Below are 72,089 nucleotides of genomic sequence, written 5' to 3'. Positions count from 1 at the left end.
GTTATTACTCACAGATGGCTCCATTTACAGAACAGATTAGGCAGATAAACCAAACCGTCTATGGTGCGTGACCTACACAAACACTGAACGAATACGTATAGAATTACACACCTGGAATTATTAACTTAATCCTTTCTTATCGTAGTGTGTTTCTACCTCTTATCCTCATTATTATGTCTTAATATTGGCCTAGGAATGCCTAGGATGCAATGAGGATGCTAAAATGCACTTGAACACATTTAACAAAACTTGCTTAAAACAGGGGTCCCGCTCGAGCGCACCTTTCCTTGCTCGAGCAGATATGCAAAATGTGAGTGGTTGCTCGAGCGCACCTTCTTTTACTTGAGCCATCTGTAAAAGTACTGGCTGTGTGGTTTTCACGCTCAACGAACACTCAACGGTCGCTATAGCGTGAGATCAAGTCCTTGCTCGATCACAACTCTTATCGCTCGAACAGTTTGCAAAACATGTGAACTTCTGGGAGCATGCATTTTATGTTCGAGCCAACTTTTGGTCGCTCGAGCGGAGATGCAAAAATAAATGTGGTCACTCGAGCGGAGAGGTCGAATTCTAGAATTTCTAGATTTACCTCCAATCTTCCAAACTCAAATCAAATACTCCAAAACTCATTGTTTTGGGCAAAACACTTGAGGAGTCATATGTGAACTTGGAAAACATTGGGAATTCTAAATCATTTCACAAAATCAAAGCCCAAAAACTTGCCAATTGTGCCAAAACAAAACTCAACTCTTTGAAAACATAACATGCATGTATTGTCTTGACTTCAAAACTTTTAAAACATGATCTAATGACACAAAATAATATGAAACTTGATGAATTCCCAAAACTAAGGTGAATTAATGACATGTATGAGGAAATTCTTGGGAAAACAACTTCAAAATGCTATGAAATATGCATGCATGTATGGTTTGAGTTCATTTCTCCAATTCTAGCTAAATTCTCAAGTTAATTCACCTATGTCACTTGATTCCATGCATTAACTAACTAAATCTCAAAGTTTGAAACTTGATTTCATACCTTAGATGTCTATTTGAGCTCTAGTTAGCTAATTGTTGAGTCTAAGCCAACTCTTCTAAGTCTCTACAACATCTAAGTATTTGAACTTAATTTCCTAAGTCCTTCTCTCTCTCTCTCTCTCTCTCTCTCTCACACACACACACACACACACACACACACACACACAAACACACACGTTTATGAGCTTAAATATGAAGGGATAAGAGTGTGTAACTTGTGTGTGTTGAGTCAAATAAGCCTTATATAGGCTTGGTTAGTGGCATCTAATTAAGCTAGGCTTAAGTTCACTAATCCACACAATTGAATTCTAATTAATTTATTCCGAATCGAATTTTAATTAAACCTACCATAATTTCTAAAAAATTCCAAATAGCACATATATCAAGTCAATTTCACAATTGAATGCCAATAAGGCCTTTAATTGGCAAAACAAAACGGAAATACAGACAGATATTCCTACCATGAACAAATAAAAACACAAATAATGTAACACACATGCAATTAATTCAAAATTTCATCTTAATTACTCATTAGGCATAGTTACTTATAGCTAATCATGGTTTAGCAGTTAATTATAGGCCGGGGTTGTTACAGCAGCCCTCTCAGACGCCATCGTCCTGGTTAACTCTGCCGTCTTAGCCTTTTCTTCTTCTAAGGCCTTCGCCAACTCTGCCGCTCATGCATTCGACTCTTCCTTTTCCTTTAGAGATGATTCACATAGCTCTTCATTGTTGACTAGTGCTTCTTCTAATCTCTCATTTACGATATCACAAGCCGCTTGGATTTCTTGGGCTCGTCTCTACTCCGCAGCCAACTCCACTGCCTTCTTGCCCCATTGCACCTTGGCCTCTACTAACTGCACCTTGGTTTCCTCCTCCTCTACAGTGGCATGTTCTGCTATGAAGCCCTAAACTACTGCCAATACCTCTATCTTTTTAGCATTTTGCGCATGTTTCAACCCTTGGTAACAGGTGCTTTGTGCCGCTTTTTGCCAGGGTGCACACTCCACGTTCGTCTTCTTCAACTCTGCCTAAGTTTTCTCCAACTGAGCTTTGAGTGAGGCCACCTTCATCTTTGCTCCTACATCCTTGCCCACCAACGCCGCTACCAATGTCAGCGATTCCATTTGGGCAGAACAGAATGCTTTCATCAAATCAGTTTCCCCAAACATGGAGACATCCCTGACTACTGCATCCTCTATAGTTCCCAGTAAGCGTTTTGCTGCCACTCGCGCATTGCTTAACACATTAGTAGGCTCTCCACTACTTGTTGGCGGGAGACCAACTATTGCTCCTAGATAGCGAGCAACGGTCCTCCTAACTCCAGCAGTTGTGCTTGTTTGCGCAGGACTCTCTCTCCCTATCTTCATCTTTGCCACACTCTATTTCTCTCTACTGTCCTCTAGAGCAAGAACGTTGCCAGTCTATTTCTCTCCCTACCCTCCTCCGTCCTTACCACCTCTACCATCTTTGTAATTGAGGGCTCATACTCTTCCCCATCGACCATCCCTAACTTCGGCCCCACTTCTACCTCACCGCTCACCACCGCCACCGTATCCTTACTCTTCTTCCAAGCAACTCCTCTCCCTTCACCCTCAATCATCCCCTTTTGTTTCTTCCTCAACACCTTTTCCATCTTCGCTTTACTCCTCTCCTTCAGTGGGTCCACTAGCGCTCTCAATGGCTCAAAAGTACTCATGTCCTTTCCTGCCAATGGCTTTGGCCTTGGACGTAGCCCCTTCTCCACCACCGCTTTGGGCACCAATCTCAATTCCTTTTCCTTGTATTTTTTTACCATCGCTAGGATCCGTCTATCCTCTGCCTCCTGGACTTTTCTTATCACCTCCACCTCCTCAGGTGTAAGGTCTCCCTCCGCAAGCTCTGCCCCAAGCCCAGAGCAAATAGGGTAGAGGGCTTCACTAGGTCATCCACTCCAACTCCTCTTTTTCCTTTCAACGCCTCACCTACTTTGTCCTGCCCTTTGCCGCGGCGTCAAACTTTGACTCCAACGACTTAGTGGGGGCTTTCCATATTGTCTGAGCCCCCCTACTCTGTTCTCTGATACGAAAAACCACTTCATCCGTCACTCTTTGACCGACGAAAGTAACCCTGCGGCCAACCCTCTACCAGCCATTGCTTGTAGGGTTACACACGTCTCCTACTAACCGGACGCCTTGTAACAAGAAAACAACTCATCCACCAACATTGTTCCCCCATCGGTAAGCCGCGGCCAAGAGACCACGCACGCCATCAGAATCTTCTATGCGTTGGACATCAACTGGCCAGGCGTCACCTCTAGCTGATTTAGCACATCGACGACGATTTGGGAAATTGGCAGCCTCAAACCCCCACGGAGCACCTCTTCATACAAAATAAACTCCTAGGGCCTCACATCCAACACTTTCTCTGTTGCCAATGGCAATCTCAACTTCACATTTGCTGGGATCTGATATTTAATATGCAACCCCTCCAAATCACCTGCTGTCAGTGTTGACCTATCTACCTTAGTGTGCTAATGATCGGGGGCCATCTGGCTTGGTTAGACGATTGATATCATTGTTGCCGACACGGGCCATGGTCGTCTTTTCCCTCTTCTTTCCACTAATCTCTCCACCCTATACTTCTCTGATTATGTAGTCCCATCATCCTCATCCAAGGCATCCAGCATCAAGGCATGGGCTCTTTCTTGTGCCACCCCCCTTACGTTTCTGTAAATCACCTCGGACGCAGGGAGAAGGAATTTGAGATGTGAAACAATGGACAATTACACGAGATGAACGAGGAAAATTCTGGGATCTATCTGTTCCATCGACAGTACAATATCTTAATCAACAACGTAGATCACCCCACGTGCATAGACTCACTTCGCCACCACCATTAACTATCATTCTCTTCTTTTTGGGTTAGGCTGTGAGTATAAAAAAAATTTCTTTTTTGGGTCCAAGAAATGGTCTAGTTTTGGAAAATGTAATAATTTTTAAGAAAATTAATCAACTTCATTAAAAATTCTCAAAAATTATTTTTGCAAATGGCCACTGCTCAACCAACGTAGAATTAACTCCTGAGACGCACAGCCTCAGATCTTAACTTGATTTGTCTTGCAGCTGAATCTTCTAACAAAATAGGACAATCAATTTTGAATGAAGATGAGCCAATTTGCACATGGATAGGATAGTCGACTTTGAATAAGGATAAGCCAACCAACATGGATCAGACAAGCAGGCTGAAAAATGGTTTGGGCCAAACTTCAGGATGAAGTTGCCTACGTATCCTAAAGATGGGAATCAGGCTGCACGTAGTTCCAGGAGTTAAAGTGCACTCGGGTATTAACACTCTCCTTTTACGCTCTAACTTTTGCCAAAGCCACCATTCCGGGTTTTCAACCTTGCGAGCTTTATTTTTCCTTTTCATTTTTCTTTGTTCTTCTCTTTCTTTTTCTTTTTCTTTTTTTTTCTTTGTTTCTTCTTCTTTTTTCTTTTTCTTTTTTCTTTGTTTTTATTTCTTCTTTTTTTGATCTTTTTCTTCTTCTTCTTGCTCTAACTTTTGCTTGGGTTGCCCCTCCGAGTTTTCGGCCCAGCAAGCCTCTCAAGGATAGAAAAGTTTAACTTGTCCATGTTGATTGGCCGTAGGATCTCCAAGCCATCGGAATCCACGAGAATGGCTGTTGTTTCTGACTAAATAGTCTTGATGATATAAGAGCCCACCCAATTGGGTTTGCATTTGCCCCTAGTGTTATAGATAGGAACCCGATTGTCATTCAGCAATAAATTTTCTTCTCTCAAATTATGGGATTTGGCTTTCTTGCCAGTCTTCATTGGTTTGAGAAATGACCCAGTTTTGAATCTTCGAGCACCTCTGACCTTTTTGTCCCTAGTTCAAGGGTTGTTTCTAATCCAGCTATGCAAGCTTCCTTTGATCACATCTGACCTTATTGCCCCTAGTCCAATGGCTGTTTCGAATCCAGCCATGCAAGCCTCACATTATGGTTGATTGTTTGAGCATTCTGCATCAAGGATCGAGTCTTGAGGCCGAGAGTGATCCTATGTTGTACAATCTCAAGATCAATTCCAGGTATGTCTTCGTAGGACCACACAAAATATTTTTTGAAATCTTTTAATAAAGCGACTAGTCACTCGTGCTCTTCTAAAGACAATGTAGAACCAATCTGAATCAAACTAGGATCCTTCTCAGTGCTCACATTAATAAACATGATTTCATTCATCAAGGGCTTAGCAGGCTTCTCTTCCTCTTAGTTAATCAAATTTTTGTAAAATCTTGAGGAATTCCTTCCTCTTTATTTTCATCACAGTTTTGGAAACAGTTTTGAAAAACTTTGGTCAATGCAATGATTTAAATACATAGAGAAGTAAGTGGAAAAGTACTGTCATTTCATTCAGTTATTCTGGCGCAACTGGATCAACGGTAGAAACAGACTCAAAAAAATGAAAAAGGCAAACAAAACAAGACAGTGATGTGATGTCCGAGTTAACACGCCCGAAATCACCTGACTCTAACACAACAAGACTGACTCAAAACAACAAGGCTGACTTAATACCCAAGTCCGAAAGTAAAATAAATAACATTTTCAAAGTGTCAAAAAGTACGTGTCATCCACCACATTCGGAGTAAAATGAGCGCCATCAGCAAGTGGTTCATCCCCGATCACATAGTCACATTATCCCCCAAGTTCATCGATCCAGTGCCGATAGACTTTGTAGGACCTGGCAGAGTGATGACCTTATTGTCAATCAGGTCTTGAATTTCATGGCGAAGACGAAAGTAACTGTTAGTATCGTGGCCGGTTTATTGATGGAAGACACAGTACTTGGCAGCTTTATACTTGGCTAGAAGGGGATCAGGGAGAGGCCGAGGGTCAAGGGGCTTAAGATAGCATTGCCCTATGAAGATTTAGAGAGCTTTGGACAAGGTCATATAAAGGGGATTGAATGTGTGGTTACCAGTCCTGACAGGATTGACAGAGGGGTCAGCAGGTGTTGACTGGGTTTGATGATCTCTTACGAGTGTAGGATTAGAGCTAAAAGGGGTGTTTCTGGCACGACAGCACTTTTCATGGTTTATCCCTGGATTCAAAATGCCCCTAACCTAAACGACAAAAGTGTCACCCACAGTCTTTGCAATAACTACAAGCCCTTGCTATTTGTTCAGCCATTTGACTTTCAAAGCCTTAATAGCCCACTGAAGCTATTCATAAGGATCAATACTTGCCCTAGCCTTATTCTTGCGACTTGCTTAAGCTTTGCCAAGGGAATGGGTGACTATATTAAAGCGAGGCCCAATTGTTGTTGACATGTCATCACTCAGACTTAAAATGGCTTCTAGTTGGCCCTTTTCAATTATAGCTCGCCCCAAGATTAGAAAGCCTTTGTCACTACCCAAACTCGCCCCTATGGGTTTAGCACCGTAACCGGCCAGTAATCTGAGATTACCAAAGGCCTGCTTAACAGTCAAACAATAATACAGAGTACAAGGGCATGACGGAAGCCAAAATAGTAAATAAACAATGTCCAATGAGCCATGAGTTTGTATGCAAAAAGATTTTTCATACGTATATACATGAACAATACAGAACAGTATGTACAATATTTACAGTCGATCTGAACAGGGACCTAATCCCTGTTAGACAGTACAGTACAATGCTATCAGTCTATACAGTTATTACAAAACAGATACAGAGACAGACGGGGGAAATTAAAACACCCCTAAGCTATAGCTTGTCAGGCTCGGAACCTTGCAGTGAGGCGCAGTGGTTGGCTTGACAAAAAGGGAGTCTAACCCATGCTCCTAGCTCCGGTGTGGTGCCTGTACACCTACATATATATATAAACAGTGAGCTAAAACCTAGTGAATAACATAATGCATAAAGAGGTTAAGAATGAATGTCCTTACAGTAATGAAAACAGTTCATTAAATCAGTATTTCAATCGTTCAGTCGTAACAGTTATATGTGGTACATCCATTAGCATAGCAGTACAGTAAACAGTAGGTCTTAAAAGACCGAGCAGTCAATGATAGCCATCATAACAGTAAACAGTAGTGGTTCCACATGGGAACCGACAGAGATCTCTGTAACAGTAGCAGTAACAGTAAACAGTAGTTGCTAAGGATGCCACAATACAATTCAGAATATAGGACATACATTCATTCAGTTGACAGTAACAGTTCAGAAAGCAGTTCAGTTAACAGCCAGAAAATATTCATCTTTGAACATATCTTTACACAGTTGTTACTCACAGAGTTCTGGGCTACAGTTAAGCTAGAGTGCGTCTCCAGTCGCCAACCCTACACAGTTTATAGGACGAACACACACTAAGCTACACAGTTGGGAAATATAATAACTTAATCCCTAATTTGCCTCGGTGTGTTCTACATCTATATCCTCATTAAGATGCCTTAAACTAGGCCTAAGAATGCCTAGGATGAAATGAGGATGCAAAGATGCACTTTAAAACATTTTTCAAAAAACAGAGGTCCCGCTCGAGCTGACATGAAGACAAAGGTATCCGCTCGAGCGTATACTTTCTCGCTCGAGCGTTCTGCAAAACAGGGCAAAAGTACTGGATAGGTGAAAATCACGCTCGATGGGCGCTCGATAGCCGCTCGAATACACAAGGTCTCGCTCGAGCGTCAATTATTCCGCTCGAGCGGACGTCAAAACAGTGCGAAGTACTGGGAGCATGAATTTTCCGCTCGAGAGCCACTTTCCCCGCTCGAGCAGGAGTTCAAAATCTGGAATTTTCAGATTTGAACTTCCAAGCTCAAAACCAAGTTCAAATGCACAAATTTCGATCCTCTTGGGCCAATTTTCCAGAAAACATTCCAAAACTCATAATTTAACATGATTCCAAAGCTCAATTGTAAAATCAAAGCCCAAGGGTGTTTCAAATACTCAATTTTAAACCAATTTTCATGAACATGATGAACATGCAAACATGCATGAGTTTAAATCAATTCAAAACTTCAATACATGCTCTAAAGAGCCGATTCTTTTCAAAACAAGGTGAAATCATGGACTTAAACATAATTATGAGCATGCATGTAACATTTTGCCATGAAAACACTTAAAACTCAACAATACAAACATCCATGCAAGATTAGAGCTACAACTCAACATTCTAGAACTAATTTATGACTTAGATCACTAAAGACTCATGAATCATGCAAGAACAAACTTGAATACACAATTAAAAGGATAAATTCCTTACCTAGGTTCTCAAATACAAGTCTAAAAGCTCAATTGATCACAAACTCCTCCAATCTCCTCAATTTTCAAGCAATACAAGATGAAGCAAATTGAAATCACTCTTTTCCTCTCACTCTCTCTCTCTAGTCGGCAATAACAAGGAACTTGGCTGATGAAATGTTTTGTTTACATGTATAACAAGGCTCAAGTATGTGTTGGCTAAGTGGCCCACTCAATAGCACCATGGTAAATAAGTCTAACTATGCAATTTAGCGTAATTCAATCTAATTTCATCATACCAAGACACTTTTCAATTAAATATGCCATGAATCATATAAATTCTGATGATCATAAAACGTCAATCAATTTCAGATTCGGCTGCCGATAAGGCCTTCAATTTGCAGTTTAAAACATAAAACATGAACAGATAATTTAAACAGTCAACAGATAGAAATGTAATTTAACTAACATACGCAGTCAATCAGTTCAGTAACTCAGTCAGTTCAATTACTAATCATGTTCAGTCTCAATTTAGCAATAATCAGTAGTTTATCGGTAAACAGGGGTGAGGGTTATTACAGCCTTTTCGCGTGAAATTTCTGGCATATGATGTGGTCGATGATGGAGCCAAAATCCCAAAGGCTAAATCTTCCACAATGCTCTGCAAATCTTCAATCATGCTTATTAGCTCAAAAGTAGTAGGTTTATGGGTTTAAGATGATTGGGGTTCAAGTGCATCCATTATACACAAGTTCATGCTTTTTGGAATGAACATATCAGGCTTGGGTAAATAGGCTAAGATGATACATATGCTAGGGTTGTAGGTGGACGGTAGTGTATGGATTAGGTTAAGATGTGGAGGTAATAGGTTAGAGGTGGCCTGAGGTCTTTTTGGTGGAGCTATGATCTCTTCGTCAATAAGATCCTAAATCTTATGACGGAGGCAGATGTAATGGTTTGTATCATGACCGTGCTGTTGATGATAGGCACAATATTTAGAGGGGTCATGGTGGAAGAGAATTTAGGAGGGGTTCGGGTTCTAGGAGCTCTAGGTACCCTTTTTCTAGCAGCTTTTTCAAGGCTTGAAAGAGACTCATGTAAAGGGGATGTAAATTTCGGGCTAGGGGTCGAGTTGAAGTGTTAGGTTTTTGGCTATTGATGGGAGTGGTAACAGTGTTTACTTCTGAGCATTTCACAGCTATGCTACCACTGGTAATAGCATTCAGCTTGCTTGTTTTCATTTTTCAGAAAACACTTTTCAAAAATTACTATTTTCTTATTTTTCGTGTTTTTTGTTTTTACTGAATTTTTTTAATATTTTAATTATTTTTTTACTTTTTAGATACACCTAACATAAATACACCTAAAAAGTTAAAAAATTATAAAAAAAAAAAAAAATCTTTTAAAAATTCACTAAATACCAAAAATATAAAAAAAATACAAGAATTCAGTACATTTTTTAAAAGAGGTAGAACAATCATCTTCTGCAGTAACTTGCCATGCAGATTCCAAACAATCATTCTTATTTGATCCTTTTCGAAAGGTCTCGTGGTCATCATCGAGGCTTTGGCCCTCCATCTTGTCACAAACTCAGAGAAACCCTCTTTCGGCTCTTAACAGGTTGCCTCGAGATCACGAGTTGTGACCTCAATCTGTGTATTGTAAGAGTACTGAGTAATGAAGGCTTCGGCCATCTCCTCCCAATTCTGTTTGATAGAATCTTCCAACTTAGCATACCAAACTGCCGCTATACCCGACATGGTGCGACCAAAGAGAGATAGCTTTTGTGGTCTAGTTAAGCCTATCGGCCACAAGATATCAGAAAACAATCGCAAGTGGACCATCAAATCCCCGGAGTCGTCAAAACAATCAATGTGCAGCATCTTAAACCGATCTAGCAATGCAACTATAGAATCAGTATATCCATTCTCTATGTCTGGGATAGAGTTAACCCCTTGTGCTATTTGGAACAACTTCTCCAATTTGTTGACTTTGAGCGCAGTTGGATCGACTTCGAATTCAAATGATGCGTCGGTCTGATAAATCGGTACTTTGGAAGCTTGTGATGGGATTGGCTCTATTGGATTGCACTAGTTTTCTTGGACATTGGCAGTATTAGCAGCAGCACTAGCCACAGGAATAGCTGCGGTGGGCGCATGGGATATAGAGGCTATTGTTGGCTGCGATTGCTGTTGCTCTAGCCTGGCTATAACCTCGGTCTGACAGGCCGTAACCTCAGCTTGATGGATTGCGTCATGCTGTAGTGTCTCGACTGTCTATTACAGGTGGTGTATCAATTCTTCCATACTGGCCGGGGGATGCTGTGTCATTGGAATAGATGATTGGTCTTGTGCTGGGTTAGGAGTGGATGATTGTTCCCAAATTGGACTGGACACAAGTGAGCCGGGGATGACTGTTGTAGGAACTGGATTGGTGAATTCTGTCTAATCCTCCTTCACCTTGTAACCGACAGCAGTAAAGCAAACACTGGTTGCCCCTGAACTAGGTCCCCGACCTTAAAAAGTTTATCGACACGAGTCCAGAGTACCCGGTGGATATCAGAGCCTTCTGAAGCTATGGTTCTAGGACTACCTAGCAAAAGAGAAAAAAGACTGCACCTCAGCCCAATTTCACTAGAACAAATATGATCACAGCTAAGTGACTGTACTCCACACTGAATTCTGCCCCAAAAAAAATACCAACTGCACCACTGATATGAAGCACCCCTGTACAGTTTCACTGCAAAGCACATACCAGGTAAAGAGAGCCAAAACACCCCTATGAGGGGGTAGGGTTACCCTGTCCTAGCTTTGACATGACCTAGGGTTTCACTACTTCAATCAAGCAGTTTCATGCAATCCTGCATTTCGGGTGAGCATCCTGTCCTAGTTTGGAACAGTTTATATAGCTTTTTAATGAGCAACTAGGCCAAATGGTCAAAAAGAGTACCTCAGCAAGACTACCTAATATACCTCTCACACCTAACACCGAGAAGTGAAAGAAGGATGAAATGGTACAATGGTAGTCTAGATCCAAGGGTTATGTTCTGATCATGGTAAAGCCCACGACCAGTCAGCCTTTTGGCAAGTTTTTAGGCAAGCCTCCGGCAAACCGTCTAGGAATAGCATATGGCAAACATAGTGACTTAGGCACACAAATATAAATGCAAATGCAAAGAAACATATAAGCGTAAATAAAATTTCACATCATGAAGTTCGGGTCAAGTTCTCTAATTTCCCCAGTAGAGTCGCCAAAAACTATAGCTTGACTTTTCATGTCCCATTTCGAAAGACGAATAAGCCCTACAGTATCAGACTCCTGCGGTTCTGAATCTAATTGCACAAATGCAATGTGAAATAGATAAACACCAAAGAGTCCGAATCCGACAAATCTTTTGAAAAATTAATTTTGAATCAAATTGCCAAAAATAGACTGCTTTGCTAGATATAGAGTCACCACCTAAATATCTTTTAGAAAATTTAGGAAACCCATGACTCGTGCCAAAGGCCACGTGTCCGTTATCACCAAGATTGTCTCAGCTCGAGAACTTGGGTACGAGAGGAAAAGGTTATGAATTGAGCACCACCACTGGCCCGATCAAAGACCGGCCTCTACTAATCATGATATGAATCTTATTTACATTATATGCTCTTGTTTCGATTATTAGGCTAGCATTACTATATGATGCGCACACAAGTGTAGACTAATTTGTAAAAATTGAAACACTTGATTTATGTATTTTTTGAAAATTGTTTCGAATATGTACCATTTAAAAAAGTGATCGCATATGAACATTTATCAAATTATTCCAATTTAAGCAATTAGCCTTCATCCACAGGCATTCAATCAATTTATCAATTAAGCACTTAGCCTCATGGTGAACATGCTAGACATGGCAACAATCACACTTATGCAATTATGCTAAAGCAATAAAATGCTCACCTAGTACTCCAAGGCAAACCAAAAGAAAAGAGTTAGAAAAATGTATGCTCTAACTAATGCAACATGACTAATACAACACATGCAATATGCAATTACTAGGCTCGGCTACTAATATGGCATATGAATCAATTTGATAGCATGCAGTTAAGCACCTTTTTCAAAGAAGCGTTAAACTAACAATGCAAGTTAAAATGATGCACCGAGCTCAATGCATGCAAGACAATAGATGCAAGGCATGAGAAATGCTAAACAAAACATGATGCCCTAAACTAACCGTCAAAGCTAATAAATAAAAAGGAGAAAGACGTGGGGTTGGAAGACATATACATTATTACAAGTTTTGCGCCCTTACTCAGAAGGGTCCGAATAAACTAACTAGCTAAACTAATTAATACAAATTAACTAACTATTACAAAACGAAATGAATAAATTAGCTAAGTTACTTAACTAATTATTACAAGACAAAATTAAATAACTAGTCTAGCTAACTAATTATTTACAATACTTTACAAAATTAACTAGTTACAACTAATTAATTACAACAAATATCTAGGCTAAGTAATTAGATTAAGCAGCCTCGAGAAGCGAGTAGTGCTCATGCATGCACGCGGATTTTCACCCAAAAAAACCATTATTCTGCTGCCAGGAAGCCTTTGTTGCACAGTTAGAACACTTGCACTGTTTTTCACCTCAAAACTAACTCTGTTCCATTTCAAAAAGCCACCGCTGGGTTTTGCAAAGGTGGGCAGCAGGCCAAAAGTGGTGGCCTACTGTCCACAAAAGATGGTTTGTCGGCTACTAATTCTTGGTTCTTTCCACTGCAACAGAGAGCAAACAAAGCAAGAACAGGATATTCTCAAGGGTTGTTTACACAACTTACCCCTCCTTATCATCAAACAGCTCAAAGGAGTGGCAAGATTTGATTCACAAACCATCAACCGATGCAATTTTGTTGCATGATGGCCTATGAATCAAAGGGTGCAAGTTCAATAAATGCAACAAATAAGACTCTCAAACCCCATTCTTATCATGGATTGATCAAGGGAAGTAGTTGACAATGACTCTTGAACCGTTTATATCACTAACAAGTATGAAACGATTCAAGATTCAACGGTTCAATTAATGTCCGATTGAACCCTAACCAAGTTATTAACTTGCATCATTTTTAGTCCCCAATTTTATTACTCCATTTTAATTACCAACCATTTCTTAGTAAATTAAGTCCAAAGGTGAGCTTTAAGTCCTCTAATAGAAAGAATGGAAAGAAGCGTCAAACCAAGAGCTGTTTTAGGCATGAGAGTAGTGTCGTTCCGTTGGTAATGAACCCCCAAAGGGATTAAATCATTAAGCACAAGTCCTCAATCTCATGCTTTAAACAAGCAACTAGTTTGAATCAACTTTCAAAGCAAAGAAAAAGCCAAGAAAGGAGGGAGGTTGCAAAAGTGATTAGGAGTGAAAACAAGTATGGAAAGCCATAAACAAATACTATCAACTCAAATAGGTTGGTGGCTAAAGCCTAAACCACCAAGCCTGTGAGGACAATTACACTACAAGCATGCAATACAAAAATCAAATGCAATGAACCACTAAAAAAAGTCTTAAAACAGTGCTAAATCAGTCCTAAAACAGTGCTAAAGTCCTAAAACATGCTGGAATTAAGACAAAAATAGTTAGAGCAATAAGCTAAAACACGGAGCTATGTAATCTAGTAAACAAAGCATAAGGAGGGGAGGCTACCCCCTCCATTTTTGGACCTCAAGACATGATTTTAGCCACTGAAATAACTCTAAAAATCATTGGTAAAAAATTCAAAAAAAGTTAAGGAAGAGATGGGAAATACAAGTGTAAAGGCTTAGAAGACAAGGTGTAAAGAAGGGTGGTTAACCCAGACTTTTAATAGCCTTAAACTACAAGCTTCAGCCGATAAAAATAGTCCAAAAATAGTTCAAAAATAGTAAGAAAAGATGGGAGAGCAGTGTAGAGATGCTAAAAATTATACCTCTTGAAGGAAGGTTACTCTTTTGTTCACAAACCACAAAACTTACACTCTCAAGAGCTAAAATTTCGACTCAATAATCTCAACAAGGAGAGCTCCAAGATTGGTTTAGGAAATTTAAAGAGAGAGTGTATAGGTTGTAAAATAGAGATAGAGAGAGAATTTCAAGTTTTGGTCCCTTCGGAAATTTTTATAACCTAAAAACATAAGGAAGGTCAAGTATATATATAAAAACATGAGCCTCAGTCGAAAATATCTACGTACAAACAGCTGGAGCTTTTGGGGGATAGCTGGCAACAAATATCTGGGGTTTTCACAAGTGGCCGACAGGCTAGAAGTAGTGGCCTGCCAGCCACAAAAATCTGCTTCTAGGCCCAGCTTCAAATGGGCATATCTCCTTCATCCAGACTCAGTTTTAAGTGATTCTTGAGTCTAAATTGAAGCCCCTAAAGTCTACTTTCCAATAGTGGAAGCCTCACATCTAAATTCTAAGTGTGAAAAGAGATATGACTATTTTAGTGAAAGTTGTTTATTTCTATCTTAACCGAATTGATGCCTAACTTCAAATAGCCATATCTCCTTCATTCGGACTTGGCTTTAGGAGATTCTTGAGTCTAAATTGAAACCCCAGAAGTTCAATTTCCAATGGTAGTGGCCTCATAACTAAAGTATAAGTGTGCAAAGAGATAGGTCTGATTTAGTGGAGGCTACCCAATTCTCTCTTAACGGTTTGATGCCCAACTTCTTCCCCAACTAGTTTTCTTCTCTCCCCTCCTATTTTCTTCAACTCCAAACCAATAAATAAGAGTTTTTAAAGATTTTTCAAAGATTTCACCTATCTTCCATTTATTTTCACTTTGTCCTTGCTTGATTTACCGAAAAGTGTAACTTTTAAACAAAATGCGAGCCTCGAAACATCATAGAAATATTTGGAAAAATATTTTAAAAGAGAGGGTTTTAAGATCTAAAATAGTTTTGGTCAAAAAATGGGTGAAAGGTTGGGATTTAGAAGCTCTTCTTGCTGAAGAAATCGAATGTTTGTACAGCATAACTTTCATTATTGAGTGATCAACCTAAAGCGCCCAAGTCTTTAGGGCGGTCAAAAATAGAGTGTCTACAGCCACCTACACAGTCAGTCGTCTCGATGGTGGACCACCCTCGTCGGTCGGTCGGTCAGTCATTTTGTTGGTCAACCACCTTATCGGTTTGCTACCTTTACTGTCGGCCACCCTCACGATTGGCCACAATGCCGACTTCCCCTTCCCTCTAGAAGCAAAACTTACCCGCCCGCCCTCTATAACCCTTCCCGCCTTGGAAGACTACCCCCACCTTTCATATTCCCTTCGTTGGACTGGAGCTGCACTCGGAAATAGGGTACTACTAATAGGCACGACCCAAGAGGGCCAAGCCCACGACATAAGGTCCAGCTCACGGCCCAGATAGACTCGATCCACCCCTATCCTCAACCTTCCAAGCAGTCGCACGGTTAAAGTCCAGTAGCTTTGAGAAGCTAATACTGGGCCAGGACCACTAGCATTCAAACACTTGTCAGTTAGGGAATTAGCCACATAAGCAGACAAAAATCCTACAAAGTTATTGCACTCACACATCAGCCATTAAATAAGGCCATCACAACATTAAATACAGCAAGACCCCTCACGCCGGAGTATGCAAAATCACCATGGACGATGGTAACTAGGCTATAGACTTTTGGCCAACAAGACAGTTTGGAATGGACAAGGAAATGATGGACAAGAGATATAGGAAAGCTTTCGAGGTACGTTTGGGGGAATATATGGTATTCTTCCTCTTCTTCTTCTACGCTCTCTAACTAACCACTATCTATCACTATTTCTCTACCCTAACCCTGCTTGATCGTTGGAGTGTCCACAGGGGACTACTCCCCTACAGATCTTTTTGCAGGCACACGTCGAGGATTTGACAACCAGCAAACCCATTGAAGGCACAAATCAATCCGACCCATTCACCATTGACCATATCGCATTATCAATCTTTATATTTATTTTAATAAGATATGTGTATACATAGGCTATAAACAAAAAGCCTAAAAACTGACAATGTTAAACTATGAATACCAAAATAAAATCTTATTAAAATTATAGTGATCAATGGTGTGAATTACCTTATATTATACCATAATTTATTATTATTATTATTTTGTTTGAAACATATTCTCAAAATCTTTTTTGGTTGAGTTTCAAAATGTAATTTAATGGCAAAAATAAAAAAAAACACTTCTTACTATTTTCATATATATATATATTTAAGGCAGGAATAATTTTTAACAATTAAAAAAAATAGAATTTACTTTTAAATTTTTTTTTATAAATTAGAATAGTTTTTAACAATTAATTTTTTTTTGAGATATTTTATTCACGGGTCTCTCAATTGGGCTAAAAAACAAAGGCCTTGTTTGGTTTGTGTTTCTCAAAAAATTTTGAGAAAAATTCTCTACAAATAAGTTTTCAAAACTAATCAAACCAAACAAATTTTTCTAAATTTTTTTTCCAAAACTTGTTTGGTTTACAAATTTTCCAAACAAATCTCTCTCTTATACACATCAAATCAATCACTTTTTCCAAAACTCTCTCTCAAAATAATTTTTCAAAACATCTTTTGAAAAAAAATCAAACCAAAAAAATTTTCGTACTTTTTTATCTCAAAACATATTTCTTAAATACAAACCAAACAAGATCAAAGTCTGGGTTTCAAGGGGCCTATATTGGGAGCGTCTATGACCACCCGAGAACCTTTCCCGCGTTTTTTTCCCCTCAATTCAAACTTCAAAAATCACAAGCATGCTCTGTTCTTCTTTATACTATATGGCCATGTTTGTTTGGGTGGACATGAGCTTGGGATTGGACTAATAGTCCAATAAAATTATTAATCCGATATTTGGTTAAACAATTGAGGTGCGGACTAATTATTTTAAACTTGACTATTAGTTAAGTTAGGATACATAATCCAACGGATTCGTAATCCTAGGACTATTAGTCATGGGAATGCTAATCCAGTCCGCCTAAACAAACATGGCCTATCTTTTATCCAAAGGGAAAAGAATTCAAACACTGATCTGTTTTCTGTGATTTTTATTCGAGAGAGAGAGAGAGAGAGGGAGGGCGGTTTATTTACAATAACATAATTTTAAAAAGCGTTAAAAAATCACAACTGAAATTAATTCTCATTCTGCAGTGATTGATTTCTTGCAATGGAAATTCAGGCCACTCGGTTTCAAGGTACCTTTTTATTTTTATTTTTTTCAATAATTTGTTCTCAATTTAATCTTCTTGTTCTCACACATATATATACATAGATTTAGAAATATATCTGAATTTTTCAATGTACTACACAAAACCCAGGAAAATCTCAGCCCTTGAAGGCGAAAACTAACCCAAAACCAATCCAAGCACCGAAACAAAACACCAAAGAACAACCCATTCACAGGTAAAACATACCCATAATACCCAATTACTCTAATTATTATATCTCTACATTGCATGTTTCTAAATCCTCTGTTCTACAGGCAAAGGCGAGTCTTTGGCGCCACTCGAAACCCTAATGTTCCCCCAAAGACAGTGGCCGAGAAGTCCGATTTCAAAAAACCTTCAATCCAAGTCTCCCGAAAACAACCCAATCTAACCCAAACCTCTCTTAACACCAAATCCCCTGAAAAAAACAGAGCAATGCTGAAGAAGAAAGAGAAGAGTGTGTGTTTTCAAGAACAAATTGGGAAAATTGCCGCTGTAGGTGTGGCGGAGGGAGGTGTTTCGAGTCCTCGGACTCCGATGGCGGGTTTGGCTCCGGTGGCTAAGGGTGGAGTTTCCAGTACACCGTACCGGAGTGCAGAGAGGTGTAGCAAGTGTAGGTTTGATAGGATGGAGAGTTCGGCTTACTGGATTAGTCAGATCAGATTGGCCGAGTCGGTTGGGAAACATTTTGTTTCGGCTGCTTTCTTTAGGCTTGCTCTTGAATCAAAGGCAGAGGTTAGAACTCTTCCACTTTCTTTACTCATTTCTCTATTTAAAATAAAAAAGTTTTATTAAAGTGAAAGTCTTTGGATAGAAAAATTCACAAGATTTGAAACTGACATTAAATTTAAGAAAAAAAGTTCTTACTAGTTGAGCAACATATATTGTAATATTAGGAAAAGTTTGGTAGAGTTTTAAAATTATGATTTGAGAATAGAGTTATATTTTGAGTTTACGAGTTTTGAAATTTTGATTTGAGTGTAAAAAATTTATTTGGTTATAAGTTTTGAATTGAATGATGTGATATATGATATTTAATTCAAAAACTTATTTATTTATTTATTTATTTATTTTTGGGTACATCGGAAATAAAAGAAAAGCAAAAGGAACTATGTCCTAACAACCTCCTGAGAGAGGTGAACAATATCCGCAATAAGCAAGTTACGGATTTCCGTTGGAGGATCATTAAGAATTAGTAACTCAGTTGGTTGATTTTCTCCTAGTTTTGCCAATGCATCTGCACAAATGTTGGCTTCCCTTTTGATATGTTGGAGGGTGCAGTCACAGCCTCTCATGATAATACGCACATCCTCCACAACGCCCCTAAAGGGACATCGCTCTCTCAACTCTTCGCTTAACAGTTGCACCACTTGCTCTGCATCTGTTTCAATGACCACTTGATTCATACCACGTTGGAGAATGATTGTGAGTTCCTTGTAGACAGCCCAAAGCTCCGCTTCAAGGCTGGTGCATATCTCTAGTTTCCCATAGTAGCCACTAATCCATGAACTTGTCTCATCTCGAAAAAGTCCTCCAAAACCTCCACCTCCTCCATTTCGGCGAGTGCTACCATCCGTGTTTAGTTTAATTGTTCCTGCACTTGGACAAGACCAAACAGATAGACTTTTATATTTTAGCAGTGTTGTAATATCTAAACTGAATGCTTGAAAAATTTCCTTAGCATAGCAAAATATACTTTCCACACTTTGATGCAAATTAGTGTGTTTTTTTTCAAAAATCATTTTGTTCCTATTCTTCCAAATAGTCCACAAGGTAACAAGAAACAGGTGAGGGGATTTGTTCCTTCCTTTTACATTCCGGATGATCCATCCGGGCCACGACAAATTAAGCATGTTGGAGTGCCATTCTGGACTGAATATTTGACTCCAAACCTGCGTAGCGTTGGGACAAAACCGAAATTAATGATCAATGTCCTCCAAGTTTTCACAACAAGGGCATTCAAAAACTTATAATTCATAACCAAACATACAATTCAAAATTTTATTCAAAACTCATAAAAAAAAATGCAAAAATATTTTTTATTTAAAATATAAAAATAACAGATGCAAAAAAAAAAATAAAAAAATAAAAATTGCTCCGGACGTTCAGGAGATAACTGGGTAGACGTGTTTTGAAAAATGGGTGTGAAATTAATTTTTGAAAGTACTAACTAAATGTTGTTCAAAATTGTGAAATTAAATAAATAGATTTATGAAGAAAACAAATTATATACCAAGAACATATGCTGATAATTACAACTAAATTTCAACAGAAATACACAATATACAATAAAGGGTAAAGAGACAAAATCGAAGCCTGCACGGAAGCAGTTTCTTTAAAACAGATTTCGCCGACTCACGGGTCGAGTGCTTGAGGAAACTCGGCGTCTGTCTCCCAGGATACGACGGTCAAAACCAGCTACGGCAGAAGCACTATCTGTCTAGCTTAGCGAACAAAACAATGGCAGTACTCTCTCACAATAGGAACTATCAAGCAAACTGACTTGTAAAATGGAAGCAAAAATTTCTATATTGAAACTTGACTGGAGGGTCTCAATTTATACATGTATAGGGGAGAGAGGAAAAGCTTCCAGCCTTTAAGGCTAGTCATTAAAACACCAAGCATCCATAGCCCCTTTTCACAAAATGAAAAGTATGGATGCCCAAAGGATTCACACCCTTTAGCCAAGAAAAAAGATTTAAATACTCTTTAAAATCTTATTCATGAATCTAACATCATGAAGTAATTTCTTGGCAATTTCTTGGCAATTTCTTATTCAAAACCCAATGGTTTTTGGTTCACTTGGACCCAACACAAAAAATGGTTAGGACCCACTTTAATATTAAATTAAAGTCCCAAAAAATCATTTTTTCCAACAATCCCCCACATGAATAAAAATTGACCGAATGACTCAACAAACGGACATCGTTCAACGATAAAGACTCTGAGAGAGAGTACAACGGACTAACCCTGACATCAGAGAAGGTAGCTTTTGGCTTTGAACCTCTCCCAGTGAAAACCTATCGAGTTTACTGGCAGATCAGTGAATAAGACATCTTGAACTGTTCTACCGTTTATGTAAACTGAGACAATAGATCTCACACGGGAATTACTCCTACCACCATTATGTTCTCACTGGTGTGCCCTGTGTGGCCCTGGACACTAGCCTGGTTCAGCGAGTGGTTTCAAAGAATCTTGGTCTGTCCAATTCTTCTAGAAGCGGCCCCACTTCAAACTCACATAGGTGACTCTACTAAAGTATCCTGCAATACTTAGCTCAACAGCTTAACACATAAGAGTCATTAAAAGCTCAGCTTATCCTCTACACTTGTAGGTATCACTAATAGAAGGAATGGTTGGAGGTTTAACCTCCTCAGTGACATACCACTGTTACACGCAATTAGGTTGTCCCATTGAACCTAGATCTTGGGATCTCCAGTCAACTAGGTTGGGTTTCCATTCCGGTAACTTCCAAACGCCTTAACCCCATTCCTTTTGACGACGTTTCGACTAACACTCGACTTAACCCTTTGGTTAGCGGATCTGCAATGTTGTCCTTAGACTTTACATAGTCTAAAGAGACATCTCCATTCGAGAGTAGTTGTCGTATGGAATTATGTCTACGACAGATATGTCTAGACTTTCCATTATACATATTACTCTGTGCCCTACCAATTGCAGATTGACAATCACAATGAATACAAATAGCTGGCACAGGTTTAGACCAACGTGGAATATCTTCAATGACATGGCGAAGCCATTCTGCTTCTTCCGTTGCTTTATCCAAAGCAACAAACTCTGATTCCATCGTTGATCTGGATATACACGTTTGCTTGGAAGATTTCCAAAACACGGCTGCCCCCACCAAGAGTGAACACATATCCACTAGTGGACTTTGAGTCCTTTATATCTGATATCCAATTCGCATCACTATATCCTTCAAGCACCGCTGGATATCGAGTATAATGCAGCCCATAATCCCGAGTGTAGCGTAAATACCTTAACACCCGCACAATGCCCTTCCAATGAGAAGCATCAGGATTACTTGTGTATCTACTAAGCCTGCTAACCGAGTAAGCTATATCTGGCCTAGTACAACTCATCAAATACATTAAACTTCCAATTACCCGAGAATATTCTAACTGGGAGACACTCTCTTTATTATTCTTGGTAAAGTGTAGATTTAAGTCTACAGGTGTCAATGACACACTCGTATCTGATCCACTAAACTTCTCAAGTATCTTATCAACATAATGAGACTGAGAAAGTACAATTCCGCCAGAGATTCTGGTAATCTTAATTCCCAGAATAACATCTGCAATGCCCATATCCTTCATGTCAAATTTAGAGTTTAACAACTTCTTGGTAGTTTTGATCATTTCATCGTTACTACCTATAATGAGCATATCATCAACATATAGACACAAAATGACATAACCTCTGTCAGTGTCTTTGACATAAATACACTTATCACATTCGTTGATTCGAAACCCATTTGACAACATCACATTGTCAAACTTCTCATGCCATTGTTTAGGCACTTGCTTCAAACCATACAAAGATTTGACAAGTTTACAGACTTTCTTGCTTTGTCCTGGAGCTGAAAACCCTTCAGGTTGCTCCATATAGATTTCTTCATTCAAATCCCCATTTAAGAAAGCTGTCATTACATCCATCTGGTGTATCTCAAGATTGCGCAAAGCTGCTATCGCAATCACTATGCGAATGGATGTTATCCTAGTTACAGGTGAGTACGTATCAAAGTAATCCAGGCCTTCTCGTTGCCTGTACCCTTTGATAACGAGCCTCGCCTTATACTTGTCAATAGACCCATCGGCCTTCATCTTTCGTTTAAAAATCCATTTGCAGCCTAAAGGCTTACAACCTGGAGGTAAATCTACCAACTCCCAGGTGTGGTTCTGTAAGATGGAGTCAATCTCACTTTTGATCGCTTCTTTCCATAAAGGACTCTCAGGAGAAGTCACAGCTTCGTGGAAAGTTTGAGGTTCGTTCTCAACCGTATAAGTCAAGAAGTCTGGACCAAAAGATTTGGATGTCCTAGCCCTTTTACTCCGTCTGGGCTCATCTAAAACCTCAATTTGATCATCACCTGGATCATCAACATGATCATCCTCACTGGCAAGCTCATCAAATTGCTCCAAAGTCCTTGGAACCCCTGCATGGGTTCGGCAAGGAAAAATGTCTTCAAAGAAACATGCATTCCTTGACTCCATGATGGTATTCCTGTGTATGTCTGGAATTTCAGACTTATGAACAAGAAACCGATATGCACTACTATTATGTGCATAACCAATGAATATACAATCCACAGATTTTGGGTCTATCTTAACCCGTTTGGGTGTAGGAATCGCCACTTTTGCAAGACACCCCCACATTCGTAAGAATTTATACGAAGGCTTAACACCTTTCCATAACTCATACGGCGTCTTGTCCACCTTCTTCTGGGGTGCTTTATTCAGAATGTAATTTGCAGAGAGAATTGCTTCCCCTCACAAGTTTTGTGGCAATCCAGAACTTATCAACATTGCATTCATCATTTCCTTTAGCGTCCTATTCTTCCGCTCAGCAATTCCATTAGACTGAGGAGAATAAGGCGCCGTGGTTTGGTGGATAATCCCAGATTGAGCACAAGTCTCAATAAACGGAGATTCATACTCACCACCACGATCACTTCTTAGAGCCTTAATCTTGCGACCTACTTGATTCTCAACTTCATTCTTATAAAGAACAAACTTGTCAATCGCCTCATCTTTGCTTTTGAGCAAATAGACATAACAATACTTAGTGCAATCATCAACAAAAGTAATGAAGTACTTATTGCCACCACGTGATTGTATAAATTTTAAGTCACACACATCACTATGCACTAAATCCAACAGTTCTGGACTTCTTTCAATAGAATGAAACGAAGATCTCGTCAACTTCGCTTCAACACAAGTTTCACACTTGTGTTTCGGATTAATCTTAAAAGATGGTATGTGATCTAACTTGATTAATCTACATAAAGATTCAAAGTTCACATGTCCTAGTCTATCACGCCACAAATTGGAAGACTCAAGCATGTAAACAGAAGAATATGCACCTTTATTCATCTTTGGGATAACAGTCATAACATTGAGTTTAAACATACCCCCCAACATATAACCTTTACCCACATACATTCCGCTTTTGGTAAGAACGACCTTGTCGGACTCAAAAACCATGCGAAAACCATGTTTACTAAGAAGAGACCCTGAGACAAGATTTTTACGAATGTTCGGAACATACAGGACTTCGTTCAAGGTCAGCTCCTTTCCTGACGTCAACTTCAGGACCACCTTTCCTTTCCCCTCAACAATCGAGGTAGCAAAGTTTCCCATAAACAACTTCTCACCGTTTGTAACCGGTTCGAAAGTTGTAAACAGTTTCTGCTCGGAGCAGATGTGGCGTGTAGCCCCAGTATCAATCCACCATTCTCTTGGGTTTGAACCCACCAGATTCACCTCAGAGACAATGGCAGACAAGTGCATATCATCCTCCTCATGGGAGTGCTCTTGTAAGTCTGCCATATGAGCACGAGGTTTGGTCTTGTATGGCTTCTTCTGCTTGCGGCAGTCACTAGCCCGATGCCCCTCGTTACCACAGTTATAACACTTCCCAAAGAACTGATAACCAGGTTCTTGCGGCTTGTAAGCCGACTTCTTTTCAACACCACCCCTTGGCCCCAGCTTAGAGCTCTTGTTCACAGGGGGCTTCTTCCTTATCCCAGAAGATTTGCCATGCTCAACAACATTGGCCTTTACTGAGGAGGTACTCCCTCCTTTCTTTCTATTATCCTCTTCAATCCGGAGTCGGACTACCAGCTCTTCAACAGACATTTCCTTGCGCTTGTGCTTCAAGTAATTCTTGAAATTCTTCCAACCATTGGGAAGTTTCTCAATGGTCACAGCAACTTGGAATGACTTATTCAAAGGCATCCCCTCAGCATGAATTTCATGCAAGATCACTTGGAACTCCTGGACTTGGCTTATCACAGTTTTAGAATCTACCATTTTAAAATCAAGGAAACGGCCAACCACAAATTTCTTTGCCCTGGCATCCTCAGTCCTGTACTTTTTGTCCAGAGATTCCCATAATTCTTTTGCTGAGCTCTTGGAACAAAACACACTATAGAGTGAGTTTGCCAAGCTGTTGAACACATAGTTCCGACAAAGATAGTCTGTCTGCTTCCATGTGTCAAGCGCCATGACTTTCTGCCTGTCAGGCTCATTCTCTGCCACGGCTGGAGGATCCTCACTCAGAACCTTGGCAAGGTTTAGTGTGGTCAAGTAAAACAGCATCTTTTACTGCCATCTCTTAAAGTTTTCCCCAGCAAATTTTTCTGGGCGCTCATGGTGACTAAGCGGTCCTCCCGGAACAGCCAGAGTAACACCAGGGTTGACCACAGAGGTCACAGCAGTAGGGGTTGGCAATCTAGTTGCCCCGGGGTTCAAATCCCCACTAACATTAGTAGTAGCAGCAGCATCAGTGATAGTTTCCATTTCGAAAATTACACCAGAATATCACTTCTGTCTGTGTTTCCAGAAATTAAACTTAACCCTTAGAAAATCCCTTAGAAGAAAAATTAGTTCAAAAATTAGTCTCACCACAAAACCTAGAATCGAACATGGTCAAGAAAGTTCCCAGGAAGACTGGAGGGGTCACATCGGTCCCACTTAAAACCCAGTTAACCTTTTGACAAAACTTTTAAGAGCATGTTGACTCCTAGTCCGTGATAAACAAATTAAGAATTAAATTTTCTTAGGGATGAACTAGGTTAAAGCAAACCAGGGTCCAAAACTTTACAAGCAATGTAAAACCATTGCTACAACAATATAAGCAAATAAAACTTACTACTACAAATTGGTAAACAAATCAATTACATCTCAAGCAAACATGCTTCAAACATTTTGATAAAATAGCCAATCCATAAGGATTCTATGTAGTCCAAAAGCTTTTCCACGCTTAGGTATTCCTATTCAACACAAACGTTAGTAGTCCAAACATTTTTGTTTTTACATCCCAAATTCTATTCATTTGGTTTTATATTTGTTTTTCGCATTGGTATCCCTACAAAGAAAGTTAGTAGCAAACCACAACAAAATACAAACAAATAATCTAAAAAATTTAATTATAATAAATAATTGAAACCATCTAGCCAACTATTAATTATATAAGTAACCAACTAATATAAGGTACCAAAACAAAATACAATTTGTAACTTCAAAATTAAATTACAACTTTAAAATAAAGTTCAATACTCATGAGTCATGAATGAAATTAATTCATAATAAACATTTAAACTAATAATTCCAAATAGATAAGTCAAATTCAAAGTTAATGCACCTAATTAAATAATTCAGATTAATGCACCCAAATAAATAATTTAGATTAATGCACCTAATTAAATAACTCAGATTAATGCACCCAATTAGATAATTTAGATTAATGCACCTAATTAAATAATTCATATTAATGCACACAATTAGATAATTTAGATTAATCATATACACAATTCATAAAACTCTATAACTCCAAATACATTAAATTATGTAATCTAGCTTAGAAAATAATAAGCATGTAACAAATTGAGACTAGAATAGAATTAGCATGTCAAAATTGCAACATCCATAAATTATATTTTATAACCTTAAAATTCATGCAAATCATGGTAGGGAAATGATGAACCATACGCATAAAACAAGATCATACTAATACAATTAAGTATGCAAATTATAATAGAGCATTCTAATTAAACTAAGCAATTAGAGAGTACCATTGCATAATTTACAATTATTGAAATAGTGAGCAATTCCGCAACAATTCCTAGTAACATTATACAAAGTTAACCTAATAGTCTATATAAAGCTATTCGATCAATTTCATAGAAAGATATATAAAATCTGTTTTAAGCTTGTTGTTCAAAATTATGAAATTAAATAAATAGATTTATGAAGAAAACAAATTATATACCAAGAACATATGCTGATAATTACAACTAAATTTCAATAGAAATATACAAAAAACAATAAAGGGTAAAGAGACAAAACCGAAGCCTGCACGGAAGCAGTTCCTTAAAACAGATTTCGCCGCCTCACAGGTCGAGTGCTTGAGGAAACCCGGCGTCTGTCTCCCAGGATACGACGGTCAAAACCAGTTACGGCAGAAGCACTATCTGTCTAGCTTAGCGAACAAAACAATGGCAACACTCTCTCACAATAGGAACTATCAAGCAAACTGACTTGTAAAATGGAAGTAAAAATTTCTATATTGAAACTTGACTGGAGGGTCTCAATTTATACATGTATAGGGGAGAGAGGAAAAGCCTCCAGCCTTTAAGGCTAGTCATTAAAACATCAAGCATCCATAGCCCCTTTCCACAAAATAAAAAGTATGGATGCCTAAAGGATTCACACCCTTTAGCTAAGAAAAAAGATTTAAATACTCTTTAAAATCCTATTCATGATGAAGCAATTTCTTGGCAATTTCTTATTCAAAACCCAATGGTTTTTGGCTCACTTGGACCCAACACAAAAAATGGTTAGGACCCACTTTAATATTTAATTAAAGTCACCACACTTTAATATTAAATTAAAATCTCTAAAAATCATTTTTTCCAACACTAAACACAACATTCAAAGCAAGGGATGGAATTAAGATTCCAGAGCTCTACCAAACAAAGTCTTAATTTTTTGGGTAAACTATCAATAGATCCTAATAGTTAGACTTAATTTTCATCAAGTATTATTGAAAATAAGTCTTGATAAAATTGTCATTAAAAATAATTTTTTTGTGACAATTTTTTGTATATGTCGCTAAAAATTGACAATTAATGACTTTTTTTTTCATGATTTTTATAAATGTTGCTAAAACTTATAATTAGTGATTTTTTTTATGACAAATTTTTTCCATAGGACCTATTAGACAATAAGTCTACTTATTAGTACCTACATGTAAATATTCCTAATTTTTTTATCATTTATTTTTACTCTATTGAATTGTATACACATTGCGTATGCCAATGGTAGTAATAAATTAAGTGCACAAAATGGTATTAAAGAACTGGACCTTTTAACCCATGAAATTTGTAAGTTGTCACTTGAATATATGTTGTGGTTTTGTGGATGATGATATTCTCATTTTCTAATCTTTGGGACCTTGTTTTATAGCCAATTAGCAGCCTTGGCATTGAGCTGAAGAGGTACATGGCAGGGCATGAGAGCTTAACCACAGAGACCGAGTGGCTTCATGTCGCTGTTAGCTATGGTTTGATTCTGCACCCTGAAGATGATGCTAATGGTGGTACCACTCTTGAAGATCAACCACATAATCACTTGAAGGAACAATCGACCGAGCAACATGAAATTTAAACAAACAACACATTTGTGAGAATGTGGTTCAGAAATTAAACCTTTTGCAAAGGATTACAATGTGAAATGCTTTTGTGGCGTCTTTGATAGTGATGCAGTGTAGATTGACACAGTTTTTTTGATCAATGTACATTGACAGAAAGTTAATTGGTTAGAGAAGTTTGACTATTTGATGGCAAGACGATAATTTTGTTAATTTTTTAAAAGTCGTTAGAACATGGTCAAAACACCCGTGGCTACTAATTCAATCAGTAGCACATTAATTTCATGTTGAAATAAAAAATAGAAAACATTTTTATGACAAATATTTTTGTTTTCTGTCAAAACAAATAAACTCGCTGACAACGATCACAATAGCATATCCTGAAATTTACTCAAGCCGGATTGACTTGGTTCAAGGAACGAGGACTCGGTGCAAAACGTAAATGCAAAATCAGACAGGCAAATTGACTCGTAAATGCAAAATGTTTTGAAAATTATGTGTAAGTCCAGTGTTTTGAAATTAGGAGTCGTTGATCAGAAGAAAACCAAAAAGCCCAGACAAACCTTTTGTATCTTGATAATGACATTTCAACCTTCAGATTCATCTGAAAAAACCACTGGACTACTGGACTATATATATGGAAAATTCTAATACACATTTCTAATTATGTTATTTTTTTCTTTAGTTATAATTAATTTTATTTTTTAAATTATGATGTTATTTTAGTTATGACTTATGCGATATTTAAATATATTTCATCTTATGTTTACAATATTTTTTTTTTAGTTATGACTCAAAAAATATAAAGTTACGCAATTTTTTTTTTTTTGCTCCAAGCTTTCTGGTTATGGCTGAATTTTGTTTTCAACTTTTTTGTATGGAATGGAAGAGTATCTCCAATCTAGTATCAAATGTTTCATCAAATTTGAATTTGATGAAAAGTGTTTCAATTTGGCGCTCCAACCCTTTCATCAGATTCATATAAAATAGAAGGAAAATCCAAATTTTCATCAAATGAAAGGAGTCTTTCATCCACCCAAGAGCAACTTTGACAACTTTTTTGTTCAGGTCTAGACGACCTCCAGGACATTTTCCTGGACATCCTGCCGAACAACGAGGATGTAAAAAAATCTAATGAAAATTCTAATTTTAGCATTGGAGTGAACAACATCAAATCAAATTTTTTATTCAAATTTGATGAAATTTTTTATTCAACGTTCTGGAGTATTATTAGCTTTATCTAAAGTAATCTTACATAATAATATATCTAAACTTTCCTCTTGTCCATAATATAGATTATAGGGTGCCATCCGGAACCATTGGACCCACCACGGATTCCGTTTTGATAATCTGAACTGCTCATTTAGTAGGATCTTTTGTGTACACCATTCACATAGAAAATTAAGTCAATCCGATAGTTGTAACCTATTCAATTTATGACATTTGTATCAAAAAAAATTAAAGAAAAATGTGTTTTAAAAAATAGATTATTCATTTTTTTAGTGATAAATATGATAAATTAAATGGGCTATGATTATAAGATCGACCTAATTTTTTGTGTATGGATGATACATCTAAATTTTTTTACAAAATGAACAATTCAAATTATTAAAATAAGAGTCATAATAAGTTTCACGGGCCTAAATATCACCCCCAGTCCAGATTATGCATAGGAGGGAATCCAACTCTATAATAATATAAAAATCTTAGAGTAATTTGGCCTATTTGATTGTGTTTTTGCTTTTATTTTTAAAACGGTTCCGATAGGTAGCTCGAATTTGGCTCGAATTCGGAGAAGAAAAAGAAGGAAGAAGAAGAAGAAGAGAAGGAGGAAGGAGGAGGAGGAGGAGGAAGGAGGAGGACTGGAGGAGGAAGCATAATCACAGGGGGAGAAGGAGGCGGAGGCGGGGTCGGGGGCGACGGCGGTGGGGCTGTGCCGATCGGCAGTGGCGAGACGACGGCAGTGGTGCTGCGATGATCGGCGGCGGCGAGGTGACGGCGGTGGTGCTGCAACGATCTCCTCTCCTCATCTCTCTTTCTCCCTCTCTCCTCCTCTTTCTCTTCTCCTCTCTTCTTCCTCTGCTCTTCTCCCGTGTTCAACGAAGAAGAAAAAGAAAAGAAAGAAAGAAAAGGAAGAGAAAGAAAAGGCAGGAAAAAAAAATTTCGAAACCCAAAACGACGTCATTTTTGGTTTCGAGCCGAATTCGGGCCACCGAATTCGAGTTACGAGCCATTTTCCTTTTTAAAATCACAAAAAAAAAAAAAAACTTGTGACAAATTGTTTCTAAAAAAATATATTTTTTTTAAAACAATCACTTTTTGAAAAACACTAAAATGTTTTTAAAAAAAAATCTCATGGAAATGAAAAATAAATATTAAAATTAGGGTAAATTATATAAATAGTTCCGGTAGTTTACACGATTTGTCAATTTTCTCTTTGTTGTTTCAATTTGCTCGATTTTGCACCTTAATTTAGCAATTTATGTCATTTTAGTCCAATAAATAACGGTTGTTAAGTTTGGTGGACGGAAAGTCAAACTATATATCAATTTGGTCCATGTAGTTTATACAATGTGTCAATTTGATTCTTGTCAAAATCGGACAAATTGAAACAGCAGGGACCAAATTAACACATTTGGGTGTTTTGGAAAGATGGTTAAATTGACACATTTGGGTGTTTTGGAAAGATGGTTAAAAGCTGGCTTTTGGCTTTTAACCAGGCTTTTGGCTTTTAACCAAGCTTTTGGCTTTTTTAAAAAAGTGATTTGAGAAGTTGATAAAAAGCTACTTTTGACTTTTTTGATTAATATTTGTATATAATGTCACATCACAATAAAATAACTAAACCCCAATACTGGATTGATTATTGGGATCTATTAATGCTACAAATGCACCAATAGATGATGCTCCCAAAGACTCCAATGACAATGCCATGCCACAAAATGAACAACCCCAATACTAGACTGATTATTTGGCGATGGAACAAGAAGCGCGTTCAATGGGAACAACAAATGGCTAATCGGTTCAATGCATTGAGTAATTGGTTCGATGCATTTGTCGCCGCTCAGAACTCACTAATTCAACAATTTGGTGAGTTTCATCTGGACACTGAAAGACGTGATGAAATGACAAGCAATCACATTGATCAGATTGATCAGACCGATAACAAAAGAATAAAACAAAAGAAAAAACAGTGCTAATTAAATTTTGATAGTGTTATAATACATTATTAAAGATGAGTTAAAAAGGATTGTTGCCAAATTTTAAATTTGATATGAAAGATAACATACTTTTGGTATTTTCTGTGAAAAATATAATTAATCCACCGTTACCAACTTTCAAGTATTGACAATGTATGTAAATTGAAGGATCACAAATTTTTTTTTTTTAAATGTTCTTTCTAGGTCAAAATGTTAATTGGATAACACTTTAAGAGTGTAAAGCGTAATTTATCTTTTAAAAAAATTAAGTCAAAAAATAGAATTAAAATAGATTGATGTTGTAGATCTATACATTTTTTACACGTATGTAACCATTATGATTCCTCAACTTCGTATTTATAAAAGTTCCATTTTATTTGTCCTAATTTGAAAAGAAAAAGTTCAAGAATTTCTTACTCTTTTTTTTTTAAATTTATACTACTATTAAAATTAATCTCAAAATTATTATTATTATTATTATTTTTGACAATAGTATTACATTCATACAATCTCAACAGTCATAACTAAACTCTTTTTAAAATTCAATTCAAAAAATTAATTGCCAACAAAAAATAAGTTGGTACCGCATTTGATACTACGTAACCTTTGCGAACCCTTCAATAGGACCATTATGCATTCATTTTAAATATGTGGACAGTTTTAAATCCTCCGAATAAGCCACTTTTTTTTTTTTTTTTTAGATAATATACAACAAAAATGTCTACAGCCATATTTTTTTTTTCTACTAAATTATGGTTGAATTTTTATTTCTATCCAGGGTAGATGAATTTAAAATCTTTTTTTTTATACTTAAAAGTAAAATTAATCCACCGTTACCAACTTTCAAAAATTGACAAAAGTATTTAAATAATTGTCCTATATATATATATATATATATTAAATGTTCTTTCTCAGTCAAAATGCTAATTGGATAACACTTTTAGAGTGTAAAGTGTAATTTATCTTTAAAAAAAATTAAGTCAAAAAATAGAATTAAAATAGATTGATGATGTGGATTTGTACATTTTTTACACGTATGTAACCATTATGATTTCTCAACTTCGTATTTATAAAAGTTCTATTTTATTTGCCCTAATTTGAAAGAAAAAAATTCAAACAATTCGTTATTTTTTTTTATATTTATACTACTATTTAAAATCAATCTCAAATTTAATTATTATTATTTTTTTGCAATAGTATTACATTCATACAATTTATGTAGAGATGTTTTTTTTCCTTGAAATGTGTGCAAATTTAAGTAGTTCTTATAAAATAGGACCAAAAAAAAAATTCACACCAATTTAATTCCGGAAAATATGACCAAAATTATTTGAACATATAACTATTTGAACTACTCCACAATCAGAGACAAATATAATTACAGTATTATTATACTATAATGAGTGACACACAAAAAATGGAGAATTTAAATTTTTTTAAAAAAAAAAAAAAACTTTTAAAGAGCACGATTCAAACTACAATTGCGTTTTACACATTATAAATAAAAAGACGAATGTAATAATACATACAATACTACCAAATTCACATTATTTCTTCATATCACAAATCTATCGATGACCAACATGATTTTCCCACATAGCAGTAGCAATTGCATCCCTTAAGTTTGATTGGTTCATCAACTCATGTTGTGACATGTCAACATAGTGAGGTTGGCCTCCAACAAACTCGTCTGCTGCTACTTCTGCTGCCATTTCATTATCAGCTTCCATGAAGAATGAGTCCATAACTGCATGCAAACGGATCCAATTGTGCACAACAGAACATGCAATCACGAGCGGTCTTTGTCGTGTGGACTTATTATTTGGCATAGACCGCAATATTGGAAAGAGCTTTTCAGAATACCAAATGTTCTTTCTATGACATTGTGTAACGACGAATGCCAATGATTAAATAATTCCTTGGGTCCAGAATAATGGCGGCCATGAAACTCTTGCAAGTGATAGCGTTGGGAACGAAATGGGACAAGAAATCCAAACATGTTCATGAACCTGGCATACATCAAATAGTACTTGCCTACATGTAAATGATGCTTATAATGCTCTGTCGAATATATGTACACAAATATCAACATTTAAGAAAGTACAGTATGTTATTTGGTGACACTCACCATGCGGTGAGTATGGGAAATGTAGATTAGCTCTTGTAATTGAGTCAACTAAAAATTGCGTTGTCGTGGATGCTTCCTTCCCATCCAGAATTGATAACTGTGAACAACAATTCGAAGTCGCAAGCTGCGAGTACATTTTGCGATACTGTGGCTTTGCGATCACAGAATGTATTCTGTCTTGAGGCAGGGACCCACGCATTCACCAATGTGTCGTCGACAGCTCCGATTTAATCCTACTTGAAATTTATTAGTTTGACATTAAACGCAAAACGGACCTAGATATTACTTTGAAAACATAACAAAAAAATTCTTTCGTTACTGTTATTGCAAATTTACAAGACAAACATATAGTCACACCTTGAACCAGGGAAAAAGTCTCTTATCATTTAAAATTTTTGCCGATATCTCGTCTTAGTTACGTGGTTTGATAACTGTTGATGCAAGCTTGCACAATGCCCGCATAATGATTTTGATGTGCCGACAAATAGTTTTAGTGGACTGTTGAAATCTATCGGCCAGTAGTCTATGCCGGTCATTTTGTGCGAATGTGTACAAAAAAATGCCAAGCGATTCCTCGACATTGATATGCATATGTTCAGTTTTGACAAAGCCATTTTGAAGTAAGGTGTCTTTCAATAAAATAAATGTTTGGGCATCCATTTGCATGATGGCCATCATTGCTTCAAAATGGCCATTTAATAAACTGAAGATGTAATCATCACCTTTGAATGAACAAGTTCAATACGGTCGTCTACTAGTTGATGCATTCATATGTTTATTCATAAAAGCAATAATCAAAAAGTCCATAAAATATTCAATAACCCCATCCTCCTCTGATGAGCCTACCATTGCATTGTTTTCTATGTAGGATGACATATTATTTCGGCTACATGACAATAAAGACATAATTATAATAAATAATTAACAACATGATAACTGTTACCATTATTGGTGAAACTGAAATTAACCACTGTCTACAATTTGTCAACCTTAATCATTTATCAAACTAAATGGAAATATGCATGCGAAGAAAAAATATATTAATATTTACTCATCTTGTCATACATACTATTGCATATTGTATGCTGTGTGTAAAATTGAAAGTTGAAGTAGAAATAAGGAAACAGACATGAATGAACGCATAAGAATAAAATCGCATCTAAATATAAAATAAAAACAGTGTCACAAAAATATAAAAATAAACATACAAAGAAGGATAAAAAACAGCATGTCATCAGGTGCCAAAAAATAAAAAATAAAACAGAAATCATTAAATCATGTTGCACAACCACAAAGAGAACCGCAAACTCTATCAAGCCACAACTTCTCCCTTGACTACAAAGCTAGGATCATAGCTAGACGCATATGTGTAGGAGTACGCATAAAAAATCTCCGTCATTCCTTGTCTTTGAATAGTGTCAGTGCCCTAACGCATTGAGCCGGTGGTATGTCCCCAAACTCTAGCAGGACATTTTGACATACATCAAGGGAATAGTCATCACCACTTGTACTTACGGCCTCTGTGTCTGTTGATCGTGCACGGGACTGTTTCGTTTTTGCCTGTACGTAGGTAGTGAAAGTTGCACAGACATCATCAAAGCCACTTGACCATGACCTTTTAGAACGTTCACTGTCAGTCTGGTTATTTGTAAGGCCCCTCTTCTAACGTTTGCCCTTAGATGGTTCCATGTACTCATCGCCAAATGAGTCAACAACTATGGCTTCAGCTGCATCACTCCTACTAGCTCCAGGTGACCAAAATTGTTAAGCATTTCATCCTCTTCATCAGAGTCAGGGGCTCCTTGTGTGGATGCACGTGCCCAGGCCCTTGTGGCATAACAGTTTTCAACAATTTCGGCCATTTCATGAAAATACTCAAATCCTTTTATCCTGAATTTCTTTACATTTTTTGTTGCCTACCTCCAATTGAAAATTTTGTATATAAGTGTATTGTACATGTCATAAAACTTTACAAAAAAAAATTAAAAACAGTATAAGTTAATTCAATACTTATCCCAAAAATTATCAGGTGCAATAACCGTTCCTACAATGGGCCCAGACCGGTCTGTGCCTGAAGTCGCTTGAAAGTTTGGTAATCAGCTTTTAGTCGCTGATATTTTTGTCTGACCTATTTTGGTGTGTATTGGAACCCATACAGATTTTGCAACTCAGTTGCAAAATGGTTCCACTGCTTAACTGTCCACACAGTACTACGGTCTTTTGTTTGGTTTTTTTGTACCTCTTCTCTTAACATGTTTATTAGCTTTATTTCAATTCTGGGGCTCCACATTCTTATGTCCTGATTATCATTTGAATTGTTGCTATCCATCTAACAGCACATAATTTACATCTAAACTGAGCTTAAGTGGATATTGAAAAATAATAAGATAAGTCCTAAGTATAATTTATCATATTACTTGAGTTTCCAGAATCAATATAAGAATCATCTAAAATTATGTTTCAGATCGAATAAAAGATTAATTAATTGAAGTTGTTAAACAGTGTTGGGAAAAACAGATGAACAAGAAAAAGCAGAATATTAATTGCAAATCTATTGTAAAAGATTGTTTTATACGAAGTGTACACAATAAGCAGAAGGAAAGCATAAGAAGAGAAGCAACAAATAGGTGAGTGGCGGTCAACCCAGAGGTAGGAGTAGAGGAGTGGCAGTTGATTGGTCGAAAGACCAGGAGGACTATTGGCCAGTTGACCGAGCGGATGATCGGCTCAGCGCCGTTTGGACAGATCAGAGAACCCATTTCTATTTCTCAGCTATTCCATAGCAGATCAATTGAATGATATACGTACCAAAGCATAGAGGAGTGGAATAGTTGTCACCGGTGACGGAGTGGGTAGAGTGGGTGGATGTGCGCTTCTTCAGTAGCCGTCTGATTCGAGAATGCGCTTCACAAATTTCGCCTGAAACAAATAAATTTGGGGATGAATTTTAGGATAAAGCAGTAAATCAGTGAGATATATAGAACCAGTATATATTTTGAAAGAAATTTGTGATTTACTTTACCTCTTTGTTGTCGTTGTTTCATTGCCCGGAGGGTGAATCTTCCACAGAGCACAAAGTGAAACTCAGTTGATTTGTGGGAGCTGATAGATGCAAATTTATGAGTGGGAAGGTGGTTCACAAGCATGATTTAGATTTGAAGGTCACAATTTAGTTCAATGAAAGGAAGATGACCCGTAAAGAATCTTTAGCTGTGATCTTCAACTTTAAATTTCTTTGCACGTGAAGCTTTTCAAAAATGGAGATGACCGAAGAGAGAGAATATGTACGTTTGGAAGCTTTTCAGAAGACCGAAGAGAGAGAATTTGTACGTTTGGAAGCTTTTCAAAGTGGATAAGATGAAATGGCAAAATTTGCCAAACGGCAAGTAGAGTTGCATTTTTGAACTGTGTGGTGAAATTAAATTTTGAAACCTATATCCAAATGTGAAACGCAAATAGGAGGGTGAAAATACATCTGGAGAGCACAACCAAACACAGCCTATATTTTTACCCATGTAAATATAAAAAAACATAAATGATATAATTGTAATTTTATATGTGACTTTTTTATACTTGTCAACTTTTTTAACAAACAAGCTAAGTTGCCAAAAGAACACATTGCGTAGACTTTCCGTCCACCAAACTTATCAACTGTTATTTATTCAACTAAAATGACACAATCTGTTAAATTAAGGCGCAAAATCGAGTAAACTAAAACCATAAGGATCAAATTAACACATCATGTAAATTACATAGACTATTTATATAATTTACCCTTAAAATTATATATGTTTTCAAACTTGTCAATATTTTGTTTTTAATAAATATCAAATTAAAAAATGAAAACACAATCACAGATAGATTAGAACATAAAAAAACTTTTGGTTGAGGCTAATTGTGTGTAAGCCTTTGCGGCGTCTAAAGCGGATGATTTGGCACGAATTTTTGGGCTTCGCTGATGTTAAGCTTAGATGGGGATTTTCTAAATCTTGTAAGAGCATTTTCAACAAATTACTATTTGGATATTATTTTGCGTTTTCTATAAAAGTGTGTATATAAATATATTAGCGGTTGCCACACGCGATGCGTATGCAATTCAAATAAATAGAAATAAAATAAAACATTTATCATATATTGTGTGTTAGTTAAGTAGTAAGAGTCTTATTCATTTGACATAAGTCTAAGGTTCAAATCCCCTCCTCTCATCTATCTAATCTTTTTCTTTTTTTTTTCAAATAAAAAAGTAGACATGTGGCAGCATAAGAAACAAAGGCTTCAAGACACCATAAGGGGTGCTCACTTTATAATAGTACAAGCTAAGTTGCCAAAAGAGCACATTACGTAGACTTTCCGTCCACCAAACTTATCAACTGTTATTTATTCAACTAAAATGACACAATCTGTTAAATTAAGGCGCAAAATCGAGTAAACTGAAACCATAAGGATCAAATTAACACATCATGTAAATTACATAGACTATTTATATAATTTACCCTTAAAATTATATATGTTTTCAAACTTGTCAATATTTTGTTTTTAATAAATATCAAATTAAAAAACGAAAACACAATCACAGATAGATTAGAACATAAAAAAACTTTTGGTTGAGGCTAATTGTGTGTAAGCCTTTGCGGCGTCTAAAGCGGATGATTTGGCACGAATTTTTGGGCTTTGCTGATGTTCAGCTTAGATGGGGATTTTCTAAATCTTGTAATAGCATTTTCAACAAATTACTATTTGGATATTATTTTGCGTTTTCTATAAAAGTGTGTATATAAATATATTAGCGGTTGCCACACGCGATACGTATGCAATTCAAATAAATAGAAATAAAATAAAACATTTATCATATATTGTGTGTTAGTTAAGTGGTAAGAGTCTTATTCATTTGACATAAGTCTAAGGTTCAAATCCCCTCCTCTCATCTATCTAATCTTTTTTTTTTTATTTCAAATAAAAAAGTAGGCATATGGCAGCATAAGAAACAAAGACTTCAAGACACCGTAAGGGGTGCTCATTTTATAATAGTATAGATAGATAGATAGATCAAGATAAAGCAGTAAATCAATGAGTTATATATAGAACCAGTATATATTTTGAAAGAAATTTGTGATTTACTTTACCTCTTTGTTGTCGTTGTTTCATTGCCCGGAGGGTGAATCTTCCACAAAGCACAAAGTGAAACTCAGTTGATTTGTGGGAGCTGATAGATGCGAATTTATGAGTGGAAAGGTAGTTCACAAGCATGATTTAGATTTGAAGGTCACAATTTAGTTCAATGAAAGGAAGATGACCCGTAAAGAATCTTCAGCTGTGATCTTCAACTTTAAATTTCTTTGCACGTGAAGCTTTTCAAAAATGAAGACAACTGAAGAGAGAGAATATGTACGTTTGAAAGCTTTTCAGAAGACCGAAGAGAGAGAATTTGTACGTTTGGAAGCTTTTCAAAGTGGATAAGACGAAATGGCAAAATTTGCCAAACGGCAAGTAGAGTTGCATTTTGAACTGTGTGGTGAAATTAAATTTTGAAACCTATATCCAAATTTGAAACGCAAATAGGAGGGTGAAAATACATCTGGAGAGCACAACCAAACACAGCCTATATTTTTACCCATGTAAATATAAAAAAACATAAATGATATAATTGTAATTTTATATGTGATTTTTTTATACTTGTCAACTTTTTTAACAAACAAGCTAAGTTGCCAAAAGAGCACATTGCGTAGACTTTCCGTCCACCAAACTTATCAACTGTTATTTATTCAACTAAAATGACACAATCTGTTAAATTAAGGCGCAAAATCGAGTGAATTGAAACAATAAGGATCAAATTAACACATCATGTAAATTACATAGACTATTTATATAATTTACCCTTAAAATTTTATATGTTTTCAAACTTGTCAATATTTTGTTTTTAATAAATATCAAATTAAAAAACGAAAACACAATCACAGATAGATTAGAACATGAAAAAACTTTTGGTTGAGGCTAATTGTGTGTAAGCCTTTGCGGCGTCTAAAGCAGATGATTTGGCACGAATTTTTGGGCTTTGCTGATGTTCAGCTTAGATGGGGATTTTCTAAATCTTGTAAGAGCATTTTCAACAAATTACTATTTGGATATTATTTTGCGTCTTCTATAAAAGTGTGTATATATATATATATATATTAGCGGTTGTCACACGCGATGCGTTTGCAATTCAAATAAATAGAAATAAAATAAAACATATATCATATATTGTGTGTTAGTTAAGTGGTAAGGGTCTTATTCATTTGATATAAGTCTAAGGTTCAAATCCCCTCCTCTCATCTATCTAATCTAATTTTTTTTTTATTTCAAATAAAAAAGTAGACATGTGGCAGCGTAAGAAACAAAGATTTCAAGACACCATAAGGGATGCTCACTTTATAATAGTATTTTGACATAAGTCTAAGGTTCAAATCCCCTCCTCTCATCTATCTAATCTAAATTTTTTTTTATTTCAAATAAAAAAGTAGACATGTGGTAGCATAAGAAACAAAGACTTCAAGACACCATAAGGGGTGCTCACTTTATAATAGTATAGAAGATAGATAGATAGATAGATAGATAGATAGAAGACATTTATTATATTATAGCTTTCTATTTTTCTTACATATTTTTAAATAAGTGCACTTTTTGACTTTTTATGAAATATGGGTTGGATATGGGCTGGGTTTGAAGTGATGTAGTAGAGAGGTGATGTGACTTAAATAAGATGATGTGACTTAAATAGGATAGTGACTTTTTAACTTTTTGACTTTTTATGGTTATGCCAAACCAAATGACTAACTTCAGGGGCAGAGCCATGATTTGGTGATTGGGAGGGGACCAAAAGCAAGATATTGGACAAGTTCAAGCACTTGGATTAAGAAAAATTTACACAGTTTAAATAATTATTAAAATGAATAAATTATTATTAAAATAAACTAATAAATAATGAAAACACTTTGTAAATGTGTTCTAAGGACTTGAATTTCAATGACTCGCCACTAAAAAAAAATACAAATTGGCTATAATGTCACATAATTCACCTAATACTTGAATGATTATAAATTATGGATTGCACTTTATACACAAAATTTTAAATTGCATGCAAAAAGTGCATACATTATGTCTTTTCATAAATGATTTATAACAAAATTACAATGATTCATAACTTTTTTCACTTCGTAACATTTTAATATTCATGACATAACAACAATAATTTGTAACTAAGTCTTTCTTACGATGCACCCTTTTATGACATAATCACAATTTAGCAAAAGAAAAAACATTACATCAATAGAGAAAAAATATAAGTGCAAAAAGTATTATAGTGGAACAACTCAATTCCAACTATAAGTTGGTATCGAAAAGCTCACCCAATTATATGCTACCACACTATTAAGAATTGATGATGAACCCAACTACAAAAGAGAACAACCTAAGACCAACAAACTTCAAAAACACACCCAAGAGCCACCAAAATAAGCTAACAGAGCAGCCCATAGTAATTTTCTTATGACATAACTTTTCTCTTTTAAGAAATGACCAAATAAATAAATAAATAAATAAATGAGAGAAATTGAAATAAATATGTATTTTAAAAAGTACATGAATAGAAATATACGACATTACGGGCAAGTATAATTAAATTAAGGTCTCGTTTGACAACCTTATGTTTTAGTTAAAAAGTCATTATAAATTGTCACATTATTTTTTTTATTTTTCTGTATATTTTTTTGTAAAAAATTAAAAAATTATTAAAATACATATTCCCAAACGAGACTTAAGTTTCATATATATATATATATATATAATACATATATTTCTACAGATTTACAATCGTAGTTAGTAGGACCAGGGCCCTCTAACTTTCGTGCCTCCGCTCTGGACTAACTTGATAACTAATTTGATGAAACTAGTTGAAGGGGCTAAATGTGAAATGGGTCAGGTCCAAGCCTTGGGCCGGACCAATCCACTGAAGTCCAAATCCAAGTGGGTGAGATGAGTATATGGGCAAACTAATTGAGCCCAACTTCATGATCAACAGTCTACCCAAGTCCTCAAGCACTTGGGCCCAACCCGCAGTGGAAAGGCTAGTCCAACAGTAGTGCTGGGCTGGGTCGAGCTGTAAGACTGAACCTATGGGCCGAACAGAAGACAGGCCGAGCCCATACAAAGATATCTGAATGGATCAGCCCATCTCAATGAATGATCCTGTGAAAGGCCGAGACAAGGCATGATGATGCCAAGCTGAGGCACATTGGTACCGAGCTAAGGAAACCTTGCAAGGAAACGTGGAAGTTGTGAATGTGTGCATGTGCAAGTTACCACCTCAGTTGGTCCCCTACACCTAGAATCACGGAAGTAGTTGAACCAAAGGAATGTGGTTTGTTATCAGCATGACTACAATAAGTATATGCATTCAATGATAACTACCAGGTGGTCCCCCATCTTGAGCAATGCTAAAAAGACACCTGGCAGCATCCAAGCTCCATGAACCCACCTTGAGAAGCAAGCGAGGAACACTATATATACAACACGAACCTCACATTGAAGGTAACTGAACTATTCCAAGCAAACTCACACATAGAGATAGATTCAACTCTATATGCACTTCTTCTCGATCACTAATTCCCACACCGGAGGGGTTATCCAACCAACCCCGGCCGGGCAGCTCTAACGGTGCTTCTTGTGGCAGGAACCCCAGTCTCTGGACAGTCCAACCGAGTGCGGGGCCCTGATCCACTTTCATCTAGTGCGGAATTCGGTACGCACAATTGGTACGTTGAACGTGGATCACTTCATCTCTGAGCTCTGCACTCAGTTCCGGCGATGGGGATTGAGGACATTCCACCTTCAACACATACTCCACAGACGAAGAAAACGAAGGACAAAAGTTTGGCACTCCCAACAGTCCCGGAGGAACAAACTGGAAACAATAATCGAACCCCTGAATCCGTCGAGCATCGATTACCCTTCGCTGGAGGTTCTTCTCATCACTTTCTTCTGGAAAAGGATTATAGAGATCGAATCATAGACTCCATGGGGATGGAGATACAGGAGTTGAAAGCCCAACTTAAGAGGGTGCTGGGCGATCCGACAGAAAAGAAGACGGAAGCAGAGCCCTCTCGTTTGCGACGGAGGAGTTCATCCAGAGAGCCACTATTGAAGAAGTTCCCCAGGAATGAGTCTGGGCAACAAAGCCAGCCTATCCCAGTACAGAGTGAGCCAGCAAGCAGTCACACTCGTGGGTCACGTCGGAGAAGGGCCAAGAAGCAGAAGACAGTTAGCCAACAGACTAACTACCCTCCTCAGGATCTTCGTACTTGGTTGATTGGCAATAGACAGAACGAACAACATCGGGATCATCTGGACTGTACTGTTCACCAGAGAGAACACCGAGCGCTGGACAGGCTCGTCTCTTCGCCATTCTCCCCGGAGATTGAGACTATGAGACCTCTAAAGAAATTCACCCCACCAAAGTTCACTTCATACGACGGAAAGTCGGACCCGCTGACACATATTAGCCATTATAAACAGATGATGTCCTTATGGAACCGAGATGAGGCACTGATATGTAAAGTCTTCCCATCTAGCTTGAAAGAAACCGGACTTCGGTGGTTCGATCGTCTCCCCGCTAGATCGATCCATGGCTGGAAGCAGCTCTCTGAAAAGTTCCTAGCTAGGTTCGTCTCCAACACTAAGATCCCGAAAGAGCCAGATACACTGTTCGGTCTCCGGAAGGAGCAGGAGGAAACGCTGCGCAATTATGCTAGAAGGTACTGGGAAGAGTACAATGACTTGGAGGAAAATGTGTGCAGCGAGCAGATGGCCGTTATGTCCTTCAAACATGGTCTGCGCCCGGAAGGTAAGCTGAGATAATCACTTACCAAGCGCCCGACCACAGCTTTGAAAGATTTACGTGCCAGGATTGAGCAGTACGCTCCCCTCGAAGACGATCAGATCCCCATCAAGGTAGCGTCAGCAGAACAAATAGCTCGGCACAAAAAGAGAGCAGATCGAGGAGAACACCGAGGGATTGCAGTGAATGAAGTGGATAAGTCCAAATCCCATGAAGTCGTTGTGACTGTATTCAAAGAGCCAATCTATCGAATCTTGAAAAAGATCAGGAGAGAGCCCTTCTTTGTTTGGCCGCCGAAGATGTTGGGAGATCCGACTCGGCGCAATTAGAAGCTCAGATGCACCTACCACCAAGACAGGGGGCACATGACTTAGAACTGCAAGGCACTGAAGCAACACTTGGAAGACCTAGTGGCAGCTGGACACCTAAGGGATTACATTGATCAGGATAAGGAAGTGACCGAACCGGGGAACCCACCACCAAAATCGAATGTTGAGCACCACCTCGGTTGATAATAAATGTGATCCACGAGACAGCGACTCAGGAATCTGACGAGGCACTGAAAGAAGAGATCGCTAAGGCTGTGCCAATTCAGCGGATCATGTCAGTGGAGCCCGCATCGAAAAAGGTACGTATAGTACCTAAATTTCCCTTGTGCACTATTTCATTTACTAGCAAAGATCTAGAAGGCATACAACACCCACATACTGATACACTGATTATAACTGTGGAAATTGGGAAATGATTTGATGTAAAATGAGTCTTGGTAGATCAAGGTAGTGCAGCAGATATATTGTATTATGATTTGTTCAGAAAGCTTGGTCTCTCCGAGCAGCACCTCACCCCAGCAGCAGCCTTGTTGGTCGATTTCAATTCACAACCAGAATGGCTGCTTGGCAGAATAGTGTTGCCAGTCGTGGCAGGAACAAAAACCCTTTAGATAGAGTTCTTGGTAAGTAATACACCATCCCCTTACAACGCCATACTTGGCCGTCCGTGGATTCATTAAATGGAGGCAATCCTTTTGACCTACTACCAGCTCATCCATTTCCAAATGGAACACGGAGTAGAGCAGATCTCAAGGGATCAAGTTGCGTCCAAACATTGCTTCATGGCAGCATTAAAGGCAAAGCAGCTCTACAATCGGCTACAGATGGTAAAAGTAGCCGAATAGCCAGTCTTAGAAGATGTAGGGAGAGCCCCAGAGAAGAAGATAACAGAGGATTTGGAGCGAGTCCTGGTAAAAGAGGATGACCCAGAAAAGCACTTCCTTATCGGTACCTCGCTAAGCGCTGATGAGAAACTTCAGCTACTGAAACTACTGAGGGAAAATATGGAGGTATTCGCATGGTCAGCATATGATACTCTAGGGTTGGACCCAGAATTTGCTTGCCACAAGCTCAATATCAACCCTTCAGCTCGGCCTATTATGCAGAAAAGTCGGAGATCCTCAGTTGAGCACACCGAAGCAATAATTGCCGAAGTCGAAAAACTCCTGGCTTCAAGAGCAATCAGAAAAGTTCAGTACCCGCAATGGCTGTCCAACACAGTCGTAGTCAAGAAGAAGAACTGAAAATGGAGAGTTTGCGTTGACTTCACTTGCTTGAACAAAGCCTGCCCTAAAGATAGCTTTCCTCTACCTCGCATTGATCTACTAGTAGACTCAACAGCAGGGCATGAGTGCATGAGCTTTCTGGACGCTTATAGTGGTTATCATCAGATACCACTGTTCGGTCCGGATCAAGAAAAGACAGTATTTATCACTCAGTGAGAAACTTACTACTACAGAGTGATGTCGTTCGGCCTCAAGAACGCTGGGGCGACCTACTAGCGGATGGTCACTCGGATGTTCAAGGATCAACTGGGAAAAACCATAGAAGCTTATATAGATGACATGGTAGTCAAGAGTAAGTTCGCTACAGACCATCTTACAGACTTGAGAGAAGTTTTCGGCATCTTAAAAAACCATCAGCTTCGCCTCAATGCCTCGAAATGCGCTTTCGGGGTAGGAACAGGGAAGTTCTTGGGATATATGGTCACTCACAGAGGAATTGAGGCGAATACGGACCAAATAAAAGCAATATAAGATCTTGAAGTACCAACAAAGGCTAAGGAGCTGTAGAAACTGGCCGGAATGGCAGCCGCACTGAATCAGTTCATCAGCAAATCTTCAAATCGGATGAAGCCCTTCTTTCAGCTTTTGAAAAAAAGGGCAACATTTGAATGGAGTTCTGAGTGCACCGAAGCACTGTAAAATCTCAAAAAATACCTCAGTACACCCCCCTTTCTGTCCACTCTAGAGCCAAGAGAAGAGCTGTACCTCTATCTAGCAGTCTCAGATCATGCCGTAAGCGTAGTATTAATTCGAGAGGTTAACAAGGAACAGAGGCCTGTATACTACGTTAGCAAACTTTACTAGACGCCGAGACACGGTATCTACCATTGGAAAAGTTAGCTTACGCGCTGCTTATCGCCTCGAGGAAGTTACAACATTACTTCCAGGGGTGTACCATCAATGTCCTCACTGAATTTCCCCTCAGATCTATATTTAGCCGAGCCAATTTCTCTGGCAGAATAGCAAAATGGACAGTAGAACTTGGCGAGTTTGATATTCGGTATCAACCCAGGACAGCAATTAAGGCCCAAGTCTTAGCAGATTTTGTCGCAGAATTTGCTCCCATCCAAAGTACCGAACCAGGGAACCCAAGTTTGGCACAAGTGTCACGCATCACCGAACAAGGAAAGTCCTGCGCTTCGGAAGCCTGGAAACTCTTCATCGGAAACATCTGGCAGCTCTATGTTGACGGGTTGTCCAATAACCGAGGTTCGGGGGCAGGAGCAGTACTTATCTCACCAGAAGGATTTATCTGGAAACAGGCTCTCAGGCTCGGTTGGAAGGCTTCGAACAACGAGGCAGAGTACGAAGCGTTGTTGGCTGGCTTACGCAAAGCCGAACACTTCAGTGCAGAACAACTTCTTGTTTTCAGCGATTCACAGCTAGTGGTAAACCAGCTTTCCGGGGTCTACGAAACACGGGATGAAAGAATGGCCATGTACGCAGGCAAGGGCAAAGACTTACTCAAAAAGTTTCAATCCATACGAGTGGAACAAATTAGTCGGGACAAAAATGACCATACTGATGCTTTGGCTTGTCTCGGCTCATCAGTAGATACCAAAGATGCCAGAAAAGTTTAGGTTGAGTTCGTGCCAGAGCCAAGCATTGCATCTCCAGTCCTCTGCAGCAGCGTAGAGCCGAGCTAGATGGATCCAATACTTGCTTTTCTAAAATCTGGTACTCTCCCCGAAGACAAAAAGGAAGCCAACAAAGTCAGACACAAGTCAGCTCGATTTTGGATCTCACCATCCGGGAAGCTGTACAGACGCTCCTATCTTGGCCCTTATCTTCTATGTGTGCATCCAAATCTGGTCGAGAATGTTCTCTACAAAATTCACGATGGGATTTGTGGATGCCACGTTGGCAGAAGGTCGCTGGCGCACCGAGCCCTCGCTCAAGAGTATTGGTGGCCACGGATGCAACAAGATGCTTAGTAGTACGTACAAAAGTGTGTAAATGTCAAAGGTTTGCTCCACTCATTCATCAGCCAGCCAAAACTCTCACTCCACTCACCAGCCCTTGGCCCTTTGCGCAATGGGGTCTGGATATTGTCGGACCATTGGCACGAGGCACTGGGAACAGGCGATTCTTTATTGCTGCAACCGACTATTTCACTAAGTGGGTTGAAGTTGAGGCGCTGGCAAGTATCAAAGAGGCGGACACGAAGCGGTTTATTTTGAGGAATGTGGTGGTGTGTTTTGGCATTCCGTGGGTACTGATTGCGGATAATAGAACACAGTTCGATGGTAAGGTCTTCAGAAAGTTTTGTGCCGACCTCAAAATTAAGTATAGGAACTCTTCTCTAGGGTACTCGCAAAGCAATGGATAGGCAGAAGCCTCAAACAAAACCATCATCAACGGAGTAAAAAAAAGGCTTGAGCATGCAAAGGAAAATGGGTTGAAGAGTTACCCCACGTGCTATGGGCATACCGAACCACAGCACGGCAATCAACGGGGGAAACACCTTACTTACTAACTTATGGAATGGAGGCCGTCATCCCACTCGAAGTCGGCCTCCCAACCCTTCGGTCTGAATTGTTTGAGAGCACCAGTAACAAGGAAGCTATTGCATAAGCACTAGATATGGCAGATGGCCGAAGAGAAGCAGCACTGATCAGACTTGTAGCGTATCAGCAGCAGCTCATCAAGAGTTTCAACCAAAAAGTTTTCCCAAGACAATTTACACCAGGAGAACTGGTCTTGAGGAAAGTTATGGATCACAAAAGGGTGTCTAGCGAGGGCAAACTTGGGCCTAACTGGGAAGGTCCCTACAAAGTCACAGTCGTTGTTGGAAATGGAGCTTACTACCTAGAGGATCTGAATGGCAAAGCTATACCTCGGCCCTAGAACGTAGTAAATCTCAAGAAATACTATCAATAGAATTGTCCCCCAACTTCTCTATCAGAATGTAAAGGCATTTATCTGTTGACCAATACAAATGCTTCCCCACTTCTCTCAAATTTATCAAATTCTTGTAATTAGCTTTAATGTTTATCAAACGAAATTAGCTTTGGTTCTGACCAAACGGAATTAGCTTTAATGTTTATCAAACGGAATTAGCTTTGGTTCTGACCAAACGGAATTAACTTTGATGTTTATCAAACGGAATTAACTTTGGTTCTGACCAAACGGAATTAGCTTTGGTTCTGACCAAACGGAATTAACTTTGATGTTTATCAAACGGAATTAGCTTTGGTCCTCACCAAATGGAATTAGCTCTGATGTTTATCAAACGGAATTAACTTTGGTCTTAACCCAACTGGACTTAGTTTCAGAACGACTGGACGGAATTTAAATTTGGTTAGCACTCAAACATGCTAAATGGAATTGCTTGGTGGAATAATGTTTGGCAACTAAATTGGACTTTAGCCAAGTGGAATTGCTTGGTGGAAACCACACAAACATATCTTAAGTAAACGTCTTTGATTCCACAGAGTTCCTTAAGTACCAACACGTCAACACTTCAGTACTGATTCAAACAAACAGAGGTGGAACAAGCGTGACCAGGCTCTGTCAAGAGCAAACTTCCAGCATTAGTCTTACTCAACTCCAAGTGGGGGCAAACAATTGTTCTTTCAAACTAACCTGGACTTGAGTAAGACATCTTTTCATGCCTTTATCTCATTCAAATGCATCTGCGCTATCAAAGTCGCAACAAACTTAAGCAGTTCTATCTGAGAGCACAATCTTCAGTACCAATCTTACTTAGCTCCAGGTGGGGGCAAACAATTGTTTTATTTTAAAACCAACCTGGACCTAAGTAAGATCCGCTTACAAACTCAAGCACAGCCATACCACATATCCGTTAACCACACCGAGCATCAGTTCGGCCCCGAGGTCCCAACAGTGCTCGGCTGGGGGCAAACAGTATAAAGCCACACCGAGCATCAGTTCGGCCCCGAGGCCCCAACAATGCTCGGTCAGGGGCAAGCAGTACAAAATCAGACAGCGCATCTATTTAAAAGCAGTACAGAACCAGACCGAGCATCTATTTGGCCCCGAGGTCCCAACAGCGCTCGACCGGGGGCAGGCAGTATAGAAAACATACAGACATAAAAGCCAAACAACATCAGATTACAAGTTCAAAGAGAAAATTCTATCACCCAACAAAAGGCACAGATGGCCTCATAACTAGCAGCAAAGAAAAGAAAAGAGAAAAGAAAATTTGTCTTGGCAAGTGCAGAAAGAAAGCTCGTCATGGAGACCGAGCCACAATACATCAAAACAAAAAAGTAAAAAAGTTCAAATCCTTTCAACATCAATTTTCATTAACAGAGGGAAACTCAGGAGCAGCATCAACAATTTTGTCCAGGCCGTCTACGAGAGGAAAAGTAGAGGCAGCTCCAACTTCCTGAGAAGTAGAAGCCTTCTTAACCACATCTCCCGCGGCTTCGGTCTCTAGGGTTTCAATCCCTTCAACATCTACCGTTTCAGCGACAACATTACTGTCCTGGGTCTTGTTTGCAGAATCAGTTTCTGGGGAAACTCCGGCTGGAAGAACAGCAAGGATGGAAACAGTCTTTGAACCCAAGGATCTCAAAAGAACAGAGACATCCTGAAACAGGGAAGAGCCTTCAAGAACCAACGCAGCAGCCAAAGCACTCGTCCAACCCTTTAGAAAGAGCTTATCTCGCAGCACTAGCACCTCTTTCTTATAGGCGGCCCCAGCTTCATCCCAACCCTGTTGCCAGTGTTTGGCTTCCAGCGCAGAACGCTCGGCAACCATCACGGCAATAACGGCCTCCAGTTCGGCCACCTTCCCCTCGAGTTGAGCTTGTGTCCCAATAGCAGCCTCCTTCGATTTTTCAGCTGAAGCGACAATCTTATTCAAACGAAATGCTTCCCTCTCTGCGGTTCGGCGTCCTTCCTTCTCTGTCTCCAAGCTTACCGCCAGTCTCTCAGCGTTCATTGCGGCCTCCAGCACAGCCCTTTCTAGCTCTTCAGCACGGGTAATGGACAGATGCATTCTCTGGATACATTGCAAAAGACAACGAAGAATTAAGAGAAAATGAGACAGCAACGCAACAATAAAGATAAGTAAAACGAGGAAGCACTTACAGCAGTCATCATTTGAAGGGTCCCCTTCAGGATAGGAATATCACGGGGCCCATTATGATCAGCCATGTCAACCGGCATCAACAAAAACTTAGTCAAATCAAAGGCAAAATCTTGTGAAGTGACAACTGAATCAGAAGTGGAAATGGGTCTGCTCTCATGCGACATTGGCGGCTCCCATTTCTCAAAAGCCTCATCCTCAGCAGGATCCTCAGAAGCTTCCCCCACCACTGTTTTGCCAGCCTCTCTTCTTCTCTTTTTTGCTCACGCAGCGATTAAAGCTGAGGGCTCGGCAGCAGTCGCAGGGGTCCCAGAAGCTCCCACCTCCATCTTCACTTCCATGAGGCTCTTCGCCTCGGTCTTTTCCAGAGGGGTTTCCAAAGCATCGGAGGCTCCGAAAGCCTCGGCCTCTAAATCTACCAACACCCTTCTCTTCGCCACAGACCCGTCCCCTGAAAAACTGGGGGCAGGGGAGGGCACTCTCTTAGAAAGTGCACCTTAACTCCTGCGACGACTCGTGACCAAAGGAGTGAAAGATGTGTTAGTCTCAGTATCAGAGTCCAAAAGGGCAGCAGCGAGCCTCGCCTTCTTTGGAATGGTGGAGCGGTAAGTAGACTGGTAATCCAATAACTCGGGTGCAGATCTCTTTTTATACCTCAGGGCAGCTTTTATGGCTTCAGTATTCTCTCGGTTCGGTTTACGTTGGAAACAAGAGGCCTCTGCAAAAAAAAAAAAAAAAAGTGACCCATTAGAGCAATATTCAAAATAAAGTAAGAATACAAAAGGCATTAGAAGGAGAGGCCCGAACCTGGATAGCCGTCTTTCTAGGGCATCCGCTCAGACTGAAACTTAGTTCCGGCGGGAAACTCCCAGTTTCCACCAACTTGTAAGAAATCATCGTTGTGTTTATCCGAATCGGGCAACCCTGTAACCAAATGGCAATCAAACGAGCGAACACGCAAGTAATACGTGCTACGGTTTTTGTTATGAGAAAGAGTATAACAACCTAAGATATCCCATATGTCAAGGTTCAAACCCAATCGTCTATTAAGGGCAGACACGCCACAAATAACACGGAAAAGGTTCACAGATACTTGCATTGGGGTTAACTGGACTTGATGCAGAAACCGGCGCACCAACGGGTCAAGGGGAAACCAAACCCCTCCCTCGACTATGGCCGCGATGGGAAAAACGACAGTATTCCTCGTGCCCATACGCTTGGCGTCTACTTTCGCCAATGAAAGGGTAACGTCGTTGGGAATATTATAGTCCAGGCAGAACATAGCCATGGCCTCGGGGGTATCAACCAGTGAGCAGAACTTCCCTATTCAACAAACCTAATGGGACAGAGGTAGTACTCAGATAACAGAGTGTGGAACACAGACAGGGAGTGGGCCAAACAAGAAGATTAAGGCCAAGTTTGGGTAGTATGAAAAAATTCAAAAAGCCAAAAAGTTACTCAAAAAGTTAAAAAGTTAACACTATTCACCAAAAGTCAACAATTATGGCTGCACAACTCCCAATTCTAATTTTTCCCTACAAACCAATTTTTACAATTTTTTATTACACATTTTTTCATAAAAAGTCAAAAAGTTAACCCAAACATCCATATTTTTTCCCTCAACTTTTTAGTACAAAAAGACAAAAAGTGCACTTATTTAGGACACCCCAAACAACCCCTAAGACAGAAAGAGTCAAGAGAAGAAGAGTCACAAGAGGACTTATAGAGATTAGAGCAATGGTAGCAGAGCAAGATCAGCGGCGAAAAAAGTCTGAGCAGAAGCACCAACGGGACTGGTTCAGAGGAACGGGAAGAGTCCTTTCTCTCTCTTTGAAACTCTCTAGAGGAACGAAAAAGCAGATAAAGGAATTTGTATTGACAGCCAAAGCATTAATTGCACCAGCCGACACGCAGGTATACGGAGCACGACCTTCGGTATGGAATCGACGCACTATCTCTGCATGCCTATCTCACATTGCCACTTGTCACCATGAAAGGACGCATGTAGGGATTGTGTGTCAAGATTGAACCGTCACCAAGGCCGAACTAGGGAAAATCGAAACGACGCGACACTTGGGAAGCAGAACAATAGCTCCCCCCAAGGGGAACCTTAGCGCATGCTAGGGGGCAAATGAAAGGGCTAAATGTGAAATGGGTCGGGTCCAAGCCTTGGGTCGGCCCAATCCACTGAAGTCCAAATCCAAGTGGGTTAGATGAGTATATGGGCAAACCAATTGAGCCCAACTTCATGATCAACGGTCTACCCATATTCTCAAGCACTTGGGCCCAACCCGCAGTGGAAAGGCTAGTCCAGCCATAGTGCTGGGCTGGGTCGAGCTGCAAGATTGAACCTATGAGCCGAACAGAAGACAGGCCAAGCCCATACAAAGATATCCGAATGGATCAGCCCATCTCAATGAATGATCCTGCGAAAGGCCATGACAAGGCATGATGATGCCGAGCTGAGGCACATCGGTACCGAGCTAAGGAAACCTTGCAAGGAAACGTGAAAGTTGTGAATGTGTGCATGTGCAAGTTGCCACCTCAGCTGGTCCCCTACACCTAGAATCAGGGAAGTAGTTGAACCAAAGGAATGTGGTTTGTTATCAGCATGACTACAATGAGTATATGCATTCAATGATAACTACCAGGTGGTCCCCCATCTTGAGCAATGCTAAAAGGACACCTGGCAGTATCCAAGCTCCATGAACCCACCTTGAGAAGCAAGCGAGGAACACTATATATACAACATGAACCTCACATTGAAGGTAACTGAACTATTCCAAGCAAACTGACACATAGAGATAGATTCAACTCTATATGCACTTCTTCTCCGATCACTAATTCCCACACCAGACGGGTTATCCGGCCAACCCCGGCCGGGTATCTCTAACGGTGCTTCTTGTGGCAGGAACCCCAGTTCTTGGACAGTCCAACCGAGTGCGGGGCCCCGATCAACTTTCATCTAGTGCAGAATCCGGTACGCACACTAGTTTAACTAAACAATAAAAAAAAACTAGTTTAATAAAGACACTGATATTTTATGCGGGCATGATCATATATATATTTTGTTACAAGTTATGAGGGTGAGCAGATATTTTCGGCGCTTATTCATGTAGGGGGCAGGGCAACAAGTTTGCGCACGAGTTAGCAAGAATGGCTAGGAATTATAACCATTGACAGGGGTTGGTCGTCGTGGTTCAGTTTTAGACATTTACAAATTGGTTTAAACCCATTCATATGTATATGGTTTGAAAAAAATTTAATCTGTAATCACCCACAATGCAGGTTGATTGCAGGTTGCTGTTTGTGCGGATAGGGTTCGCGGATATACAGACGGTTTATAGATTGTACTTTTTTCTTTAAAAATTTATTTTGGAATTTTTTTTCCCATTTTCTAAATATTTATTTTGGATCATTTTCCCCTCATTTTCTAAAATACTCCAACATTAATAATTAATGAATTAAAATTTATAAAATTAAAAACACAACAAAATCAATTCTTAACACAAACAAATCATTCAAAATTTTAAATTTTTAAATCAAATCATAAACTAACACAGGCACTTCTTTCAAAATCCTAAACTAGATCATCAATCTCATCACTATCTATTATCCAACAATACAATTAAAGTAAAATTATTCATAATCTTAAGTTTACCCAAAAGTTATTTTTCATTAACTTTTACATTCATCCAAAATGCAATAATAAAATAACAATGATCCAAAAAAAAAAAAAAGTCAGTACTGACTGGTTCTTGCGAGTGCTGGTTGAGCCACAACCTGCAATTATGTCATATTCTAAACCGTATCCAGTTGCATTGTGTTTGCAAAACTATTCATTTATATGCGAATCGGTTCAAATTGGACGGGTTGAGCAATTCGGATAAACCAATGCCCAATCCTATGGAGGGGGTCCCGCTGTCTTTGATGGAAACATCTGTTTTGTTGTAATCCTTCTACTACCTGTTTACCATCTACAACAAAAGAAATATATAAAAAACGAGTCACATGGTAATTAGATTTTCTTAAGTATGTTAATCACTTTTTTAACAAGAATGGATCAAAATACTCGGTCATAGTTCTAGAAAAAGCGTGTTTAAATGTTATTAATCATGTTAATTTTTCCTAATAAAGCACTGTCCAGTTATGCATTAGAATGCATCCATCGAAAGAAAACACAACTTACAGATAAATTCAAAAGCATATGGTTAAATTACTAGTAAACAAATGAAAATCATGGTGCTCTAACTACTAAACCGATCATAAAATTATTCTTTCACTTAATATATATATATATACATGGCTAAACAAAGATGATAACAAGATCGATGTTCTTGTTTATTTAATGGATTGAACAAAATGTGTTGACGTGCCCTAATTATAGATGAAAATTCCACAATCAATCACCATTAATTTAGGATAAACTTCTCTCATTTCAGAATAAAATAGTTTTATGTATTTTGACAAAGAACTTGAATAAAATTTGAGGTTGAAGATTAGTTTGAATTGGTGTTACTTTGTCTAGCCGTTAGTTGAAAAAACATTATTTTAGAAATGTTAGTCTGACCAAATAATTTATAATCATCCTATTTTGACAATGGTTTTGAATAAAAATAATATTCAATGCTGACAAGTCAAATTAAGTTTTAATTCGAAGAAGTCTTTTTACTTCCTCAATTCACTCATTAATTACAAAGGAGTAGATAGAAAGAAGGAAATAACATGGTTGCGGCTGGAAAAAGGGTGAAATTGAAGTCTTCAGTCCTAATTTGAATTTATTAGTGCTGTATTTGAACTATGAAATTGAATCGGGATTCGAAAGAAGGGAAATGGGAAAAAATTAAAAAAAATTAAAAATAACTTATATTTTATATATATATATATATATATTTATTCTTTTTAAATTTTTTCTTAAATCTGTGATTCAAAAATAACCTAAATTTCCTTCAAAATACAAGAAAAAACAAAACATATTGAATATTAATAGGGAGCAAAACCCGTTGAGTAAAATATTCTGAATCATTTATTTTTTTAATTTATTGACTAAAATATTTTTATAAAAAACTAAAATTATCGAATATCAATAATTATATATTTGAATTAAATTTATATTAAAAAAATAAATAATATATATTTTAAAATTATATTTATCATTTATTTTTTTAAACAAAGGTAAACATATAACTATTTTTACTTTTGGGAGGCTGATAAATTTTTTTTTTATCATGTTACTCTTTTACTTTTTTATATAAAAAATTAAAAAAAAAATTAACTTCTGACCAATTTTTTAAAATACTACTGTAACGCGGTCTCGCGCCTCACATGTTTTTTTTTGGTCTGATTCGACATCTGTATCTCTGTTTTGTCTCCATTGAGTTGACCCACATATCAAGGTAGTTCTTTCATGGTGGCATTTCAATTTTAAAAACAACAATGATTCATCTCACTAAAAACATCACCACTAATAGTACTAATACATTAAAAAAGTAAAAAAAAAAAAAATACAACTCCAAGACCAAAATATCACATCATTAATGGCGGGACCCACTGCCACCTAATTAGTGGGAGCACTAATTAGTGCTCCCAAGTATTTTTCTTTTAAAAATTGCTGACATAATCAATTTTCATATATTGGTAAACAATTATGCCTCCGTTTGATAAGTAGGTTGGCTTTTTAATTTTTTGGCTTTTTTGACTATTTGAGCCTAGGCTCAAAAGCTTGGTTTGAGAAGAACTTTTTGACTTTTTGATTTTTTTGACTTTTTTTGTGAGAGAAGAGTGTAATGATTATGGGTTGGATGTAATGTTTTGTCTGTTGTAGCTCAAATAGCCTATTCTGTCTTTTGTGACTCAAAGAGCCAAAAGAGCCCAAATGAGCTCTTCCCAAACGACACCTATGTGTTATGTGATTATAGTTTTAGGAGAATTTGGTATAATGATATTAAAATTATGAAATTAATTATATTTTTATTCTATTTTAAAAGAAATTAGTATATTACATAATGCATGTGTAATTTAAATAAGTAAAAATAGTACACAATATTTGTGTACCATGACTTTTTTATTAAACCTAATGTCCAATGTTCAAATCCTATTTATTTATTTTTGTTTTAAATAGAAAAATGACAAATACATGACATGAGAAGAAGCAAATAAAAACTTAGATACCAAATTTAACTTTTACTTAAGTTTTGTTTGTTTCAACGGAAAATATTTTCCATATAAAACTTTTTTCATAAAATGTTTTTCATAGAAAATAGTTTCTTATGTTTGGATTGCATTGTTAAAATTAACGCATTAATGATTGCATTAGTAGTGGTGGTAGTGACAGCAGTAAGGTGGAGGTGGAGGTGGAGGTAAAACTATTAGGGTGGTGTAGTGGTGCGACAATAGTGGTGGCAACAATGGCGATGAAAATGATGATGGTGGCAAAATTAATAAGGTTGAGGTGGAGTGATGGTGGTTGTGGTTGAGACAGTAATAGTATGGTGGTGGAGGTATCAATTTTCAAAATAACTTTTAGCTACAATAAAATATAAATTAATTAATGAATTGAATAATAAAAAAAAAAAAAAAAAAAGAAGCATAATCATAGGGAGGAGAACTCTAGGGTTATACCCTAAGAAGTCAATATCTCAAAGGTCATCCTTAGATGGCACACTACAGAGCTATTTAATCATTTAATGGTAAGGTATGGACTTTCACATAGACAGGGATTTGAATTCACACTTTTGACATTGGATACGATTCGCTGATATCTGAAAGGTTCGTCGTACTATATGCGCTATAGACCAAATGTTAGCCCTAGAGAGAGTTCAGCTTGGGATCTCAAAACCATACAATTACCACACGCTGATTGAATTGAACAATTATATCTGACATCGTTAAAAAGATCCGTCTCTTATGTATTCCGAGAATATAGTATCTGCCTAATTAAAATAAGAGAAAATTATAATTCAGTATAAATTTCTTTAAAAAAATATTAAAAAAACTTATATTTTTTATTATTAAAATTAATAAAATTTACAATTGATTTATAATTATTTTCTTACAATTACACTAATCTGTAATTTTTTCTCAAAATAACAGTACCAAATGGGCCAAGTCAAATGAGAGAAAGATATTTATTCATCAATTTTCTGTAATCAAAGACTTTTTCGTCATCCCAGCTTGACACTTTAATGAAGGTGTCATTCTCATAAGCCCAATCAATCCCCCTATCGCCTCAAAATTAATAATATGATATAATATAATATAAAAAAACAGGTGCATAAAATTGGTTCACGTAAATGGTATGAGACCCACCCACTGGTAATCGTTTAATAAAAGCCAATGATAATAAAGCCCGCGGAAGAAGGTTACCTCAGTGTAGGGGTGGTTGCGAGTCAGTCTTGAATGGTTAGGTTTGTTAATTGAGTTTGTCCGCATGCGTGGAGTCCAGAAAAAATTGAACTCGCAATTGGCCAGCGTGTAGATTGCGATTTATGCGAATAGAGTTCATAAATATGCGGGTAATTTGTAGATTGAATTTTTTTTTAAAAAAAAGTAAACTTGGACTTGTTTTTCCTTACTTTAGAATTTTAATAATAAATAAATTAAAAAAAGAATTTAAAATTTTTTCAAAATTTACAATTTAACTTGACAAAAATAAACTTAAAAATTTTATTTTTTATTTTTTCAAAATTATTTTACTTTAAAAAAATATGAAAATAATAAATTTTTGATATTTTTTTATCAAATTAATTTTTAAAATATATATTCATAAAAGATATATATATATATATATTAAAAATAAAATATTTTACGTCTATTTCACTTATTTAAGATTAGTATGAAAATGATTCACTTCCTAGATATTAACAGGTTCTATGATATATTCGCAATAGTGACACGTTTTATTATTTAGGTGAGATACTTCTCTGGCACATTTGGGAATAATTATTTAGTTTTTTTAATTAAAATATGAAATAAAAAATAAGTATGTTTGAGATTTTTTTTTGTTTTATATATAAAAAGTAAATAAATAAACATGTAAAAAATAAAAAGAAAAAATATATATTTGACTTTTTCTATAAAATTTATTAATTTTTTTTAATGAGTTTTTTTTAAAAAAAATTACACTCCAAACGAGGTCAAGAATCATTTTGGTTTAATTTTAAAATTATGATTTGAGTGTAGAGTTGCATTTTGAGTTTTGAATTTTGGAATTATGATTTGAAAAGAGAAAATTTGTTTGGTTATAAGTTTTGAAAATAATTTTGGGATGATTTGTAATTTTTTTTGATTGATTGATGTATAACATGTGAGAGGAGAGAGAAGAGATGAGAGAGAAAAAATAATTAATTGATTGAATAATAATAATATTAAAAAAATGAGGAGTTTTGAAACGTAATTTTGAATTGTATTTTAAAAATATATTTAATTAATATATTTCATTCAAATTATAATTTAAAACAGAATTAAATTTTAAAAAGTAAACCAAACACTAGCAATCTTTCCCTACCCTCTCTCCTGTGCACCTTTAATTTTATGCATACAGTGACAATTTCAAAAAAATAAGTTCGTGGACATAGAAATTCGACCCAAAAGTAGGAGTGTAAAAATGATCCGCGGCCCATGAGCTGCCCGAAGCTCGCTCGCAGCCTGGAATGGACTCGGCCCGTTTAGGCCCATTTGGTCCCGGGCCTAAGCCCCTAGGCCTGGGCTTGGGCCATCATTTTGAAGTCTAACCCAGCCTGTGACATAACCCATCGGACCGCTTAAGGCCCGGCCGGCTCGAGGCCCAATGTCTTTTTTAGTGTAAAGTAATAAATTTTTAGTAAAAAAAAAATTAGTCAGGCCCGTCCAAGGCCCGAATACCCTTGGGCCTAAGGCTGGGCCTGGGCCTATTTTTTTTGGCCCGTGGGCCGGCCCAACTAGAATTTTGAGGGAAGCCTACGAGGCCCAACATGGGTCGGGCTAGACCCGAACCTGGATGGGCCGAGTTGGGCCAAATTTACACCCTTACCCAAAAGGCTCTCATCCATAGGAATGTCAACGGGACAGGACGGGGCAGGGGATTACACTCCCTGTCCCTGATCCCCGAAGGTGTTAAATTTCCCATCCTTGCCCCCTATCCCTAGCAAGAAACCCATCACCCCCCACTCCTGCGCCCCTACCCCTACCCCTAATAGGGATTGGGTTTTCCCGACCCAAAAAAATCCCCGAACAAACAGTGATATGTAAATAACAATTCCAGTTGTTCCTATGTCTTTAAATTCAAAAATTGACACTCACATTGCAGCATCTACTGCAATTCTTCAAATTTAACTCCAAAGTGCAAAGGGTCTCAAACAAATGATGTTCACAAACTGATTTGAGACTCATTTTTCAACACATAAAAGTTGTTATATTGATTTGTTAAAATTCTTACATTCATCTATGTCATACAACAGCCCAATCCACAAAACAATAGCACAACAAAACCATTTCAAAAAGAACCTGGGCCACAACACATAACAACTACAGCAACCCTCTCAAAATTCTTCAACATGATATCTGGAATAACCACACTGCTATTACTCAAAAATATATACAACAACCCTTTATTCCATCAATTTAGAAACCATCACCCATTCAAGCTCTACACAAAGGAGAATTGAGCAAGTTGCAACGAGAAAATAAAGTCCCAAGCACAACCCGCAAGGGATAGGCTACCCAAAAAAAAAACCAAATCCATTACAATATAAAAAATTGAACAGTTAAATAAAATATCCTTATACAATGCCACAAGTTTGAACTACCTAACAAGCTAGCAACCACAATAAAAAAAACCAAATCCATTGTTAAAAAAAAAAAAATTAAAAAAAAAAAAACCAACATTGTTTCTCCAAAAATCTGATGTAACCACAACTTTCATCATTCTCTTTCAACTTGAAATCCTATTAAATAACAAAAGGAAAAAAATAAAAATAAAAAATCAATACTAATAATAAGATGTAAAAAATATTAACAATTAAAACAAAAAAGATGGCAACTAACACAAAAGTGCCACACTACTTATCCAAGTCAATCTCATCATCATCATATATAGTCGCATAGTCTACCAATTCCAATATTGAATTTCCTAAAAAGTAAAGAATATAAATTAAGTATTGAAATTATTTCATGGTAATATAAAATTCAAATAATAATATATAGATTTACTTGAGTACCTTTCATCTCTGCAGCCCACAACCAACTTTGTGTACACATTAATGCTTCTAATGTGTTTGGATGAAGTCTACTACGATGTGGACTCACCAACATTCCACTAGTACTAAATGTTGGCTTAGAAGCAACGGTGGATACAGGATAGGAATGGCAACGAGGCGGGGTGGGCTGAGGATCACATTCCCCGTCCCCGATCCCCGATGGGAAACCTATCACTACCCCCGCCCCTGCCCTAACGGGGATCGGGTTTCCCCGACCCCGAACATTCCCCAGCCAAAAAAAAAAAGATTAATATGTGTAAATCAGATTAAATTGAAAACATGTGTATAATAATGAAAATAGATTAAATTTGTGTATAATGAAACAGATCAAATAGAAATAGATTAAACAGATCAAATAAAAAAACATTAAATAGAAAACAGATTAAAAAAAATTATGTTTGATGAACAAAAATTAAATCAATGTGTATAATGAACAATCAATCATCATCATCATCAATCATCAACAACAATCATCAACTTAAAAAAAAAAAAAAAGGGCGAGAGAGATAAATAGGGCAGTGGTGGTGGTGGATCTGGATCTTGTACACATGGATCAAATTAGATCAGATCTTGTAGCTGAGCAACTCCGGCAGCTGAGCATATGGATCTGGATCTTCATCGGCTATGCGTGTTCGGTAGGGCGGCTGTGCGTGTTCGAAGCAGAGAAAATGAGGTCATGATTCATTGGCCCAAGTGTGAAGGAAGGATTCTGAGTGTGTGATTCATTCTGAGTGTGAAGGAAGATGAGGTCGTTATTCATTTGCCCAAGTGTAAAGGGGATGAAGAAAGAGAAAGAGAGACCAAGAGAGAGAGAGAGAGATGAGAGTCTGAGTCTGTGATTCATACACTCAGATTCATTTGCTGAAGAAAGGATTCATTTATATATATAAAGAAATGAAGAAAGGATTCATTTATATATATATGTGGGGTATTATAGTAATTTCACTTTGGGAACAAACGGGGACGGGGATGGGCCGGGTATGGGGCTGGGACACTTATCCCCGTCCCCGGCCCGAAACTGATCAGGGATTGATTTTTGAATACCATTTCCGCCCTGTTGGGGATATTTTTCGAGAAAAAATCGCTCAAATCGGGGTCGGAGAGTCGGGTCCCCACCGGGCTGAGTTCAAATTGCCATCCCTAATACAGGAATAGCTAAAATATCCCCAGCTATTGCCTATAAGTAGGGGTGTGCATAATACCGCCGAAACCGCCAAAACCGCACCGAACCGCATCGCCAAGGCAAATTCGTTATTATTTGCCAATCGAACCGCCGATTTTTGTTAAGAAAAATGGCAAATTCTAGTGACACTTTTATCAATCCGTCGGTTTCTATTTTTCTTCCAAACCGCATCGACCCGCACCGCTATTAAATCATGTTTTATAAGATTCTAAAAATTCTTTTTTACTTAAGTTTGCTTGTTGTTCTATACCTTAGAATATAATATTACATTACTACTCGAGGGGAATTCAAGATGTCAGTAATCCAAAATAAAGTTAGATTCCAATTCACTTTTCAATCTTTTTTTTTCTGGCCATGTTGCAAACTTGCATCAGCTCACTTTTCAATCTAAATACTTTTCAACAGTAAACATTTTCAATATATTGTAAACCCTGAATGATATTAATTTTATGTATTGTGTTTGATCATTGTAGCTTCTACAGATGCTTGTAATGAACTGATGGCATAGTCGTTGATATTATCATGTTGTTGCAACACTTGCTGCATCAGAAGAAAACTTCGCAAGATGCTTAACATCATGGTATCTCTCGTCCTTTTTTTACTCTTTGATTTAAGTTTTGTAATTGGAATTATATTTTTTATAAACTGCCAATCCGTCCGAACCGCCATGGCAAATCCGCCATTATTTGCCAACCGAACCGCCGGTTTTTGATGAGGAAAATGGCAAATTTTAGTGACACTTTTATCAATCCGCCACCCACCAAACGGTTTCTATTTTTCTCTCAAACCGCACCGACCCGCACCGCGCACACCCCTACCTGTAAGATCAGATACATTGGTCCATTGGCTTTCCACCAATTTAAAACGTCAAAACCTGAAATTTTTGGCAAAACATTATCTTCTAGAAGGTGGTCCAACTCTGATCTTACATTCTTCATTTTTTTACATATCTTTTTACTAATAAACAAATCATACTCTGAAAGGGTCTTTGTAACAATTTCTGGATGGATAGAAGATTCACCAACAACATTCATTTCTATACCAACTTGGTGCTAATACTTTTGCAACAAATCTGATGAATCTTATCAATTTCCTCTTCAGGTTTGTCTCTATAAAGTTTTTCAAAATAAAACTCTAATACACTCATCTTGTAACTAGGATCAAGCACAACAGCAACTCCAATAACACCATGTATCACTAACCAATATTTATCAAATTTTTTCACCATTTTTTATGCCATTGTTCTAATCACTTCAATTTCATAAGAAAGCCATTGAGACGGTGTCATCCTAATCTCACATAAAACTGGGAAACAAACATTGGCTGCGAGATACTTAGTACTAGAAAATAACTCTGTGATAGAAAAAAATATCTTAAACCCCTCACTGATCTCTCTAACAAACTCTCATTCTTCCTCACTTGGCACAGTCTTATATTGGGGCTCTCTATTTTTCAACCGAGAAAAGACATCCTTATACAATACGGTAGTTTGAAGCATCAAGTATGTTGAATTCCACCTAGTTGCACAATCAAGTCCTAATTTCTTAATATGTGGATTACGTAATTGATTAATTATTTCTTCAATTTTTTTTTATTTTTTTTTGTCTTTTAGGTGTTGCTGTCCAATAAGCTACGCTCTCCCGAATTGTTTCTACACTGTAACAACCCTCGTTACTGTTTACCGAATAATCGCCGATTACCGTTAAACTGGACTGATTATGACTGATGATTGAACTGATTAAAAGTACTGAACCGACTGACTGAAATTGAAACTGAATTAGCCAAGTATATCTATTGTGTTGCATATTCTATCTGTGTGATTGATTAATTATCTGTTCATGTCCTTGTGTTTAAACCGCTAATTGAAGGCCTTATCGACGGCCGAATTAAAAACCGATTGGTGTCCTATGATCGTCATAATTAATGTGATTTTATGGTATAATTATTTGAAAACTGATTAGGTATGATTAAATTAGATTAAATATTGATAGAATACAGAGTTGGCCTTAATTACAACCTTGCCCTTGAGTGGGCCACTACCTATACACTTTTGAGTTCATTATACTTGAGCCAAAAACGTTTACCTCAGCCTTCTTCCTTGCCTTACCGACTAGAGAGAGACTAGAGGAGAGAATTGAGTTCATTTTGTTGAATTGGCTTGAAATGCTTGGTGTATTGCTTGCTAATTGAAGTGTGGATTGCTAAATTGAACCCCTAGACTTGCATTCAAGGAACTTAGGTATGAATTTCACCTTCTCATTCTTGTGTTTGAACTAATTCTTGCATGGTCCATGTTAAATTGTAGAGCTAAGTCATGTTTTAGTTCATACATGTTGATATAGAGCATAATTCATGCTTGCATGTGTTCTTGGTTGAATTTGGAGTTGAGTTCATGGCAAAATGGTGCATGCATGTCCATAATTTTGTAATGGTCCATGTTTTCAACTTGTTTTTGGATCAATTGGCTCCTTAGAGCATCAAATTGGAGCTTCAAAATGGTTTGAATTCATGCATGTTTGCATGTTCATCTTGTGCTTGAAAAATGGTTTAAATTGAGTTTGAATTAAACACCCTTGGGCTTTGATTTCTTAAAATTGAGCTTTGAAACATGTTATTCTATGTGTTTATAAATGTTTTCCAGAAAATGGGCCCAAGAGGATCGGTTTTGATGCATTTGAATGCGAGTTTGAGCTTGGAGGTGCAATCTGGAATTCCCAGAGGAATTCCCAGATTCTGCACTTCCGCTCGAGCGGGGGAAGTGCCGCTCGAGCGTGGAATCCGAGCATCCAGTATCTCTGCACTGTTTTACAGTCCGCTCGAGCGGAGGTTTGGGCGCTCGAGCGGAGTCATGTCTCAAGCTCGAGCGGGCATCGAGCGGAGATTTCACCCATCCAGTACTTTTACAGTACGCTCGAGCGGGAAAGTTGATGCTCGAGCGTGTACCTTTGTCACATGACCGCTGTACGGGGAGCAAATATTCCGGCAAGCCCGTATTCCTTTCTTCCGAGCTCCGTCGATGTCCGATCACCTGCGAGCAAATAATGGTGAGCTACCCGGCGGTGTGTGGCCGGAAAAACCCTCCGACGATCAAGTTAGCACACACCTTAGGATGGATAGAGAGAAGGGAGAGAGTGTTTGAGTGTAAGAAATCCTTACAGATGTGTTCATGTGCTGCGTATGGGGGGCGCAGACATGCTTATATACCTTCTGAGCCCCATATCCACTCCCTGTCATCTCCTGACACGTGGCTCTGCTATCCCATCTGTCAGCATAAACCATGCCGTTCATCACCTGCTCTCAACTGCCTGTCAGCATAGCTGGAGCTCGGCAGCCGAGCTGCCCTACCTCGGTCATACCATGCTTCATACCTTAAGCGCCTAACCGGATAACCGAATGAAGGACCGGGCTAGGCGGCATTTCGGCAGAGCTTAGCCCGGGCTCCTCCTTTGGTCGGCCTTCTCGCCGGTCAATCAACTACCTCGGCTGACCGCGCCTTTCCGAGCGCCGGCCTCTCGGTCTGTCTGGTCTCGACAATCCTCGGACCGAGCATCCTAGCCTGATCGGTCACTTCCTGGTCGAGCAGCTTCTGCACGGTCCGGGGCAGCACACAGACCAAACTCTGCCCGGCCCAACTTCTGGTAGCCCATTTCCGAGTGAACAGTCGATCATCTCGGCCCAATGCTCTGCTGGGCCCTCAACTTGTTCGGTCTATACCTCGGCCCAACACCGGAGCATAAATCACCCTCTCAATTGCCCCTTAATTCCGTCCGCGGAAGCGTGACTGGGATTATTCACCTCGTCCGAGATAACGTTTCTCCGGTCGTCAAGACGCCAAGCCTCGACCGAGCTAGTTGACGTAATTGTCCGCAGATTTGACCGGTTATATTCCTCGGCTGACCTATTCCAGTTGAAAGTAGCTCGGTTGGCTCTTCGTCTTTTCAACCCGTCGCTTCAGTCCTGCCAAAGCCATAAATGGGGACACGTGGCGGTCTGCCATTGGTCATCGGGCAGCCAACCCGCCGTTTTTGCCAGAATTTGAATTTGGGCGGCCTTTCAACCTTACAAATACAACCCCCTCCTCAAGCCGTTTCTTCCTACTGCCCTTATACTTCCTGACGATCCAGAGCTCAAGCCCTCTACTCGATCTCGACTGCCATTTCTCACTCTTGGAAGAACTGCCCCCAACCTCCAAAGGTAAGATTTTCGATCCCCCTAGTTGCTATTTTCTTTCATTTTATGCACATTAGGGTACAAAAACATAGCTATTAGGGCATAGGTCGTAGAATCCGCATCAAACCTTCCACTGTTCTTGGTGTTCTTCGTCTGCCTGAAGAACACTGAAGAATTGGGGTGAACCGGGCTCTGGGCCTTCTTTTGATCCAAAAAACCAAACAAACCGGGCAAACAACATGTTTGTTTCAACCAAGGCGAAAACCGAGATAACAGAAGGACTCGGCCGTTCAACCGGGCTAACATCTGGTCCGCTTGGGCGACCGGGCTCCTTAGATAGAATAGACAACCGAGGTGGTTTGGCACACTTGATGGCCGAGCTAAATCCAGCACCTTCGCGCGACCGCGCTAACACTTGCCGTCCTTTTCCTGCAGAGTCCAAGGGGACCACCGTCATTCCTGAGGCTCTCAGGACCGGGCAACATCCAATACCCAGGGCCAAACCCCTCAGCCGGGATACACTAAGCCGGCCAAAAATGGGGAAGTTCTGCTTCCTAGTGGATACTCCGGCTGCGCTGGTTACATTTAGGGAGGACTACGGCGTCCCGGCCGATGACCACCTGCAGCTCGCAGAAGAGGAGACCACACCTTGGGGTAGGGAGGAGTGCCCCTTCACCGTGCTATCCATCGTTGAAGGGGGTCTTCGTTTCCCGCTCAACCCTCTTATAACCGAGTTCCTCCGCCGCACCGGGCTGGCACCCACACAGGTGTCCACCAACACTTATAGAATAATCAACGGCGTTCACGAATTGAATCAACGGCTGGGCACCAACTTAGGCCTAGCCGAGATATTGAGGCAATACACAATGGGCCACACCGGCGACGGCCTAGCTTACTACTTGAAAATAAGACCGGGCAAGGAAAAAATCATTACCGGCACCCCGGACAAAGATATGCACGATGATGATTTTTTCTGGGTGTCCGGCAACTACGAAACAGTCGAGGTGCCGGGCTGGTTCATAAACAAGGACTTCGGTTCTTCATGTAAGCCACTCAAACTTGCTCGGTTAACTTTATTCTTTAGTTTTACTAACCGGTTTCCCTGTTTCTTTTGCAGCTATCCAAGCCTTGCAAGCCAACTACCAATTCCCCAACGTCGAGGCAATTCGGGCCGTGCTTAGGTACCGTCACCGAGACTGCAACGAATTGCTCGGCTACACACCGACTTACAGATATTCTGCTCCGCGCCGGAGTAGAGTAACTGACTTCCTCAGAGCTCCTTCACCACCTCCAGATCCAACCCTACCAGACGTCCCATTAATCCGGTTAACCGACGAGCAAGAAATGGCCAAAAGATCTCGTATCAAAAACCTTCTAACCGCGACCTCAGCCGAGATACCGAGCGTCACCACCCGTTCCCCGGCTGCCGGTCAATCGAGTGCAGCCGTCGTAGCCCTTGCATCTCCAGCTCCAGCTGCCGTGCAATCTGCCAGAGAAGCGCGCCGGGCTGGAAAAAGACCAAGGGCAGATCCCTCCGCCGAGCTCGTCACCGAGCTGACAACCGAACATCCTGCTGAAACTCCTGCTCCCGTGCCCGCTTGGCGTCCTCAGCTGAAGCACCGGGGACAGGACATCCCGGCGACTGCTTCGATCAAGGCAGACAAAGAACATTTGCTTGCCTTCGATCTCTCCAAAGCATTTCTCCTACCGGGCGACGTGGTAGGCAGTGACCACGTCCCTGACACCCGGCTGGTAAAATCTTCCGTGAAGTCCATGGCCAGGGTAAGTCGGCGTTCTTTTTAACATTTCACAAGTGTTTGCTCGGTCCTTCTTGCTCGGTCCCGTTTCTGATGTACTTTGCTTCTTTGTGCAGGCCATTCAGAAACAACATTTGGTCTTGGAGCGCATCCACCGGCTTAGGCAGAAAGCCAACGACACTGCCAGCCATGTTGAAAGCCTTCAAGCCGAGCTCGGCCGGGCTAAAGCTTCTCTCGAGATGGCCAACCATGACAATAACAGGCTGCTCGGTCAACTGAATGCAGCCGAGAAAAAACAAAACGAGCTCCAGGCCGAGGTGGACACTTTGAAGAAGGCAAAGAAGAAGGCTTGCCGGGCTGCCAACAACGCGGGTTTCAACGAGGCCGAGATGAATTACAAGAAGCAAGTCTTTGCAACACAAGACATATACTTCAAGGCTGGCTGGAAATCCGCTTGCGAACAGCTCGGCCAGGGCTCCGACACCGACGTTTTTGCCAATCCTCCCAAAGCTTCACTACCGGTCTACCTCGTGCCATATGCAAATGATGTATTCAGTGCGCTTCAAGCGGAGGCCGAGGAGGGGCTTGAAGAAGGAAGTGATGAGACAGATTCGGAGGCTGAAGACGCCGTAGTGGAAGTGCAGCCCGGTCAAGTTGAGCCCGGTGCCCAAGAAGCGAGCCCAACCACCAACCTTGAGACTGCCGAGGATGAATTCACCAATCTATCCCCCCTGGTTTAGTTTTCTTTTCTTTGCATTTTTGCTTTCAATACTTTTGATGTAACCGGGCTCTGTCCCCACCTCTTGTAATGAATTTCTTTATCAATGAAAAATTTTGAATTTTCGCCAAGTGTTTGTCCGGTAGTAATCCATTCCATCTTCAGCAAACTATCTCGGTATAACTTATCATTGGAACACTTTGTCGACCGGAGTCCATAACACGGTCGAAGCAATTTGAGCATAACAAAACAAATTCATGCACCGAAATACCCACCTCGGTTGTAGCTAAGTTTGGACAAGATACCATGTTGGACAAGACGCCAACTCTTCCAACCGGAGTACTTCATCACGGTTGGGAATCCCAAGTTGGACAGAACACCAACTCTTCCAACCGGAGTACTTCATCTCGGTTGGGAATCCAAAGTTGGACAAAACACCAACTCTTCCAACCGGAGTACACCATCTCGGTTGGGAATCCTAAGTTGGACAAAACACCAACTCTTCTAACCGGAGTACACCATCTCGGTTGGGAATCCTAAGTTGGACAAAACACCAACTCTTCCAACCGGAGTACACCATCTCGGTAGGGAATCCTAAGTTGGACAAAACACCAACTCTTCCAACCGGAGTACACCATCTCGGTTTGGAATCCTAAGTTGGACAAAACACCAACTCTTCCAACCGGAGTACACCATCTCGGTTGGGAATCCTAAGTTGGACAAAACACCAACTCTTCCAACCGGAGTACACCATCTCGGTTGGGAATCCTAAGTTGGACAAAACACCAACTCTTCCAACCGGAGTACACCATCTCGGTAGGGAATCCTAAGTTGGACAAAACACCAACTCTTCCAACCGGAGTACACCATCTCGGTTTGGAATCCTAAGTTGGACAAAACACCAACTCTTCCAACGGAGTACACCATCTCGGTTGGGAATCCTAAGTTGGACAAAACACCAACTCTTCCAACCGGAGTACACCATCTCGGTTGGGAATCCTAAGTTGGACAAAACACCAACTCTTCCAACCGGAGTACACCATCTCGGTTCTAAACATTAAAACAAGAATCCATGTACTAAAGCAAAATTACTTCTATAATTTTGACAAAAAGAATTGCATTCTGCTTTGCAAGCCAAAAAATTGCCTTACAAAAAGAGGAAAGTAAAGCTTAAAAATAATACAATTTCAAGTTGGCCGCATTCCATGGCCGGGGTATAGCTCTTCCCTCTAGATCCTCCAAATGGTAAGCCCCCTTGCCAGCCAGACCAGTGATCTTGTAGGGTCCTTCCCAATTTGCCCCTAGTTTGCCTTCTCCTGGCACCAGGGTGTTGCCCATAATCTTCCTCAAAACCCAATCTCCAACTTTGAACGGTCTGGGGTGCACTGTCTTGTTATACTTCTTGGAGAGCTCTTGTTGGTAGGCGGCCACATGGATGAGGGCTTTCTCCCGGCGCTCTTCCGCTAAGTCCAGCTCCAAGGCAATAGCCTCGGCATTTAGCTCGGGCTCAAAACTCTCGGTTCTGAGGGTGGGCATTTCAACTTCCAAGGGTATGACCGCCTCCATGCCGTAAGCCAAAGCAAATGGAGTTTCCCCGGTTGAACGTCGCGGGGTTGTTCGGTATGCCCAAAGTACACTGGGCAATTCCTCAGCCCACTTTCCCTTGGCCTTTTCCAGCCGTTTCTTCAACCCATCCAGTATAGTCTTGTTCGACGCTTCGGCTTGACCATTGGACTGCGGGTAGGCCGGGGTGGAGTTGTAGAATTCTATCTTCAGATCTTCACAAAATCCTCTGAATAGGCGACCGTCAAACTGGGTGCCGTTGTCAGAGATCAAAATCTTGGGGACGCCAAACCGCGTGACAACGTTCTGCCAGACAAATCGCTTCACGTCTTTCTCTTTGATGGTTGCCAAGGGCTCGGCTTCAACCCACTTTGTGAAGTAATCTGTGGCCGCGATGAAGAATTTCCGGTTGCCCGGTGCTGTTGGCAATGGTCCCACTATATCTAGCCCCCACATGGCAAAAGGCCAAGGACTGGTGAGAGGAAGAAGTTTCCTGGCAGGCTGGTGGATCTGATGGGCGAATTTCTGGCATTTCTCGCACTTGCGGACATATTTTTGCGCGTCGGCCTGCATGCACGGCCACCAGTATCCCTGCGAAATAGCTCGGTAGGCCAAGGACCTGCCCCCGATGTGGCTGCCATAAATGCCCTCATGTATTTCAAACAAGAAGGCCTCCACACTGTTCGGGTGCACGCACTTGAGATACGGACCGGTGAAGGACTTCTTATACAACGCGCCTGATGGAGAGAGCCAAAACCGCTCTGACTTTACCCGGATTTTGTGTGCTTCTTTCTTGTCCGCGGGAAGAGTCCGGTCTCGGAGGAACAAGATCAAGGGGTCCATCCATGAAGGATCTAGCTCGGCGCAGAGGACATCCGTCTGCCCGGCGTTTTCAATGCTTGGCCGCGGAAGAAAGTCAATCAACAGGGGGTTTGGAGACGTGCTATCTACCATGGAAGCGAGGCCGGCGAGTTCATCAGCCCGGCTATTTTCTTCCCGGCCAATCCGCTGGACTCTGATTGCCTCAAACTGCTTGATATGGTCCCTGACCAGAGCTTGGTACTTCGCCATCCTGTCGTCCTTCGCTTCATAAATCCCTGAAACTTGGTTAACCACAAGCTGGGAATCACTATATACCAGAAGCTCGGCAGCCTTCATTTGAATTGCGCTCTTGAGCCCAGCAAGAAGCGCCTCGTACTCAGCCTCGTTGTTAGACGCCGGGAAGCCGAGTGTGATAGAATGCTCAATGGTTAGGCCGTCCGGGGATATAAGAACGATACCTAGGCCGGCACCATGACGGTTGGACGCTCCATCAACAAAAAGCTTCCACATGTCCCCCACAAAAAGCTTCCAGCAGTCAGATGGGTCCTGAGAGTTGCGAAGGGCAATGGGATCACAACTGCTCGGCTGTGCGGTGTCAAGTTTGGTGTTGACCGGTTCAAAGTCAGTGCCCCTTGGTGATTCGACACCGGACTCAGCAAGTTGGTCCGTAATGCCCAAGTCCGTAGGCGAATCACCAGGTTGCGGTGTGAAGCCGCCCGCAGGTTCTGAGCTGTCTGGAACCATTCCTCCCCCCCTTGATGATTCGGCACCGGACTCAGCAAGTTGGTTCAGAATGCCCAAGTCCGTAGGCGAATCACCAAGTTCTGAACTGTGAGGAACCATTCCTTCCCCCCTTGATGATGCGGTACCGGACAGAGTGGATGGGTTGGTGATACACAACTCTGTCATCGCAGCACCGGGAGGTATTACCGTGCAAACTGAGGGAACTTCGATGGTGCGCGCTAACTCCGCGGCGCGACCTTCGGCAGCTGGTTGTGCCTCGGTTGGCATTGTCTGCGTCTCATCATCTGCCTCGGCAATGTCGACCGGGCATACCGGATGAGTGCCAGGTGAGAACTCGGCAACAAAATCGGCCAAGGTTTGGGCTTTGATCGCGGTGCGTGGCTGGAACTTCACATCGAACTGTCCCAACTCGACCGCCCATTTTAAAATTCGGCCTGAAAAGTCTGCGCGCTCAAACAAGGCCTTGAGGGGGAACTCGGTCAGTACGACGATGGTATGGGCGTGAAAATAATGTGCCAATTTCCTCGAAGCCATCATCAGTGCCAACGCAAGCTTTTCCAGCGGCAAGTACCTCGTCTCAGCCGGCAGCAAGGTCTTACTTACGTAAAAAATTGGGAGGTGCTTGATTCCTTCAGCCCGGACTAACACCGCACTTACTGCGTGCTGGGAGACGGCAAGGTAAAGGTAGAGTTCCTCACCGGGCTCTGGTGTAACCAACAGCGACGGAGAAGACAAATAATCTTTGAGCTCGGCCAGAGCTCGGTCACACTCGTCATCCCATGAGAACTTTGACTTCAATGCTTGAAAGAAAGGGCAGCAGCGATCTGATGACCGGCTTATAAATCGATTAAGCGCGGCGGCCATCCCGGCCAGATGCTGCACGTCCTTAGCCGAGCTAGGCTGCTTCAACTCTTGCACGGCTCTAATCTGAGTAGGGTCTGCTTCGATGCCTCGGTTCGTGACTAAGAATCCCAAAAATTTCCCGGATCCCACACCAAAGGCACACTTCGAGGCGTTCAAGCGCAGCTTGTACTTCTTCAGAATGGTGAACATCTCGGTTAAGTCGGACAAATGGCTTGCCTCATGTCGGCTCTTTACCACCATATCGTCGATGTAAGCCTCCATTGTCCGACCAAGCAAAGGAGCAAACATTTTGGTCACCATCCTCTGAAAGGTTGCCCCGGCGTTTT

General features: G+C 39.3%; 3 protein-coding genes across 3 annotated transcripts; all 3 read left to right on the top strand.

The window, feature by feature from the left end:
• Window positions 1–17,244: 17,244 nt before the first annotated feature.
• On the top strand, window positions 17,245–28,033 carry LOC114256428 (uncharacterized). Its single transcript, XM_028196077.2, has 4 exons — window positions 17,245–17,433; window positions 17,557–17,641; window positions 17,721–18,180; window positions 27,654–28,033. The coding sequence occupies exons 1-4, from the start codon at window positions 17,406–17,408 to the stop codon at window positions 27,852–27,854; spliced, it is 774 nt and encodes a 257-aa protein (XP_028051878.2). The 5' UTR covers window positions 17,245–17,405; the 3' UTR covers window positions 27,855–28,033.
• Window positions 28,034–45,170: 17,137 nt separating this feature from the next.
• On the top strand, window positions 45,171–46,231 carry LOC145803709 (uncharacterized). The gene is made up of 2 exons (XM_082897032.1): window positions 45,171–45,286; window positions 45,589–46,231. The coding sequence occupies exons 1-2, from the start codon at window positions 45,171–45,173 to the stop codon at window positions 46,229–46,231; spliced, it is 759 nt and encodes a 252-aa protein (XP_082753158.1).
• Window positions 46,232–66,961: 20,730 nt separating this feature from the next.
• LOC114257907 (uncharacterized) lies at window positions 66,962–68,205 on the top strand. The gene is made up of 2 exons (XM_028197729.2): window positions 66,962–67,077; window positions 67,169–68,205. The coding sequence occupies exons 1-2, from the start codon at window positions 67,069–67,071 to the stop codon at window positions 67,790–67,792; spliced, it is 633 nt and encodes a 210-aa protein (XP_028053530.2). The 5' UTR covers window positions 66,962–67,068; the 3' UTR covers window positions 67,793–68,205.
• The last annotated feature ends 3,884 nt before the right edge of the window (window positions 68,206–72,089 follow it).

Source organism: Camellia sinensis, chromosome 12 (genome assembly GCF_055761805.1).
Source record: "Camellia sinensis isolate YWXY chromosome 12, ASM5576180v1, whole genome shotgun sequence".
Classification (NCBI taxonomy): domain Eukaryota; kingdom Viridiplantae; phylum Streptophyta; class Magnoliopsida; order Ericales; family Theaceae; genus Camellia; species Camellia sinensis.
The sequence above is the reverse complement of the archived record's forward strand: the minus strand, read 5'-3'. Positions and strand labels throughout refer to the sequence as shown.

Coding starts and splice junctions, on each gene's coding strand:
- LOC145803709 (XM_082897032.1), top strand. CDS start 45,171: ATGGCAGCCGCACTGAATCAGTTCATCAGCAAATCTTCAAATCGGATG. Junction 45,287..45,588: donor TCTGAGTGCACCGAAGCACT/GTAAAATCTCAA, acceptor ATCTATATTTAG/CCGAGCCAATTTCTCTGGCA.
- LOC114256428 (XM_028196077.2), top strand. CDS start 17,406: ATGGAAATTCAGGCCACTCGGTTTCAAG. Junction 17,642..17,720: donor AAAGAACAACCCATTCACAG/GTAAAACATACC, acceptor TCTGTTCTACAG/GCAAAGGCGAGTCTTTGGCG. Junction 18,181..27,653: donor CTCTTGAATCAAAGGCAGAG/GTTAGAACTCTT, acceptor CTTGTTTTATAG/CCAATTAGCAGCCTTGGCAT.